This window comes from Hordeum vulgare, chromosome 2H (assembly GCF_904849725.1).
Source record: "Hordeum vulgare subsp. vulgare chromosome 2H, MorexV3_pseudomolecules_assembly, whole genome shotgun sequence".
NCBI classification, from domain to species: domain Eukaryota; kingdom Viridiplantae; phylum Streptophyta; class Magnoliopsida; order Poales; family Poaceae; genus Hordeum; species Hordeum vulgare.
The window spans coordinates 527,211,456-527,283,544 of record NC_058519.1 but is presented as its reverse complement, the minus strand read 5'-3'; positions in this window follow the sequence as shown (position 1 = coordinate 527,283,544).

The window sequence follows — 72,089 nt, the reverse complement described above, 5'->3', positions numbered from 1 at the left end:
AATTGTTGGGAATATATAGGCGAAAGACCTAGAGCATAGGTGACCCAGGGAGTCCACAAGCCTGGGAGGCGCGGGCCCCCCTGGCCGCGGCTAGGGGGCTTGTGGGGTCCCTGGTGCCCCCCTGCCTTGGTTCTCAAGTTTCCCGATCTTCTTCTATTTTAGAAAAAATCTTTTTGGAAGTTTCGTTCTGTTTGGACTCCGTTTAAAATCCTCCTCTGAAAGGGGTCAAAAACACGGAAAAAACAGGAACTGGCACTTGTCACTTAGTTAATAAGTTAGTCCCAAAAAGATATAAAAGGCATACAAAACATCCAAAGTTTGACAGGATAATAGCATGAAACCATCAAAAATTATAGATACGTTGGAGACGTATCACTTTGCAAAGACAGGAGCAATTGAAATTTCTTCCTCATCAGTCAGCTTCTCGGACAGTTTAAAGTCCATAGGCACACGCTCCTGCCTAAATCCTTGTAAGGGATTCTCAGTGGTTGTAGCAGTATTGCGGCAATAAAACCAAGTCTTCTCCCAACCTTTGGTGTGACTGGGCAGAGCAGCAGCTGGGAACCCGCATTCTCGTCGTCTCTGAATGTTGACCCCTCTGAGTTCTAGGTAGGGGCCGTCGGCGAACTCAGTTTGGCGGTTCAAATAGAAGAACTTCGTGAACAGGAGCACGGTAGGCTTCACAGAATACTTGGAATTGGCAGAGGTTGTTGATGGATTTTGAGCCGGGTGGTGAGAATCCCCGCCCGATGTGGTTAGTAAAGACCACCACTTCCCCACTAGCAGGTTGTGGACGTCGCTCTCCTAAGGTGGGTTGCCAGCCAAATGTTTCATGTGGTGCTAGAGTTCCCACCTTTACAAAGTCTTAAAGGACGGTGTCATTGATGTATGATGGCAACCAATTACTTTTGGAGATGGTACCCATGGCCGGAAACTCAAGAGACTGGGACAGAAATCTGCATAAAGGCGATTGGCGGGTCGTAAGGATCTACCAAATATTAACTCGCCGACAGGTGGCTGGCGAGACACCTAAATAGATGTTGTGACTCGCCACGACACTAAGGGCGAGTTACATTCTAAATTTCCCTTAGAAAGTTTTTCAATTGGATACAAACACATTTCCAACATGGTGCCAAAAATTACAGATCTACGCGTGGTTCTAAAAAGAGGAATAATTCGTGATTTCAATAACACTGAAGATACACGAACACTGTAAAATCCGCGAGGTGATCTTGTGAAGGAAGTAAAATGAGAAACAGATCTGTTATGAACTATTCATAAATCTACCGCGGTCCCTTACTGAAAGTGTGGGATTCAAGTAGTGCCTATGAGATTAATGGTGCCATGAACGGATGCCTGAACATCTCCAACGTCGTCCTAAGAACAGGGGAAATTTGCGAACCATATCTACGAAGGAGAAGAACTCACCAGAGAAGTGCAGACGGCGACGGAGGTAGCCCCCTGAGATCCCAGTCGACGATCGCACTTGGTCAGTCCAGGAGGCGGCGGATCTGAAGTGGGAGCTCTGCAATGGCGGAGCGTCCGTAGCACGAGCTTGAGGAGGAAGAAGAAGTGGAGCGACGATGTGGACGAAGGTGAGGGACCCCCCTGCGACTATTTAAAGACCCGAGGCTGAAACTGAAACGGCAAACGCGGGAGTCAAGGAGGCGCATTAAAAATCGAAAATGATGGTGATTGGATTTTCGGGGTGACAGGATAAGTCAAAAAGATCCGTTGAGATGACGTCACTAAGATCCCTGAAATGATGGGGTAGATGATATCATCCATAAGTGATCCGGTGATTTAGACGGAGCATAAAGATTGGCGGCTTATCACTTGTGAAGAAGCCAAGTAAGAGATTCCATGTGAGTCGCCATGGTCAAGAATAAAGGTTTATTGGCATGAATAAATTCAAGTTAATATGGGGCATGTTGGGGATATTACCCGTTGTATGACCCGCCCTATTGGGCCGGGTCAGGTTCATGGCGACTGAACATTCATGCTTCGGAGATGGGCTTAGACCCAGGATGTGGAAGGCGTGAGGTGATCTCCAGCAAAGAATCGGCCGAGCCCAAGAGCCCAGATGGCGACTCAAGGCCGAAGAAGAGGAAGACTCGTCGGGTAGTTTCCTTGCTTGAGAGACACGGCGGCTTAGACATATGTCAGGTCATGTCTTATGATGTGGCCTCGACTCTTGTAAACCTAGGGCCTCAACCTGTATATAAAGGCGAGTCTCTAGGGTAGATAGACTTAAGTTACAATCCATCGAGAGCTAGGTCAGGCGAGTTACGCATCCTTGTAATCGATTCCACCATCAATATACACAAAGCAGGACGTAGGCTTTTACCTCCATCAGAGGGGCCGAACCTGGGTAAACCCGAGTCTCGCTTCCGCTTAACCCCTTTGAGTCACCACCAAGGTGCGATGGCTCCATCTCTAAGTCCTTTCATGAGGACATCTGTTGTGACAAAACCATGACAGTGTATTATGACAAACTAACCATCAAAGAAAGCAAATACACAAATGATACAATACGCGACAAGCAAAACTCATGATATGTGATGAATAAAAATATAGCTCCAAATAGAATTACCGATGGTTGTTAGAAAAAGAGGGGATGTCTTCCGGGGCATCCCCAAGCTTAGTTGCTTGGTACTCCTTTGATATTACCTTGGGGTACCATGGGGCATCCCCAAGTTTAGGCTTTTATCACTCATTATTCCTTCATCCATCGTGTTCTCACTCAAAACTTGAAAACTTCAATCACACAAAACTCAACAAAATTTTCATGAGATTCGTTAGTATAAGAAAACCAAACTTTACTTTAGTTACTGTTTAAAATCTATTCCAATTTTAATTTTGCATTATACCTACTGTATTATAACTTTACCATGTCTTATACCCCTTGATAAAAAACCATAGAATCACCAAAACAAGCATGTAACGCAAAGAAAACCTAATCTATCAAAAACAAAACAGTCTGTAAAGACTTGATATTTACTCATAATTCTGTAACACCCAAAATTGTGAAAAATTAAGATAGCACAGGGAATTTGTATATTAATCTTGTGTAAACAATTGACACACTTTTGACGTTTCTGTGATTTTTAGGATTTTTTCTACTAGACGCAAAAGTTTATGTTTTTCAACAGGATTAAAGCAACTAACACCCCACATGATCCCAAAGGCTTTATCTGGCACAAACACTAAATAAAACACAAAAAACACAACTAAAATAATATCATAATTGTGCAAACACTCAATAACAGAAAGCAAAAGTGAGAAATAAATTGTATTCATTGGGTTGCCTCCCAACAAGCTCTTTTCTTTATAGCCATTAAGATAGGCTTGAGATTTTATTGATGCTCACATGAAAGATAGTAGTTCAAACTCAAAGAGAGCATCATGTAGCATAAGGAAGGAACATTTAAGTCTAACATACTTCATATGCATATGCATGTCATAAGCAAATAAATTATCAAGACAAGAAATATCTAACATATGCATGGAAGAAGAAAGAAACAATAGCAATCTCAACATGAACAGAGAAATATTAGTAACATGAATATTTATATAACCATATTTCCCTCTCTCATAATAATTACATATAGGATCATATTCAAATTCAACAATATAGCTATCACATAAAATATTCTCTTCATGATCCACATGCATATAAGTCTTATAATCTTCCACGGTAGTAGGATTAACATTAACTAAAGTCATGTCCTCTCCAAACCCACTTTTATCAAAAAAATCAGGAGATAAATAATTCTCCAAAATATTGGGATCATTATTACCTAAAGTTGACACTTTTCCAAACTCACTTTCAATACTATTGCAAACCTTATTATCAATATCATATTCATCATGAGGATTAAATAAATTTTAAAGATAATAAGAAGCATCACTCCAATCATGATCATTATAACGAGTAGTGTACATGACAAAATTGTCATCCACAATCTTGTAGTTCTGCATATTATTAGCACAATTGACATTAATAGAATTTATAACAACATCATTGCAATCATGCTTTTCATTCAAGGAGATATCAGGAATCACTTTATAAATTTCTTCTTTTAACACTTCATCACAATATTCAGATTCACGATTTTCAAGCAAAACTTCACAAAAATAAAACAAGAGCACTCAACTCACTAGCAATTCATTGAAGGTAATTAGATCTTTTGAAAAGATTAGCAAGTGGATGAGGATCCATATCTCTTTACTTTTCCTATTTATTTTTCTGCTTTTTTAGTGTTCACGTGAGGGCAATAGAAGCAAGCAAGCAAGAAAAAGGCAAATGGAAAAAAGTAAAATAAAAGGGAAAAAATTGTGAAGTGTGGGAGTGGAAAACAAGAGGCAAATGGCAAATAATCTAATTGCAAGGAGATGAGAGTTGTGTGTAGGAACCTGATAGATCTTCACTTGATCTTTCCCAGCAAAGGCGCCATAAATCTTGACTCCCCGCTGATTTCGTTGGTTTCCCTCCAAGATTAAAGTGATGTAGCATAGTGACGGGAAATATTTCCCTCAGTTATGAAACCAAGGTATCAATCCAGTAGGAAGATCCACAAGACTATGTAAGCAACACCTGCACACAAATAGAAAATCCTCACAACCCAATGCTTGGAGGGGTTGTCAATCCCTCGTGGGTAAACTAAGGATAGATTGGTAGATGCAAATAAGAGTGGTAGAAAATAAAGCACAACAAGGTACTTTTGGGTTTTTTGACAATATAGATCTGAAAACAAAAGAGCAAATAAAATAGAAATATGAATAGCAAAATAGAGATTGCAAATAGATGATGCGGAATAGATCCAGGGGTCGTAGGTTTCACTAGTGGCTTCTCTCCAGAAAATACCAAACGAAGGGTAGACATATTACTGTTGGGAAATTGATAGAAGAGCTAATAAATATGATGATATTTAAGACAATGATCATCTATATAGGCATCACGTCCAAGACAAGTAGACCGACTTATGCCTGCATCTACTTCTATTACTCCACACATAGACCGCTATCCAAGATGCATCTAGTGTATTAAGTTCATGGAGAAACGAAGCAATGCCTTAAGACGATGACATGATGTTGACAAGATCTATTCATATAGTAATAGAACCCATCATTTTATCCTTGTTAGCAATGATACATGTGTGTCATGTCTCTTTCTGTCACTAAGATTGAGCACCGCAAGATCGAACCCATCACAGAGCACCTCTTCCCATTGCAAGATAAAAGATCAAGTTGGCCACACAAAAACTAAATATCGAAGAAGTAATACGAGGCTATAATAATCAAGCATGTATATGTTTCATAGATCTGATCATAAACTCACAATTCATCGGATCCCAACAAACAGACCGCAAAAGAAAGAGTTACATCATATGGATCTGCAAGAGACCATTGTACTGAGAAACAAAATGAGAGAGAGAGAGCCATCTAGCTACTGCCTACGGACTCGTAGATCTGATATGAACTACTCACGCATCATCGAAGGAGCACGAATGAGGATAGTGAACCCCTCTGTGATCGTGTTCCTCTCCGGAACGGCCTCTAGATTGGATTTCGTGGCTCTGGAACTTCTGGCTACTAAAACGATTTTTCATCGACTCCTCTAGGGTTTTCTGAGTATTGGGGTATTTATAGAGCTGAGAGGTGGTGGACGGGGTGCCCGAGGCCCCCACTAGACACCAGATCGCGCCACGGGCCTCTGGCACGCCCTGATGTCTAGTGGGCCCCCTGGGCCTCGTCTGCTCCTCATTCTGCCGGTCCAACAAAATCTCCGTAAAGTTTTGTGGCATTTGGAATTCATCTAATATTGATTTGCTGTGAAGGAAAAAAATGGCAAAAAAAAGAGCAACTCGCACTATGCACTATGTCAATAGGTTAGTCCCAAAAAATGATATAAATTTGCTATAAAATGATCATAAAACATAAAATAATGATAATATAACAACATGTAACAATCAAAATTATAGATACGTTGGAGAAGTACGAGGGATGGATTGACCCAGACAGTATTTCACTAGTGAAAGGGTTGAATAGTGTATGGGGTACGACATGTCATAGGAACATTAGGTTAGTTAGGCCTACTTAATTAAAAGGGGGGTTAATTATTAACTAAAAGGGACGGCTCCACTTCGTACTGACCCAAGCCACCACTAGGTGGTTGTGCATGCGCTTGCACACACGATCAAGGCAAGGCCGTGGCCTGTGCGCGGTCGACGGCACCGGGCGCGGCTGCGCATGGCGCGGGGAGCAGGAGCCGGTACGGCTAGTAGGAGCAGCACATGTGGGAGACGGTGGGGCGACGAGCGCAACAACGCTCAGTGGGGCGAGGCGAGCAGCGGTCCCGGGAGGCGCGGCGCGGGGGTAGTAGCAGCGTAGCCGCAAGCGGCAGGAGTAGTGTAGCGGGGCGGGCGAAGAGCAACGGCAACACGGGGCAGCCAAGTACATTGTTGGGCGAGCAACGCGGGGCAGTCATGGCTGCGGGTGCACGGCAGTAGCAGCAGCCCGAGTGCAGTTGTGATGGGATTGATGACTTTCTCGAAGAACTTGTCCTTGGAAGGGCTTGGCAAAGTCATGGCGATCTAGATCTATCAAAAAAACAGCTCGAAACAAGAACAGGGAAAAATCTCGTGATGCGATAGTCAATACAAGCGGGAGTATATATAATGATTTTTTTTGGACGAGAATACGTGGTCGAGAAGAAGTCGGAGCACGGGAGGCACACAAGGGCATCACAAGCCATCAGAGCATGACCCGGGGGGCGCACTGTTGGCTTGTGACTCCCTCGTGGGTCCCCTGGACTTATTTTTATTTAGTATTTTTTTCTCAAATACCAAAACCTACAGATATTACTTTTGGAATTTTTGGAATCGGTTTACTTACCATACCATGTACCTATCCCGTTTTCAGGTTTCTGGAGTGTTCTGCAAGACTTCCTTTATGTCCTCTTCCGGTGTTATGACTTGGATGATATCGGTCTCCTCATTAAGGGTACACCTAAAATATAATGTTTGATTCTTTGACCATTCACCGCTCTTGGGTTTTACCTTCGAAGTTATTTATTTTTATGCCACCAAAGAGATAGACATCCTCGACAACATAGGGTCCTTCCCATTTGGAGAGGAGTTTAACTTTAAGAAAATCTGAAACGAGAATTGTACAAAAGCACTAGGTCTCCTGCATTAAATTCTCGTTTTTGAATTCTCTTGTCATGTCGCCTTTTAACTTTCCCTTTAAATAACTTAGCATTTTCATAAGGTCGCGTCCTCCATTCTTCCAATGAGCTAACATCAAACAACCTTTTTTCACCGACAAGTTTGAAATCACAATTAAGTTCTTTAATTTCCCAATAGGCTTTATGTTCTAGCTCCAGAGGTAAATGACAAGCTTTTCCATAAACCAGTTTATATGGGGGCATCCCCATGGGATTCTTATAAGCAGACCTATAAGCCCACAAAGCATCATCAAGTTTCTTAGACCAATTCTTTTTGGACCAATTGACAGTCTTTTGCAAGATTAACTATATTTCATGATTCCTCAATTCAACATGTCCACTAGAGTGAGGATGATAAGGTGATGCAATTATATGCTTAACATCATATTTAGCTAGCAGTTTACAGAAAGCACCAGGAATAAAATGTGAACCACCATCAGTCATTAATTATCTAGGGACGCCAAACCTCAGAAACATAATGTCTTTAAGCATTTAAATAGAAGTGTTATGACCAGCACTTCTAGTTGGAATAGCCTCTACCCATTTAGTAACATAATCAACAACAACTAGAATATGAGTATATCCATTCGAAAAAGGAAAAGGTCCCACAAAGTCAAAACCCCATACATCAAATGGTTCAATAGCTAGTGAATACTTCATAGACATTTCATGATGTTTACCAATATTACCAACTCTTCGGCATTCATCACAAGAAAGGACAAACTTACGAGCATCTTTAAAAAGAGTTGGCCAATAAAAACATAGTGTAATAACTTATGTGTCGTTGTGTCACCCGTGTGATGTCCTCCATAGGCTTCAGAATGGCATTTTCCTTAGGATTTGTTCCTGTTCGTGCTAAGGTGTACAACGTCTAAAAACACCATCTACTCCTTTATAAAGATGTGGTCATCCCAAAAGTAATGTCGTAAATCATAAAAGAATTGCTTCCAATTTGTTGATAGGTGAAACTAGGTGGAATATATTTAGCAACAATGTAATTAGCATAATCCGCATACCAAGGAGTAGTATGTGAAGTGTTTATAATGGCAAGTTGCCCATGAGGGAAATTATCATCAATCGGTAGTGGGTCATCAAGAACATTTTCCGTCCTAGACAAGTTATCTGTTATAGGGTAATTATCTCCCTTTCTATCAACTATATGCAAATTAAACTCTTGGAGTAGTAACACACATCTAATATGTCTAGGTTTAGCATTCTTATTTTCCATAAGGTACTTAATAGCGCCATGGTTAGTGTGAATACTTACTTTAGAATCAACAATGTAAGGTCTAAGCTTATCACATGCAAACACAACTGCTAAAAATTCCTTCTTAGTAGTAGCGTAATTCCTATAGAGGTGTCTAGGATCTTACTAGCATAATGAATAACATTAAATTTATCATCTACTCATTCCCTAGAATGGCACCAACAACATAATCACTAGCATCACACATAATTTCAATTAGGTTCCAGTCAGGTGGTTGAATAATAGGTGGAGAAATTAAGGATATCTTTAGTATTTCAAAGGCTTCTACACAATCATCATAAAAATAATAGGAACATCTTCTTGGAGAAGATTAGTTAATGGCCTAGAAATATTTGAGAAATATTTAATGAAGTGCATATACAAACCAGCATGACCAAGGAAACTTCTTATACCTTTGATATCTTTTGGGAAAGGCATTTTCTCTATTGCATCAACTTTGGCTTTATCCACCTCACTACCTCGTTCGGAGATTTTGTGCCCAAGCCCTATACCTTCTGTCACACCATATGTCTGACTCTCCTGACTAAACTAACTTATCTCAAAAATTAGGACGAATTAAAAAATTTGTGAATGCTTGTGATGCTTGATGTGATTGTTGCTTGCTTGCATGTTGCTTGTGTTTCAATCATAATGTTCCTACTACTCTCTAGACTCACCTCCTTGACCAAAACCCTTGCCTAATGATCATGCCATGTGTATAGGACCAGAAACTATTTTTACCAAACATTATTTTGACCAAAAAGCATTTCCTTGATTAAAACTTTCAAAAAACCCTGAGTTGGGATTTGTACTACAAGACCTCAAATTAGGGAGGTTATTTTGGACCAAGTATTTTATTTAAATCCCATTATCAAAAGGGATTCCCGAAACCACAATAAAATTATTTTAAAAGTTATTTTACTATTTTATTTAAATACCTTCCTCTAAGGCCAGAAATGGTCCCCTATGAAGGAAACTCATTTTTATTGCTTTCAAAATAATTGAGAAATTAGGGAAACTCAGTGGACATATATATTCCATATATAAGAGTTTAAACACATGGTAATGTTCAAAATATTAGGCAAAACCCTTCCTGCCTATTTCAAGCTTTTGGAATATCTCTATAAGAAATATTCTCAATAAATTCCAGTAAGATTCTAGCATGTCACAGATGATATATGTGATGATCTTGCCAAGTTTCATCTCAATCCAAGTTGATTCGATTCAACTAATTATTCCAAAACCATATCTGTCCAAACCCAAACTTGAGCAACTCTACATTGCCAAGTGTCTCCAATTGTTCTCTTATTTTGTGGACATGTTCTGATACTCTAATAATGCATCCACAACAAGTGGTGCATAAGAAGAACAAATGGACTTGTTCCAAACCCCTCAAAATATTATCTGTTGATTTCTAGCTTTGGGAAACTTTACATTATAAAGTTGCTCAAATAATATCAAAACACCAAGTTGTGGATTTGTGGGAACTGATTTGAACATTTTTGTAAGAAGAAGGCCATTACTGCCCATTTCTTGGGTTTTCCAAGTTTACATCGGAAACTTCCTCCAGCAAATCCCCAATTTGGTACAAAAGGTTATTTGGACCTATCATGATATCCTGTTAAGTTTCATAGCAATTGGAATCCATTTGCTAGCCCTAGCATCTATCAAACACCTTCTGTCCATTTACCAAAATTGCTTCTTTGACCCCTCCTACTAATCTCCTTGAGCTCAAATTTTTACCACGGTATTCTGTGACCCTATTTTACCTCCAGTAACCTTTCGAAGGCCTCTGGTCAATTATTAGAGGGTGACTCCCTCTCTTTACCTCTTCTTCTTACCATGGCAACCCTCTTTTACTCTCTCCCAATAATAATGTTCAATATGATGCCCCCACCTCCTTCCAAAGCAACTTTAGTATGCTAATGCATCATTTCAAACCAAAATATAGCATGCTCATGTGGGAAAAATGAGCAGCCCTTCTGCAACTAGTTTTTGGGCAGAAACATAGCTTTGAACAGCAAGTACTAGCTACACTCCTCCCCGTGAGCTAAAATTAGCAGCATTGTAAACCTTCCTTACCTAATCCTCCTAGACATAGTTTCATTCCCGCATCCCCCAGTAAGCACCCTCATTTCCAACTCTAAGTGTGTTGATGCAAACTTAATTGCAGTCAAAACCCAGTCTAACCTGATCCACTTGGGTCCAAACTTCACCACTGTTGTGTGGAACGCATGCCTTGCATGCTTGACACCTTGATCTGGCCAAGGGGTGGCCCTGGACATGTAGTGGGGTGGTGACCACCTCCCTGGCTTGCAGAAACGGCACCTTGTTACCTTGTTGTAGCTCGTGTCTGGCTGTTGCAGCATGTCTCAGTGCGCGAGAGCATCTCCCTCTCCACCTTTGACCCTCTCCACGACACCAGCTTGCCTCTAATCACCTCTGGCACTAATGCCCGTCACGCCCAGTGCATCCGAGGCCACCCGAGATCCTCTTCGTCGCCCCCTCCATGATACCTCGCCCCCGATCCCATTCTTGCTCTCCCTAGTTTCCCCCTCCCTCTGCGCACCTCCTGTACCGAGCCATTGGAGCTCCCACTCCTCCTCCACCTCCTATGGCCGCCATGGCCACCCGTCGGCCTCGCCCAAATTGGCACAATGTCGGACCCATCCCTCCTCTCTGTCTCCACCAGAAGATTCCCCATGGTCCAAAGGGCCTCCCAGTCCCATCACCGCTTCCCCGAGATGCCGATGGCCGCGTTCCCAAGCTCCTTCCGACACATTGTCCAACGGGATGCTCCTGTGTTGCTACTTCGGTCCCCCACGACAGTCTTCCTGCCCCCAGTGGGTGCGCTGCATCATGCAAAGCCCGCCGGTGCGCTCGCCTCGGCCGGAGGTGGCCACAGACACCGGGGCCAGTGCTGCTGCCTTGCCTGTGTCATGCATGCGTCATGAAGAAGGAGGAGTTGGGAGAGAGATGAGAGAGCCATCAGGACCCGCCCATCAGCGAGAGGAGCCTCGGGCACGTGCGGGTAAGTGGAGACGGTTTCGCCCTTGGCCGCCTCCCCGCGTTGAAGGCGTAATCTCGGGAAGATGCCTCCCGCGAAACCTACTGCTCACCAGGCCGAAGCCGGTGGGCCAGCCCAATTCCTCTCCAGCGCCCTGCGCACACTATAACCCCCATCTCTGGTATAACCCTTTTTTGTTTTATATTTGATTATAGACTTCTAAAATACCTAGAAAATCCATTTGAACTACAAATTAGGTGATTCAAATTTCTGTAGAATCCTAAAATCAAGATCTATCCAGATATGCGCTTCGCGTATTTTTCGAAAGGACTTTTGTGTGGGGTTAATATCCAAATACCAATTTGAATATTTCAAACACCACCTTGGAAAAATCCTAGTGGATTCAAATCATCTCCAAATGGAAAGATTCCAATTCCCACAAACTTCGAATATCATGCACTATTTTTGCAGCATTAGTCAACATTTTTATTTTGTCATGTTTATGTTGCATCAAATAAATAGCCCCTTTTTACTAGTTATTCAACGTTAGAAAATCCATAGGAATTTCATACCAACTCCAAATCGAGTGAAAGAACTTCCTAAATGTTTCCAAATTCTTGCCCTATTAAATGAGTGCCTCCACTCATTTTTAGCAGAATATTTCTTGTATACTTCTTGTGGGGCCAGTGATGCCTCCATTTCCACCATTTAAAAATCTCTCGTGATCCAAATCCCTTAGAACAACTTTAGGCATTATTATTATGACCAGAGATGTCCAACAAAAATAAAACTCCTATTTATAAAGCACTTTTATTTCTGCTTGTTGTGTGGCTTACTGTGATTGTTTCCGGCGGTAGTTGACGGAATAGACGGAGTACTCAGAGTTGAACCGGAAGACCTCGAAGGACCCGAAGACCTATTTGAGCAAGGCAAGAAGCCCTTTCACCATGTGTGATAAAATATTTTATGCATGCCATGTTGATTACTTTACTCCGATGCATATGATCATGATTTATCGGTAAACCTTCGATATGGTGTTACCGATGGCTCCTCTGGAGCACTTGCATTTGAGCATGACCTTACAATCTATGAGGGTCACGCTGATGAAAAGTTGACAAGTAGTTAGTAGTGCTACGCATAGGATGAGCATATGCATGGTGATGGTAACATAGAGGTGATATCAAAGGTTTTTCGAAAACCCCGCCGGGTGCCACTAATGCCCGAGGGTGATGGTGTTGAGCTGGATGACCACTTAAGGATGAAATGGTGTACCAGGAAAGGTTTTGTGTGAGTGGTTTCAGAAATGGGATTAGATTTAAGATTTGCTACTTTGTATCATAGATAATATAATCACAAATCCACAATTCATCGGATCTCGACAAACATACCGCCAAAGAGGATTACATCGGATAGATCTCCATGAATATCATGGAGAACTTTGTATTGAAGATCCAAGAGAGAGAAGAAGCCATCTAGCTACTAACTACAGACCCGTAGGTCTAAAGTAGACTACTCACGAGTCATTGGAGAGGCGACGATGTTGATGTAGAAGCCCTCCAACTCCAAAGTCCCCTCCGACAGGGCACCGGGAAGGGTCTCTAGATGAGATCTCATGGAAACAGAAGCTTGCGGCGGCGGAAAAGTGTTTTCGTGGATGCCCTGATTTTTTCTGGATTTTTAGGGAATTTATAGGCCAAAGAGCTAGGGCAGGGGAGCGCCAGGGAGGCCACAAGCTTGGTTGCCGCGGGCCCCCCTGGCCGGGGCAACAGGGCTTGTGGTCTCCCTGTGGGCCCCCTTCCTTGGCCCTCAAGTCTCCCGATCTTCTTCCGTTGTGGAAAAAATTATTTTGGGGATTTTATTCCGTTTGGACTCCGTTCCAAAATCAGATCTTAAAAGAATCAAAAACACAGAAAAAATAGGAACTGGCACTTGGCACTGTATTAATAAGTTAGTCCCAAAAAAGATATAAAAAGTAAACAAAACATCCAAAGTTGACAAGATAACAGCGTGAAACCATCAAAAATTATAGATACGTTTGAGACGTATCAAGCATCCCCAAGCTTAACTCATGCTCGTCCTCGAGTAGGGAAGTGATAAAGAATGAATTTTTCATGCTTTCATGCTACCTAGCATAGATGTCCTTTGTAACTCCTCTTATGTGACGTGAATGTTCAGATAACAAGGCCAAAAGAAAGTTCTCCCTACAAAATCATATAGTCTGGCTATGCTCTATCATCCTTGCACAACGAATTTAAATCATGCACAACTCCGGTATTGGCGAAGTAATTGTTTTCACACCTTTACTTTCTCAAACTTTTTCAACTCTCACGCAATACAAGAGCGTGAGCCATGGTTTTAGCACTATAAGTGGTGTGGAGTGTGGTGGAGGTTGCAAGACAAACAAGGAGAAGATGGTCACATTGACTAGGCATATCAATGAGCTACGGAGATGCTCATCAATAGATATCAACGTGAATGAGTAGGGATTGCCATAAAAATGATGCACTAGAGCTAAGAGTATGTGAAAGCTCTTAAAGAAAACTAGTGGGTGTGCATCCAACTTGCTTGCTCACGAAGACCTAAGGCAATTTTGAGGAAGCCTATCATTGGAATATACAAGCCAAGTTATATAATGAGAATTTCCCACTAGCTATATGATGGTGACAAAACGAGAGACTCTCAATCATGAAGATCATGGTGCTTAATATGCACAAGTGTGGAAAGGTGGTAGCATTGTCCCTTCTCTCTTTTTCTCTCATTTTTTGTGGGCTCTTTGGCCTCTTTATATATATATATATATATATTATTTTGGTGGGCATCTTTGGCCTCTTTTATTTCCTTACATGGGACAATGCTCCATCAATGATGATCATCACACTTACAACTCAAAACTTAGAGCAATGATGACTCTATATGGAATGCCTTCGGTAGTGTACCGTGACAATGATCTAGCATGGCATAGACATCAATGGAAACATCATGCTAGCTATATTATGATCATGCAATGGCAATGTAGAAGTGGTGGCACATGTCATGGTGGTAGTTGCATGGAAATATATATCGGAATAGCTTTGAAAAAGCCATAGTAGGTAGGTATGGTCACTGTTCTGAGGGAGGCTATATGGGTGGTTTTGTGCACCGGCGAAAATTGCACGGCACTAAGGAAGATAGTGATGGTGGAAGGTGAAAGTGCATGTAAACCATGGACTCAACATTAGTCATCAAGAACTCATATACTTGTTGCAAAAGTTTTAGTAGTAATCGAAACAAAGCATTCAACGCATACTCCTAGGGGAAAGGTTGGTAGGTATAAACCATCGCGCGATCCCGACCGCCACACAAAGGATGACAATCAATAGACTAATCATGCTCAGACTTCATCACATATCGGTTCACCATACGTGCATGCTACGGGAATCACTAACTTCAACACAAGTATTTCTAGATCCACAACAGCTTACTAATATAACTTCAATATTACCACAACCACAACTCAAAACTAATTGAGATGAATCAAACTTCTCTAACTATTCAATGCACATGAAGGTGGAAGTTTTCATATCCCTTTGGATAACTACCCATTTTGAGACTACTTTCATAGCATAGATCAACTACCAAGTCACGCACTGCCGTGCTCTAAAAGATATAAGTGAAGCACACAGAGCAAAAGCAACTAGCTCAAAAGATATAAGTGAAGCACATGTGAGCTGAATTGTCTAACCAAAGGATATAAGTGAAGCTCGACAAAATCACGGTGAGTGCATGTCTCTCTCTCTAGGTGTGCAGCAAGGATGATTGTGACACAACAAAAATAAAAGACTCCTACGGTAGAAGACGCTCCAAGCAAAACACATAACATGTGGTGAACAAAAATATAGCCCTAAGTAACGTTACCGATGGATTGAAGACGAAAGGGGGGATGCCTTCCCGAGGCATCCCCAAGCTTAGGCTTTTACGACATCCTTGAATCAACTTGGGGTGCCTTGGGCATCTCCAAGATTGAGCTCTTGCCACTCTTTATCTTTTTTCCATAAGAACTTCACCCAAAACTTGAAAACTTCACAACACGAAACTTAAACAGAAACTCGTGATAACATTAGTATAAGAAAGCAGACCACCACTTCCTTAGGTACTGTAGCACACTTAAGTTCTACTTATGTTGTTGTTGGGTTACTGTATTTTCAATCTTCCATGGCTAATACCCCCCGATACTATCCATAGTTTCATCAAAATAAGCAACCAACTCAACAAAAACAGAATCTGTTAACAGCACACCAGTCTGTAGCAATCTGTATACTTCGTATACTTCTGTTACTTCAAAACTTCTAAAAAATTACGACAGTCTAAAGAATTTGCGTAGCAATCAGCAGCAAAAAGAATAAACTCAAAATCTCTTACAGAAAAAAAATGAAAATTCTTTTCGTGAGCAGAAAGTTTCTGCCTTTTCCAGCATGACCAAACGATCATCCCCAAGACTAATCATAACGGTTTTACTTGGCACAAACGCAAAAGAAGCATAGAAAACACAATCATAACAGAATTATGAAAGTGTGGAAAACACAAAAGAGAAAGAAAAAGGATAGATTCGTTAGGTTGCCACCCAGCAAGCGCTATTGTTTAACGCCCTTAGCTAGGCATTGAGAATTCAATGATGCTCACACAAAAGACAAGAATTGAAGCACAACGAGAGCATCATAAAGCATGTGAAAATCACACCTAAGTCTAACATACTTCCTATGCATAGGCATTTTATAGGAAAACAGATTGTGAACTGTCACAACCCAAGTTTTACCTGGCTTGCCATTGCACATTAATGGATGAACTTTAAATTCTAATGAATTTGAATTGAGGTATGATCAAGCCTCACAAAGAATTTTGTCAAATGACCAAGATAAAAATTACTTCAAACAACTCCAAGAAAATGTTCCTATTGTTCTATGAAAATGTTGGCAACAGTAAAAACTGAAACCAATAATTTTGGAATCATAGAAATATATATTTTGGAATTTGAATTAATCCAATAAATTTTTGTATTGGATCTATAATTATTATAAATAGTTTTATAGATCCTAATTTTTTTTAAATGATTCAAGTGGCTCTGAATATATTCTACGAGCCACATAGATATTTTCAGAGGGTTTCAAATGATTTAGTTTTTGAATCAAATCAAAATAGAATAATAGAAATAGAAAAACAGAAAAGGAAAAGACAGGAAAGGAATTACCTGGCGCCTACCTAGTCCAGCCCAGCCCACTAGGGGCACCGCTGTCTTCTTCCTCCTGCGAGGAGGAGAAGCAGTTGCGTGTCGACGTGCCGGCGAGCGAGGCCACGTCCCGCGGCCACCTCCTTCTTGCCCCAAGCCACGTAGACGCCGGGGATGAGTACCCCGTGCACGCCTCTTCCTTCTCCCCCCGAGCTCATCCTCTCCCCTGCTCTCTTCTCGTCGTGCCCGAAACGGCCATGGCTAAGCCGTCGCCGTCGCTGTCCGTGCAGCCTTCGGCCTTCCCTCGCCTCTCCGAGAAGCCCAAAAGGACCGCCTCGATGCCCTGCTCCTCCTCGACATTGGAATCGAGCCCGGACGACCCCTGTCATCGCCATCGCCGTTCTCTTCCTCACCTCCGGCCACCGGCCCCCTTCCATCGATTCCACCCTCCGACGCGACCCCGACCTCCCCGTCACCGCAAATGGAACCGTCGTGAGCTCACCGTCATTTTCCCTCTCTTTCCACGTTCTCCCGTGCCCCGTAGCCCCGCTCCCCGCCACGGCCGAACCCCACCTCCGCTTAGGATCGTCGCCGGCGTACCTCCGGTGCTCCTCCAGCCACTTAGCTGCCACTAAAAGAAGCAACGCACCCCTAGTAACCCATTCCACCCATCCGCGCCCTGAATGGACGCCGATGTCGCGATTCCGGCGAGCCTCCGTCACCCTGTTGGTCGTCGCGTTGACCTCGCCGGCCTGAGCCAGTGCCATGTGGGCCCGGCAGGTCAGGATTAGATTATCCCTAATAAAGCTACTAATTAACCCAGAGCCAATGACAGACGGGCCCCACTTCTAATTAAGTCATTAGTTAGCTAAAAAACCATGTTATTAAACTGAGTCACTTACGTGTGGCCCCCCCCCCACACGTTAGGTTTGACTCTGACCAAGCCAGTTGACTGCTGACGCAATGCTGATGCAGTGCTGACGCAGTAATTGATTTTCAATTATAAAATTAATCCAGAAAATTGCTAAAACTTTTAAAAATCATAGAAATTAAAATATAACTCGGATGAAAATAATTTATATATGAAAAGGTATCAAAAAAATCCAAGGAATCTGATTATGGCATTTTTTCATGCATGTTTGAAAAAGTTAACATCACCAAATAGGCAAAAAGGTGAATAGGATAAATTTCATAATTAGTTTGGAGATGGAATTTGATACTTATTTGAATTCCACTTCAATTGTTATGACCAAACATTGGTCAATGCAAATCAGTACCCCAAAATACTAACTCCATACATGTTGGAATAATTTGTTATGAGCATCAGGTCAAATCAATTATAAGGGTACTTGGAAAGATACCCGGCTTGAAGTGATGTTTGAATCCTAGTTCAAACCAACTTCAACTTAAGAAATGATAGCCACATTAGCCCTGCCACCTTTCATTTCATGTCTTGAGCATGCATCATAGTGTTGCATTTCCGTGAAGTAATGTTGTTCCTTCTTGTTTGCCGGTGTTGTTCCCTCTTGGTAAACGATGTTTCCGACGATGTGATCGTTGACATTGATGAAGACTCATTGCTATCTTCAGACGTGTCAGGCAAGCAAACCCCCCTTGAGCATATTGATATAAACCCACTCTCTCGCTCCTGCTCTCTTTTACTGCATCAGGACAAACACGATTGAACTGCACATGTTATCGGTAGTTGAACCCATTCCTCTGCATGACCTGATTTTTTCACAATAAATAGTTGAAACCACTTAGCATGAGTAGCAACTGCTTGAGCCTAGTTGTGCTTACTCATCCATGCTTGTTACAATGCCTGCTATGCTTAGAGCCATGTCGGGTCTGATCCATCTGAATGATGTATCGGAATGGTTGTGTTCATGTCCTACAGTGTGAGAGTAAAGATGTGAATCTAATTTGGTAAAGGTAGCGATGAGAGGCCATGTAGGAGTACATGGCGGGTTGTCTCATTGGGACCGTCCTTCATAACTGAGTTCTGTGTATGTTATCCAAGACAAGATACTACCATGCATTGGGCCCTGAAATATGACCCCGCTCGGCTTATTAATTGCCTAGATCTCTGTCCAGGAGTTGCAATTAGTTTCTAGTGTTTGTAGGAAAAGTGTTGGCGGCCGTCTTTAGCTCTGCCCGACGGGGTAGGCTTCACTACGGTAGATACACAGTGGCACGATGTACCAAGTGGCACCCGTATGGTGGGTTTGGGAACCCTGCGCGCATCGTTTGGGGCCGTAGAGGAAACCTCGGCCGGACTTCCTTGCGGGTTCAGTCTCAAATAGGCGATAAACCTGGACTAGGGTCTTGTGTGGTTAACGGTCGTGGCCGACACCCACGCCAGTGCTTCCGCTTGAAGGTTGCCGAGATGCATGACGTGCATATGGTGCTAAGTGGTGGGAGCATGTGTGAAGAAGTATACCCCTGCAGGGTGATTTAATCTGTTCGAATAGCCGCGTCCTCGGTTATGGACTACTTGGAAACATTACGTGGTACATAGACAATTTAAATGGATACTCTAAAACATGTAAGATAAGTGTGAGTGCTATGGAAGGCCTTCTCGTAGGGAGACGAGAGTGGATCCATAGTGGTGTATTGAATTGGTGAATATGTGGACTCGTGTGCGTTATCCCACCTCAAAGAAAGAACTTGTAGTCGTAGTACAGGTTAGCCAAGAGTCAAAGCTGGCTTGCTGCAATCAAACCCCACAATCCTTTCATTGAAACATGATGCATATGTAGATAGTTCTGATGTAAGACTTGCTGAGTACCTTTGTACTCACGGTTGCTTTATTTATGTTTTTGCAGAGAAGACTTAGACTCATTAAAAGGTTCTACGCGATGTGTTCGATGTTGACCGGAATCGCTTGGGAATCCCAGACAGAGGTCTGGCTCCTTTGGTAGGGTCGTAGTAGCTTTTCAGGCTCTTCCAGCCACTTTTAGTAGATGTCTGTACCCAGACATGATTTGCTTCCGCTTGTTGTTTGTATGACTTGAGTGTCGGGTCACGAGACCCCTGTTTGTAATATCATACTATGATGACTCTTATGAGTCTTTAATAAATGCTTGAGTCATAGAGTTAGGTTGTGATGCCATGTTGTATCTACACATATCGTGCATAATGTGTGTATGTTTGAAATGCATTATATGTGTGGGATTTGACACCTAGTTGATTGCCTTTAGTAGTACTCTTTACAGGGAAATGCCTCTTTGTGATTCCATCGAGCCTTGGTAGCTTGCTACTGCTCGGAACACATTGATTGACCGGCGTGTATCCTTCTTTGCTGTTGTGTCTGTCCCCTTGGGGAAATGTCACGCGGTGTAATGGAGTCCTTGTAGCTTGCTACGACTCGTCTACACACGCTGATGACCGACACCTACCTTGCTGGGTTATGTATGCCTGTCCCTGTACGGATGTACCGCTTGGGTTTATAACTAGTCATGTCGACCCGGGTTCTTTGTCGTTTGAACGCTAGCAACATATTCACATACGTGAGCCAAAAGACGCAAACGGTCCCGGCCAAGGTAAGGTGGCAGCCGTCGAGTTTACCGTGCGTGAGGCCGCAAAGTGATGTGATGTGTTACAGGGTGGGTTCTTATGATTTAGGATCGGGGTCTCGACAGCTTTGGTATCAGAGCTTGACTGCCTGTAGGATAACCAAGCCAAACTGGTCGATGTTGTGTCTAGCAACTCTTTAGTTATATAAGGGAATTGTTTGTGGAAGGGAACGTAAGGCTCTTTTTACTCCTTTCCTTGTGTCATTCTTATTCTGAGTCACCCTCTTCTTTATTCTACGGGGTTTAAGAATTAGTCTTTCTCATCTATTCATTAGGATGATGAGTTACTATGTTGGAAACTTATAGAAAAGTTGTTGTCTTCCTAGATCAGTGTCTCCATAAGAATTCAATTGTTATGTTGTTAGTTTTCTTGCGGGTTGCTTCATATTTCATGCCCGTACAGCCGTTATGCTGTCCGAGTTTTCCAAAGTTCTTAAATAATCTGATGCAATTGCAAATTCCCTCCTCCTGAGCTAATGTCTTTTGGCCGGACAAAGCACACTAATAATTGTGTTGAGGAACTTTATTACCTCGACATTTTGTGGAGTATTAGGAAACCATGTTACTCCGATAACTACCCAATAGTCTAGATGTGTTTTGGTTTCCAGTGTGATAGTTCTGGCCATCATCTTCAAAAAAACATCTCGTGATGTTAAATAGCTTGTAGGTACTCTATTTCTAGGTTCCTGAATCCAATGATCATTCTTCTCATCTCTGTTGATAGTGTTGCTAGTTCCTCTAGGATGATTAGTAACCTTGTTGTAATCCTCAAGGTGTGTGGTATATCATTCTTCCAATACCATGGACCATCTCTGTCAAAAGTTCTTCGTGAAGTAAAGATCATAATAAGAGTGCTCGTGATGCGTTCCCCACTCCATATTGTGATACTGCCTACTCTGCCCTTCTGCATGGGTTATCTCGAAGAATTATGTTGAACTCGTTCGACATGTTATTCTATGCATCTGCAACTCCGAAAATCATGTGCCTTTGAGTTGCCCTCCTTAGTTGGATTTTGACCTTCATCTATGAGAGGATAGTTAAGAGTAGTTGTGCATCCATGTCATCGATGCCTATTATTCTTTTAGTCTATCAAGTTGTTCTATTCTCGAATGACTGGGAGAAGCAAACTCCACTACTTTATCCATTTCTTGGATAGGGTCAAAGTAGTTGTATTCCGCAGATCGAAATGCTAAACCAGCTTTTGTTCTGATCTATCTTGGAGTATTACCCTCTTTTATCAAGAGTGTTATGAGAATTGCACCATCTCTTATGAGCTCTTGATGTAGTGATACTTTTCTCTATCATTGTTCATTCCTCGGTTTTCGTGTTGGTTGTAACCGGAATATCGACAAGTGAACCATGATGTGTGAAATCAATACTCCTAGCAAATGCTATTGCTTGGTAGTTAATGGACAATAATTTCACTCTTATGGTGATGGTGATTGAATCGTCATTCTAAGATTGACCGTGCTACCTAGTCCATGTTTCATGGTGCACTTTTCGATCGATGGGTTAGTATTGTGTCAATCCCTCGCTCTATTGATCACATCATCTTGCCCTGAAAAGCAAGATTGTTCCCGAGCTTAATAATATATCGGTGGTTTGTGATTTTCCGAACATCTTCTCGGAAGTATTACCAGGCTGTTTCCTGACTGTTATGATAGAGCCCGTGATCAAGTTGGTTTTTCTATAAACCAACCCCTTCTCCAAGAATCTGTATTGTATACCCCGAGCTAGTTGGTTAAGCTAAACAACAACTTGGAGAGTTGGAAGATAAAAGCTTCGAATAAACTCAGCTCATTTAAAAGAGATATCTTTCTGTTGTGAGATTCTTGAAGAAAGATGATATTGCCATCAGTTGATTCGTGTGATCAATTGTTGCATATATTATGTTGTTCAATTTTGATTTGAGCATGGGATATCGTCAAATCAAACTCAGAACCAAAGATTTTCGTAGCGGTGTTTTACTCATGGATTTATCTGAGCATACACCATTATATTCTTTGATCTGACCAATGCTATTATCTTGCTCACATAGTTATGGAAATCCATTATATGGGTATCTTGATGAATTGTTGTTGAGCCCATCGGCAACATTCTAATTGTTCCATGATCTATGTTGGACATTAAGCTAGTGCTGGAAACTTTGTAGACATTGTCTTCGTGTCTCGTGCACGAGGTATATGTTAGGTGTAAGAAGTGAATTCCTCTAATTCATGTGCATCTGATGCAAGTTGCCCCCGTGAATTCGAGAAAAGTTAATTTGTTTCTTCGGAATCATCCCAAGTCAATCATGCACGTGCGAAGTATTCTATGGTTTGATAGAGTGATCATCTTCACTCCATATGTATCTCCTAGCACACCAAGCCACTGATTGATTTGTTCAAGGAAAAGAAGTTAGGTGTCATTCCCGAAGGGCCCAGACGGACTTGAACATGGCTTCGTTATCCGCAATGATGGTTCCCATCCAGAACTCGGTAGTGTTTTGTTGTAAGATTTTTCATGTGTTCACAGTTGTCTTGGGCAGTGTGTTCACGTGGGTCTTGCGATCCAACTCATGTTTTGGAGTTGTCTTCCGTAGTTCATTTCCTGAGAATCATGCAACGTTATCTCGTCGATTTGTGTTGCAAACTTTCTTTTCAAACATGCTGAGTATGAAGCATCATGTCACCAACCGGAGCTAAATCTCAGGCGGTTATAATGGTTGGAATTTTCCCCAAGAATTATAATATTGGTCTCTATGTAACCCGGTAAAGTGATGTAATGGCCAACACATCTAGCCGAAAGTCTTGATATAATAATATCTTATATCAGCAAACTTAGCCATCTCCCCGTGATGTTTTGTATGACTTATTTTGGAAGTTGTTCCTCATGGACTTCCTTTGATGCCCCGAATTCCGACCTATACTTGATGTGCTAGATATCAAGCATGATCTATAACTGGGTTGTGCTAGTACATCAAGGGGAACATTAGAAGCGGAGTGCTAAATGTCTCTCGGTCGATCAACCAGATTGTGTTCCCTTGGCACAGCTAAGGTGAAATCTGAGGAGGTGTTGTCTTCCTTTGCATCTGCATCCTCCATCACTGTTCATCATGGTAGTATGTTGTGTCACCAGGATCCTTGGCACAGATGTTGGTAAACCTTGATGAATATGGAAATGCTCAAGTTCTTGAGAGCACGCTCAGACATTAGGTTATATCCTCGGTAATACTTGGAATGTGCCTTCCGTTCGCCGAGTTGTTCTATAACTCTAGTTTCTGAGTATGCCATTCTTTCAAATTCCTCAAACAATCAATTGTGAATTGCCTTACTCTGGTATGAAGAGTTTCAATGATCTTAGGATCAAAAGTAATTCTTTTTGCCACTTGTGGGGAATAACTGTAAGAGTCACCTTCCTAAGGTGCCCCATTGTGGTATGAAGGGCAACTTAATCCTCGCTACTTTGAAACCCCGTCCCCATCTGTTTTAAGCATGGAATTGTTGCCTACCAAATAAACCTCTGTCATATGTCTCATTTCCTCGTCGGTGTTATGTGTGTTGTGTCTCAGCTCAAGGGACGTTCCTACGTCTCATTCTATGAGTTGATCTTGACTTGCTCGATCTTCGAGGAGATCGAATATTATGTCGTCTCTCTGTTCTTTTGTCGTCAAGCTAAATGAAGACCTCAAGGACAAAGATGTCAAGATCAACATGGTACGATGAATCAACATCCTCGAGAGAAGCAAACGGATCGTGGAGATTGTGATAGTTTAGTGTCCCCTCTTCCTCTTCCCGACTACGCCTGAATCTCGGGACGAGATTCTTGTTTAGTGGGGGTGAGTTGTCACAACCCAAGTTTTACCTTGCTTGCCATAGCATATTAATGCATGAACTTTAAATTCTAATGAATTTGAATTGAGGTATGACCAAGCCTCACAAAGAATTTTGTCAAATGACCAAGATAAAAATTACTTAAAACAACTCCAAGAAAATGTTCCTATTGTTCTATGAAAATGTTGGCAACAGTAAAAACTGAAACCAACAATTTTGGAATCATAGAAATATATATTTTTGGAATTTGAATTAATCCAATAAATTTTTGTATTGAATCTATAATTATTATAAATAGTTTTATAGATCCTAAATTTTTTTTAAAGGATTCAAGTGGCTCTGAATATATTCTACGAGCCACATAGATATTTTCATAGGGTTTCAAATGATTTAGTTTTTGAATCAAATCAAAATAGAATAATAGAAATAAAAAAAAGAAAAGGAAAAGACAGGAAAGGAATTACCTGGCGCCTACCTAGTCCAGCCCAGCCCACTAGGGGCACCGCTGTCTTCTTCCTCCTGCCAGGAGGAGAAGCAGTTGCGTGTCGACGTGCCGGCGAGCGAGGCCACGTCCCGCGGCCACCTCCTCCTTGCCCCAAGCCACGTAGACGCCGGGGATGAGTGCCCCGTGCACGCCTCTTCCTTCTCCCCCCGAGCTCATCCTCTCCCCCGCTCTCTTCTCGTCGTGCCCGAAACGGCCATGGCTAAGCCGTCGTCGTCGCTGTCCGTGCAGCCTCCGGCCTTCCCTCGCCTCTCCGAGAAGCCCAGAAGGACCGCCTCGATGCCCTGCTCCTCCTCGACATTGGAATCGAGCCCGGCCGACCCCTGTCGTCGCCATCGCCGTTCTCTTCCTCACCTCCGGCCGCCGGCCCCCTTCCATCGATTCCACCCTCCGACGCGACCCCGACCTCCCCGTCACCGCAAATGGAACCGTCGTGAGCTCGCCGTCATTTTCCCTCTCTTTCCACGTTCTCCCGTGCCCCGTAGCCCCGCTCCCCGCCACGGCCGAACCCCGCCGCCGCTTAGGCTCGTCGCCGGTGTACCTCTGGTGCTCCTCCAGCCACTTAGCTGCCACTAAAAGAAGCAACGCACCCCCAGTAACCCATTCCACCCATCCGCGCCCTGAATGGACGCCGATGTCGCGATTCCGGCGAGCCTCCGTCGCCCTGTTGGTCGCCGGCGTTGACCTCGCCGGCCTGAGCCACTGCCATGTGGGCCCGGCCGGTCAGGATTAGATTAGCCCTAATAAAGCTACTAATTAACCCAGAGCCAATGACAGATGGGCCCCACTTCTAATTAAGTCATTAGTTAGCTAAAAAACCATGTTATTAAACTGAGTCACTTACGTGTGGCCCCCCCACACGTTAGGTTTGACTCTGACCAAGCCAGTTGACTGCGGACGGAATGCTGATGCAGTGCTGACGCAGTAATTGATTTTCAATTGTAAAATTAATCCAGGAAATTGCTAAAACTTGTAAAAATCATAGAAATTAAAATATAACTCGGATGAAAATAATTTATATATGAAAAAGTATCAGAAAAATCCAAGGAATCTGATTATGGCATTTTCATGCATGTTTGAAAAAGTTAACATCACCAAATAGGCAAAATGGTGAATAGGATAAATTTCATAATTAGTTTGGAGATGGAATTTGATACTTATTTGAATTCCACTTCAATTGTTATGACCAAACATTGGTCAATGCAAATCAGTACCCCAAAATACTAACTCCATACATGTTGGAATAATTTGTTATGAGCATCAGGTCGAATCAATTATAAGGGTACTTGGAACGATACCCGGCTTGAAGTGATGTTTGAATCCTAGTTCAAACCAACTTCAACTTAAGAAATGATAGCCACATTAGCCCTGCCACCTTTCATTTCATGTCTTGAGCATGCATCATAGTGTTGCATTTCCATGAAGTAATGTTGTTCCTTCTTGTTTGCCGGTGTTGTTCCCTCTCGGTAAACGATGTTTCCGACGATGTGATCGTTGACATTGATGAAGACTCATTGTTATCTTCAGACGTGTCAGGCAAGCAAAACCCCCTTGAGCATATTGATATAAACCCACTCTCTCGCTCCTGCTCTCTTTTACTGCATCAGGACAAACACGATTCAACTGCACATGTTATCGGTAGTTGAACCCATTCCTCTGCATGACCTGATTTTGTCACAGTAAATAGTTGAAACCACTTAGCATGAGTAGCAACTGCTTGAGCCTTGTTGTGCTTACTCATCCATGCTTGTTACAATGTCTGCTATGCTTAGAGTCGTGTCTGGTCTGATCCATCTGAATGATGTATCGGAATGGTTGTGTTCATGTCCTACAGTGTGAGAGTAAAGATGTGAATCTGATTTGGTAATGGTAGCGATGAGAGGCCATGCACGAGTACATGGCGGGTTGTCTCATTGGGACCATCCTTTAGAACTGAGTTCTGTGTATGTTATCCAAGACAAGATACTACCATGCATTGGGCCCTGAAATATGACCCCGCTCGGCTTATTAATTGCCTAGATCTCTGTCCAGGAGTTGCAATTAGTTTCTGGTGTTTGTAGGAAAAGTGTTGGCGGCCGTGTTTAGCTCTGCCCGACGGGGTAGGCTTCACTACGGTAGATACACAGTGGCACGATGTACCAAGTGGCACCCGTATGGTGGGCTTGGGAACCCTGCGCGCATCGTTTGGGGCCGTAGAGGAAACCTCGGCCGGACTTCCTTGCGGGTTCAGTCTCAAATAGGCGATAAACCTGGACTAGGGTCTTGTGTGGTTAACGGTCGTGGCCGACACCCACGCCAGTGCTTCCGCTTGAAGGTTGCCGAGATGCATGACGTGCATATGGTGCTAAGTGGTGGGAGCATGTGTGAAGAAGTACCCCCCTGCAGGGTGATTTAATCTGTTCGAATAGCCGCGTCCTCGGTTATGGACTACTTGGAAACATTATGTGGTACATAGACAATTTAAATGGATACTCTAAAACATGTAAGATAAGTGTGAGTGCTATGGAAGGCCTTCTCGTAGGAAGACGAGAGTGGATCCATAGTGGTGTATTGAATTGGTGAATATGTGGACTCGTGTGCGTTATCCCACCTCAAAGAAAGAACTTCTAGTCGTAGTACAGGTTAGCCAAGAGTCAAAGCTAGCTTGCTGCAATCAAACCCCACAATCCTTTCACTGAAACATGATGCATATGTAGATAGTTCTGATGTAAGACTTGTTGAGTAGCTTTGTACTCACGGTTGCTTTATTTATGTTTTTGCAGAGAAGACTTAGACTCATTAAAAGGTTCTACGCGATGTGTTCGATGTTGACCGGAATAGCTTGGGAATCCCAGACAGAGGTCTGGCTCCTTTGGTAGGATCGTAGTAGCTTTTCAGGCTCTTCCACCCACTTTTAGTAGATGTATGTACCTAGACATGATTTGCTTCCGCTTGTTGTTTGTATGACTTGAGTGTCGGGTCACAGGACCCCTATTTGTAATAACACACTATGATGACTCTTATGAGTCTTTGATAAATGCTTGAGTCATAGAGTTAGGTTGTGATGCCATGTTGTATCTACACATATCGTGCATAATGTGTGTATGTTTGAAATGCATTATATGTGTGCGATTCGACACCTAGTTGTTTGCCTTTAGTAGTACTCTTTACAGGGAAATGCCTCTTTGTGATTCCATCGAGCCTTGGTAGCTTGCTACTGCTCGGAACACATTGATTGACCGGCGTGTATCCTTTTTGCTGCTGTGTCTATCCCCTCGGGGAAATGTCACGCGGTGTAATGGAGTCCTTGTAGCTTGCTACGACTCGTCTACACACGCTAATGACCGACACCTGCCTTGCTGGGTTATGTATGCATGTCCTTGTACGGATGTACCGCTTGGGTTTATAACTAGTCATGTCGACCCGGGTTCTTTGTCGTTTGAACGCTAGCAACATATTCACATACGTGAGCCAAAAGACGCAAACGGTCCCGGCCAAGGTAAGGTGACAGCCGTGGAGTTTACCGTGCGTGAGGCCGCAAAGTGATGTGATGTGTTACAGGGTGGGTTCTTATGATTTAGGATCGGGGTCCCGACATGAAGACAACCAATAGTTTCCATATGCAAGGAAGAAGAAAGAGACAATAGCAATCTCCACATAACGAGAGGTGATTTAGTGATATGAAAGTTTCTACCACCATATTTTCCTCTCTCATAATAATTACATGTGGGATCATATTCGAATTCAACAATGTAAGTATCACATAGGATATTCTTTTCATGATCCACATGCATGCAAAGTTGACGCTCTTCAAAAATAGTTGGATTATCATCAAATAAAGTCATGTCTTCTCCAATCCCACTTTCAATATTCTTGCAAATATCATACTCATCATGAGGCTTAAACAAATTTTCAAGATCATAAGAAAAATCATCGCCCCACTCATGATTATTGCAACAAGTAGGGGACATAGCAAAACTAGCATCCCCAAGCTTAGGGTTTTGCATATTTTTAGCATGATTGTCACTAATAGGATTTATAGTGAAACCATTGCAATCATGCTTTTCATTCAAGGAGCCCTCGTGAATCACTTCATAAGTTTCTTCATCACGATTTTCAGATTCACACATCTCAAGCAAAACTCCATAAAGATAGTCAAGTGCACTCAATTCACTAGCAATTGGTTCCACATAAGTGGATCTCTTAAAGAGATTAGCAAGTGGATGAGGATCCATATCACTAGATTTTCAGCAAGCGAAGATGCAAGCATATTGAAGGCACATAGCACACAAGCAACGAAAAGGCAAACGAAAGAAAAGGGCGACCGAAAACGAAAAAAGGCAAAAGGAAACGGCAAGGGAGAAAGGCAAATGAAAACGGCAAATGTGAAGTGGGGGAGAGGAAAACGAGAGGCAACTGGCAAAAAAGGTAAATGCAAGAGATGAGTTTGTGACACCTACTTGGATAGATCTCCTCCCCGGCAACGCCGCCAGAAATCCTTCTGCTACTGCGACAACAGACCTTCCCTGGCAACGGCGCCAGGAATCCTGCTGCTACGGCTACGCCTATAGGGACTTCCTTAGCAAATATGCAAAGGGTTTCCCCGTGGCCTTGGAGCCTTGCATTGGTGTTCCCTTGAAGAGGAAAGGGTGATGTAGCACAGCGGCGGTAAGTATTTCCCTCAGTTTGAGAACCAAGGTATCAATCCAGTAGGAGGAGAGTTCAAGTATCTGCACAAACACAAAGAGCTTAAACCCAACGGTATGAAGGGGTTGTCAATCCCTTATAGATTGTTTGCAAAGTAAGAACTGAAAGAAAAGAGTAAACAAAGCAAAGTAAAAGTGAAAGTGGAAATGATAGTTGTGAATAGACCCGGGCCGTAGTGTTCACTAGTGGCTTCTCTCATGAAAGCAAGTAGACGGTGGGTGAACGAATTACTGTCGAGCAATTGATAGAACCGCGCAAAGTCGTGACGTTATCTAAGGCAATGATTATATCTATAGGCATCACATCCAAAACAAGTAGACCGATACTTTCTGCATCTACTACTATTACTCCACACGTCGACCGCTATCCAGCATGCATCTAGTGTATTAAGTTCATGAGAACAGAGTAACGCCTTAAGCAAGATGACATGATGTAGATGGACAATCTCATATCTACGATAAAAACCCATCTTGTTACCCTTGATGGAAACAACACGATGCGTGCCTTGCTGCCCCTTCTGTCACTGGGAAAGGTCACCACACGGTATGAACCCAAAACCAAGCACTTCTCCCATTGCAAGAATCATAGATCTAGTTGGCCAAACAAAACCCAACACTCGGAGAGACTTACAAGGATATCAAATCATGCATATAAGAAATCAGCAAAGACTCAAATATAATTCATAGATAATCTAATCACAAATCCACAATTCATCGGATCTCGACAAACACACCGCCAAAGAGGATTACATCGGATAGATCTCCATGAATATCATGGAGAACTTTGTATTGAAGATCCAAGAGAGAGAAGAAGCCATCTAGCTACTAACTACGGACCCGTAGGTCTGAAGTAGACTACTCATGAGTCATTGGAGAGGCGATGATGTTGATGTAGAAGCCCTCCAACTCCAAAGTCCCCTCCGGCAGGGCACCGGGAAGGGTCTCCAGATGAGATCTCACGGAAATGGAAGCTTGCGGTGGCGAAAAAGTGTTTTCGTGGATGCCCTGATTTTTTCTGGATTTGTAGGGAATTTATAGGCCAAAGAGCTAGGGCACGGGAGCGCCAGGGAGGCCACAAGCTTGGTTGTCGCGGCCCCCCTGGCCGCGGCAACAGGGCTTGTGGGCTCCATGTGGGCCCCCTGCCTTGGCCCTCAAGTCTCTCGATCTTCTTCCGTTCTGGAAAAAAAATATTTGGGGGATTTTATTCCGTTTGGACTCCGTTCCAAAATCAGATCTGAAAAGAGTCAAAAACACAGAAAAAACAGGAACTGGCACTTGGCATTGGATTAATAAGTTAGTCCCAAAAAATATATAAAAGGTAAACAAAACATCCAAAGTTGACAAGATAACAGCGTGAAACCATCAAAAGTTATAGATACGTCTGAGACGTATCAGCTACCAATCGAGTGGACTCTTTGTCTAGTGTCGCTGGGGAAAAGGCAATGTTCGGGTACTAACCTTGGGTATGTTATATACCGCAAGTCGTGGATGACACGGAAGTTTCCCGAATCTCGTGGGTACAGCACGCAACCTCTACAGAGTGAAAAACTATTCGAATAGTCGTGTCCATGGTCAAGGACAGTTGGGTAATCCCACTTAAACTACGTCCAGTCGTTTCCGCATAAACCAAGTGTGAGTGTGTGTGTGGTTGAGAAAGATGATATTGTCAAGTCCGGTGACTTGGCATAGAGGGTGAACCTTAGGTGTTCAGCCCTCAGCAGATATGTTGATATATGTAACCTATTCTTATGATTATTATACCTACACTTGACCATGTTACTGCATTTAAAGAAAAACCTGCTTTCGGCAAAGGGTGCATGCTTGTGATATATCATGTTTTCCTATTGCCTTGTTACACATGAGGGGTTGCTTGCGAGTACATTCAAAGTACTCATTGGCTTGCCACTGGTTATTTCATTGACCAGGTAAGAGAGAACATGAGATGGTGAAGAGTACCTTGGTGACGTTCCTGCGAGCTAGACGCTTCCCAGTCAGAATGCATGTAGGTTAAGGCTGATGGAATGGGTTCACGCTTTCGACCAATATTTTCGCTATTGGTCAAGTCTGTTGTGTTGGCCTCCACGGCCCTATCTATGCAAGAATTGACCACAAGGTCATTACTTGTATCAAACGGTATGTATGGATATAAGACTCTTGTTATTCCGTATGTGTGTTCGGTGAGCATTGATCTCTAGGATCATTGAGCACGTTCATTCGGTGATCTCGACTCGTAAGTCGGGGTCCCCACACCTTCATTCACCATAAAGTGGCACCTCTCCCAATTCAAGACAAGATTGTTCAAGATATTATCAAAGGAAGTCCCATAAACGGAAAAATCATCCATGAAGACCTCAAAAATCTTTTCACATAGGTGAGAGAATATAGCACTCATACATCTTTGGAAAGTAGCAGGTGCATTACATAGACCAAAAGGCATACGCCTATAAGCATAAGTCCCAAAAGGGCATGTAAAGGTAGTTTTCTCTTGGTTCTCTTTTGACATAGGTATTTGAGAAAATCGAGATTAACCACCAAGAAAGCAAAAGTGTGTGTGCTTAGATAATCTTTCTAACATTCGATCAATAAAAGGCAAAGGGTAGTGATATTTCCTTGTAGCTTTATTCAGTTTCCTAAAATCAATCACCATCCTGTAACCAGTTACTATCCTTTGTGGAATGAGTTCATTTTTATCATTGGGAACAACAGTTATACCACCTTTCTTAGGAACACAATGAACAAGACTTGACCATCTACTATCGGCAATAGGATAAATTATACCTGCCTCTTTAAGTTTCAGTATTTCAGTTATTACCACCTCCTTCATTTTAGGATTGACGCGGCGTTGATGATCAACGACTGGTTAGGCATATGGTTCCATATTGATCTTGTCCTGACAGAGAATACAGCTTATGCCTTTAAGGTCATCAAGAGTATAGCCAATAGCAGCCATGTGCTTCTTTAAGGTTTTGAGTAATATCCTTTCTTCATGCTCTGAAAGGTTAGCACTAATAATAACAGGATATATCTTCTTGTCATCAAGATAAGCATATTTCACAGTATGAGGTAAAGCTTTGAGCTCAAACACTAGGTCTCCTTTAGGTGGAGGAGGACCACCTCAAATTTCAACTCGTAACTTGTGTTTAAGAATAGGTTGCTGATCAAGAAGTATCCTATCCAATTCATTTCTTTCATTCAAGTGCATATGATTCTCATGGTGTAGCAGGTACAGTTCGAATGGGTCTATAGGAGGTAAAATAATAGAAGCAAGACCAATTATTTCATCTTTATTAGGCAATTCCTTTTCATGCGATTGTTTACCAAACTTTGGAAAACTGAAGTCATGTGATATATCATCGAAGGTAACTTTAACCTTTTTGGTAGCATAATTAATTTTAGCATTAATAGTGTTCAAGAAAGATCTACCAAATATTATGGGTCAAAAGTTATCTTGTTTTGAACCAAGTACTAAGAAATCACTGGGATATTTGACTTTTCCACACAATACTTTAACATTTCTAACAATCCCAAGTGGCGATATAGTATCTCAGTTTACAAGTTTAATAGTAACATCTATGTATTCTACCCAAACAGGTGCTATATCATGCATAATTTCTTTATATAATGCAAAAGCTATAGCATTAATGCTAGCACCTATATCCCAAAGGCCATGATAACAATGTTCTCCAATCTTAACTAAGATAACACGTGTTCCTACCACTGGTTTGTTTTTGTCAAGTTCATCCTGTTTATTTCTAACAGGCTTCGCAATTCTAGCAGCTTCATCATAGAGGTAAATAACTTGCCCATCAATGTTATCATCTTAGAGATCTTTAACCATGGCAACCTTAGGCTCAACATTTAATTGCTCAGAAGGTTTAGGTGTCATAACATGACTTTTACTAACCACTGTCTCAGCCCTAGCATGCTCTCTAATCTTAACAGCAAAAGGGGGTTTCTCAGTGTAAGCAGTAGGAACAACCGGGTCTACATGGTTAACAATTATTTCTTCCTTCTTTATTTCAACAAGTTCATCTTGTAATCTTTCAATAGGAGTATGGCATTTAAACCACTTCTCCTTAGGGAGATCAACATAAGTGGTAAAAGTTTCACACAAGGTAGCTACTATCTCAGGATCAAGGCCATATTTGTTCCTGAACTCATGAAAAGGATAAGTCTCCTTGAAAGATTTAAGTCAATCACAATTAAATTTTATACCCGATGCCCTACCTCAAACGAGTTCCCAATCTTCAGAATTGTGTTTAATCTTTTATATAAGATTCCATCTGAATTCAATAGTCTCCCTCATATAGGAGCCAACCGCAAAAGCGTCAAGCAATGTTTGATCATCATGAGAAAGCCGAGCATAAAAAAATTGTATGGTTAATTCCCTTCAGAGCTCATGATTAGGGCAAGTGTTCATCATAGATTTAAGCCTCCCCCAAGCTTGAGCGATGCTTTCTCCTTCGTAAGGCTAGCAATTATAGATAAAATTCCGATCATGATGAATCAAATGCATAGGATAAAACTTCTGATGGAATTCGAATTTCAAGCGGCTCCAATCCCATGATCCAATATCGTCCAATGGCATGTACCATAATGATGCTTTTAACTCCAGAGATAAAAGGAAAACTTTCTTCTTGACTTTGTCTCTAGGTAAACCTAAAAGCATAAACAATCCACAAATCTCATCGACATATATCAAATGATAATCAAGATGAGTTGAACCGTTATATGGACTAGCCAACAATTTCTCTACCATACCCGAAGGAATCTCATAATAAATATTTTCAGTAGGTTTAGAAGATTTAGGGATAATTTCTTCAACTTTCGTTCGAGGCGAAGATGCCCCAAACAGGCCACAAAAAGGGTGACCGTTCATAGTGACAAGCAACAGTAGATTTCAGCACGTACTGAAAATGTTTCCTTACAAATTATTACTTACCAAAGGCACTTCACTCCCCGGCGATGGCGCGAGAAACTAGTCTTGATGACCCACAAGTATAGGGGATCAATCGTAGTCCTTGCAATAAGTAAGAGTGTCGAACCCAACGAGGAGCGAAAGAAAATGATAAGCAAATTTCAGCAAGGTATTCTCTGGAAGTGCTGTAACTAACAGTCATAGATAGTTTTGTAGCATGGTAATTTGTAACAAGTGACAAGTAACAATAGTAGCAAAGGTGCAGCAATTTAGCTCAATCTTTTTATAGCAAAGGACATGTGTGGAAGTTCTCTAATGTAAAGCAAGCGCTCCCAAGGACACATGGGAATTTATGTCTAGTCATGTTCATCATATTAAGTTGATTTGTGTTCGGTACTTTGATGATTTGATATGTGTGTGGACCGGTGCTAAGGTGTTTTTTTTACTTGAAATAACAACATACTTATGATTAACTCCTCTCGCAAGAATCCTCAAGTACGAAAATAATTAAGATAAAGCTAACCATAGCATGAAACATGTGGATCCAAATGAGCCCCTTATGAAGCAACACATAAACTGGGGTTTAAGCTTATGTCCCTCTCGCAACCCATCATCTACTTGTTACTCCACAATAACTTCCTTTAGGCCCATAACATGGTCAAGTGTCATGTAGTCGAAGTTCACATGACACCACTAAAGGAAGTAACAACATACATATCATCAAAATATCGAACAAATGCCAAAATTATATGATTACTTATAACTAGACTTCTCTCATGTCCTCAGGAACAATAGTAACTACTCACAACTCATCAACATGTTGAACACCAGAGGTGTAACAAATATGGTTAATGATCTGAACATTATATCTTCCACCAAGTAATCCAACTAGCATCAACTACAAGATGTAATCAACACAACTAGCAACCCATAGGTACCAATCTGAGGTTTTGAGACAAAGACTGAATACACGAGATGAACTAGGGTTGGAGATGAGATGGTTCCGGTGATGTCGATGGATATTGGTCCTCCCACGAAGGAGGAAGCATTGGCGATGATGACGGCTTCAATTTCCCCCTCCCGAAGAGAAATTCCTCCATTAGAATCGCTCTACCAGAGAGCAAAAGGTCCTCTGCCTAGGTCTCCGCCTCGAGACGGTGGCGCTTCATCTTGGAAGCTATGTCTTAATTTTGTCTAGGGTAAAACACACCATATAGGAGAAGATGGGCGTCGGAGGACCAACAGGGGCCCCACAAGACATCAAGGCGCGACGTGGGGGCGCCTTGTTGGCTTGTGCCCAGGTGGCTGCCCCTGTGCAGTATATTTTTGGCCCAATGATTCTTATATATTGCAGAAATATTCTCGTGAAGTCTCAGGTCATTTGGAGAAGCTTGATTTTTCTACCTTTTTCTCGGTTTCTCGGTCCAGAATTCCACTTTTCACATACTTCCCTCTTCCTAATGTACCTTGCGTATTCACAGAGAAAAGACATAAGAATTACATAATAAGAGGAAATAATGGACAATAATGGGACAAATATCAATAAAGATTCATGATGCAAAATGGACGTATCACACACATACCAAAAAAGCAGAGGAGACGAGCACTTCGGGACGTACATGCCATAGAGCTAGTAGCTCCGAAGAATAACCCATGTTCGAGCACTTTTTACTGCAAGGATCACCCGACCAGTATTCGGCACGGGGGTTTGGCGGCCCTGGTACTCGACCCCATTATCAATGTGTACCATCTCACTAGAGTCCTCAAGGATGGAGGCACCAGCCTCAATTTGTTTTACGCAGACACAGTGAGAAAAATGAGTACCGATCCATCAAGGATCAAACCCACTAATACCACCTTCGAGGGAATAATTCCTAGCATCTATGCCCGCTGCTTGGCACCATGACATTGGAAGTACTGTTAGGTTCGCCGACAACTTCCACAACGAAGACTTGACCTCTGACATTGTCCCTTTCCGCAGTGGCTATCATGCACTCATCGGGCATACAACGTTCGCTCGCTTTAATGTTGTTCCCCATTCTACATACTTTAAGGTGAATATGTCGGGACCCAAGGGTGTTATTACCATCAATGGTAACACTAAGTGATCCCTCCGAACTGAGGAACATACTGCAGCCCTGGCAGCCGAAGTAAAAGTCGGCAATATGACTCCAAAGTCCCATCTCATCGTTAAGAAACGAGGGGAAAACAAATAGCCCGGGTCCCACCATAGTTCCCGGATCCTTCTCACACTCAAAATAAATAGGTATACGGTCCCCACAGCAGGACCTTCCTAGCAGAAAAATGCGTGTCTCGGAGGCATAATTTTGCGCTTAAAATACCATGGGCAGCTGTGGGGACCGAATTCATGCGACCAAGTATCCGGCTAGATCGAACAATGATCATTACACGTCTCCGAACAAATTCAGGTACCATAAAGGACCTACTCCGCGTCAAGCTATACACACCTCGACGACTTCTCAAGGCCGTCTCTTTCAAAGGTCCGCTCTCCAACTATCCTCTTGTGTAAAGGAGCACTTCCCGAAGAGCAAAGTCGCAAACGTGCAGCAGGGCGCCATAAAGGACATCAAGCCATCCACAAGATACCATGTGTAAACCTTTCCTCTGTAAATTTATTTTTAATATTTATAACATTTGCTTAGGTAGTTCGGATCGTACGGATAGAACCCACGAGTTAATCAAAAATAAAGACCAATCTTTACGGTTCAATGGCAATCATTCATATTATATAGCGTTTTCTACTTCTTTTTCCTCTTTTCGGTCTTTAACACAAGCATAAGCCTCTTTGATACACATGTTAGATGTGATTGGCTAATCGCCTGGGGTCTTGGCTATTATGCTCGCCCTAAGCGTCATTCTAACACCATCTTTTATCATGTGTGTTCTACGTCTTGGATATTGTGTTATATGCATTGATTCTGAATTATGACTTGGGTCAATAGTTGGGTTACCCGGTCCTGTGCTTACCCCTTTATGTTTTGTTTGTTCGGCTAAATGGGTAAAGGGAGAACCACTGAGATTGTACTTCTAGCTCGTCTGGTTAAGTACCTCAGTGGAGAAAGCCGAAAACTGACTATCATAATAAGCGAGAACTAGTCTGCCGTCCGATGACAAGTATCAAAACCCGATGGAGGTTTACCGCGTTATGCGGAAGGTTTAAGGTTATACTAACCAAGTGATAATGGATTTTTAACCTTGGTGTGTACGAACATCACAAATTACAAGGGGGGTTGTAACTAGTCCCCGTAGTTAAGCTCTTATGCTCAAGTGAAAGCAATAAAGCCGCATAGTTTGAATGCCTTGTTTCCTTCCACACTGCAGCCTCCGGTAACCAAGACGTTGGCAAAGGGTAATAGTGTGGAAGCCGAAAACACCCCTGATAACATCTACCAGGGGGATGAAGCTAACGACTGGAGACTTTCAAGTTAAAATGACTGCACATGAGCCAAAATTAAACAAAGTAAGACATGGTATACCATGCAAAGCAAAAAAGCATTGTACAGAAGTTTAAACCGTTTATACAGGATAGTATTTTCATTCATTGATTACATCCTTGCATCACCGGGCTTCTATCGCCCGAGCACCATCCATGACATTGAAAAAATATAGCTCGGGGCGCCTATCCTCCTTTCAAGGCGGCGGAGGTGCGGTGGCCATCTCGATGGGCTTCACCTTCGCCCAGTGCATTATGGTCCTTGTGAATGCCATCCGAGCTCCCTCCGCGTAGATGGAGCACTTCACGATATCAATCTGGGGCACGACGGCAATTAGTTTCTGCACCAAACCAAAGTAGATACTCGGTAGTGGCTTTGTAGGTCATAGCGTGACACAGAGACCCTTCATGGCTGGCTCTACCATCCGATGCAGCTCCATCAGTTGTTTCAGCTGATCGAAGACAAGGAGAGGTTGCTCCGGGGCTTGGAATTGTGCACAGAACAGCCTTTGCTCGGTATCCCCCTCCAGGGACGCTTAATGCTTTGAGGCATCTGTCGCACTCTTTGAGAGGTCCGCAAACACGCTTCGAGAATGACATACTCGGGTAAGCAATGCAAACTTTTTTCCGCCAAAGACACACTGCAGTAATTATCTCTTACCATCCGCAATTTGCTTGATTTGGTAGATCTCCTTGTGATGGCTATGTGCCTCCTTCTGCGCCTCCTGAAGCATTGCGGTTACAACGGATAGCTCGGAAGATTTTTCCTTATTTTTCTTCTCAAGGACCTCACATTTAGTGATGGCATCCTTGAGCTCTTGTTGCACCTCAGCGACCCTGGCCTCGTGCTTATCGCTAACAGACCTCACGGTCAACAGTTTGGCATGGACCTATTCGGCTGCCGCCTTTTGTTCTGTAGCCTCTTGGCTTTCTTTGTTCATCTCGCCCTTGAGCTTCTCGACCTCCGCGGAAACAGCTACAGTTGTCATGCAAATAATTCGCATTTAAGGATACAAACAAAAATACTTCACTTTGATGAGAAAATTAATGCTAATAGTCCAGTTCGGTCTTACCTTGTGCATCAGCAAACCACTTGTTCAGAAGGTCAAGCTCTTCCTCGAAGTTCTTAAACTTCCGATTCACTTCCGCCAACTCCACAGAGTTGTATTGCTGAAGACGAGGCCAGCAGAGATCTGTGTCACACTCTCAAGTTATCATATTTTTTTGAATTTTGTGCTAGGTTATTTTTATCATCCTACGATAGAATAGGGGTTGCGATTCATTGAAAAATATATTATATGGGTGTTGATGGGGTTATAGTCCTAGGGTAGGGTCATAGGCCTACCCTATGGGTCCTACCCAAGGACTACCCTTCATAAAGGATAAGGCCCTTAGTCAGTTCCGACTGAATTAAGGACTTCCCATCATCCAGTCGGTGACGATTCCTCCATCATCCAGTCGGAGATGAGCGTTCGGAGCGTATCAAACTTACCGACTGGATTCCACTCTGTACATCGTAACCCCCCTGGAGGGCAACGGTCATACGTTTCCATCTACCTTTATTAGCATTTAAGACATACGTTACCTATAACGTATGCAGTTATTCACCACTACTCCACCCCTGTGCACCGAACCGTTGTGAAGGGTAGCGCACTCTATATAAGCCGCCCTTCCCTACTGGTGGAGGGGTTAGCAATTCACTGTAATCCACATTCCACTCGACAACAAGCTCCCAAGAGCACTGAGACGTAGGGCTTTTACCTCCACCGTAGAGGGGCCTGAACTCATACAACCTCGCCGTAGCTAAGGCTCTACCCATCCTTTTGTACCTACACATCTACTGTCAGACTTATACCCACGACAGTTGGCGCCCACCGTGGGGCAGGCGTCTAAGCGACTTCCGGCGAGTTTGCGACTACATCTTTTCATCTTGTCATCCGGTGGAGATCTGAGCATGGGTCACGAGATCCTCTTCGGCACTCTCTCCTTCATTGTCGACGATTCGGCATGGCTTCAGGATGCCCCTCTCGACGTCGAGGCGCTCCCCAGTCGCAGGGCTACGCACTTCCGTGCCGGCGCCCGCGGTATTCTTATTCTCCAGCAGTCAGCTCCAGTGTCGACCCACGCCGCCGTCGCGCGCCGCAACAAGCGGTCCTGCCGTCCGCGGCTCCAGCGTTGGGTGCAACACGCCCAGGCGCGTCAGAACGCGTCCTCACAAGTGGTGGTCCTAGAGTCGGTTGTGGTTGCACCGCCGTCCCAGCGCTCGGACTCAGTTCCGACTGAGTTTCCTTCCGAGTACTTGGGTCACGGGCCTGCAGCTGAAGTGCACATGGCCAACTCCCATGAAAGTCCCCGCCAAACTGTCGGAACGAGCACGAGGTCGGCGAAACATCCGGCGCTCGCCGTCAGCCCCGTCGTTCTGTCAGTCGGCACACTCGGCGGAGCAACGTGGAGGTGTTCCGCACACCCGTCCTCAACCTGGCTGTCGCTGCCAAGATAGCCGATTCTCTCCGGCCGACTGATTCAGTGGCTGGCGGAGGGATCGAGCAAATCTGTGCCCTGCTGCACACGGCGCAGCAGCAAAATTCAGCGGTCTCCCAGTCGCACAACAGGATTCACAATAGTTCTGTTCACGCGAACACGCATCGGTCCGTTCACAGTCCCGCTTCCCATCAGCGACACAGGGGAGGCAGCCGTTCCATGAATCCCGAAGATCGTCGCCGTTCACGCACCCCTCCGCGGGGTGGGCCCTACGGGCCCCGACATCATGATGATCGGCGTTCAGTCGATGACACTTATGATCCAAGGCCCAACGCGAGAGGGCATATCGCCCATAGGAGGGTCGACAGGGGCCGAGCCCACCGCGATGGTCACGATATGGACCATCCGAGCGGAAGCAGGACCATCGTCTCTAGTCCCGAGTGTTTCAGTCGAGCCATCCGTTCGGCTGACATCCCTCGCAACTTCCGATTGGCGACGGGGATCAGCAAGTTTATAGGAGAATCCAAACCAGAAACGTGGCTGGACGACTACCGAGTGGCAGTCCAGATCGGAGGATGGGACGACCACGTCGCCATGAAACACCTCCCTCTGATGCTCGATGGCTCGGCACGAGCGTGGTTGAACCAGTTGGCTCCCTCAAGCATCTACAGCTGGGCAGATCTGGCCCGAGTCTTCATCAGGACCTTCGAAGGGACGTGCAAACGCCCTGCTGGCCTCGTGGAGCTCCAGCACTGTGTCCAGAAGCAGAATGAGCCCCTGCGTGAGTTCATTCAGTGTTGGACGACCCTCTACCACACGGTGGAGAACGTCACAGAGCACCAAGCAGTCTGCGCCTTCAAGGCAGGCGTGCGGTACAAAGATTTGTACCTGAAGTTCGGTCGGATAGGCGACATCTCCATGAGTAAGATGATGGAGATAGCGGCACGCTATGCAAATGGCGAAGAAGAGGACCGCATTCATAGCGGCAAGCACAAAGCAGTCGCCGATGGAGATGGGAACAACACTCGGAAGCAGAAGCAGAAAGCTCCGTCCACTCCGCAGGCAGAGGCCGCAGCCGTTACCAATGCCCAGTTCAAGGGCAAGGGGAAGGCTCAGTTCACCCCCAAGAAGAAGCAGATCGGAAACCCCATCCTGGACTGGCCATGTACAATTCACACGAAGATGGATGAAGAGGGCAACGCCATATATCCGAAGCATACCACTCGGCAATGTCGCCTCCTGATCCAGGGGTTCGGTGAAGGACAGCCGAGGGAAAAGGACAATGAACAGGATGAGGAGGACAAGGAGGATCCGTTCCCCCAAGTCCATGCAACAGTGATGATTTTTGTTGACGTTGAGAGTAAGAGTCGACTGAAGCTGGTGAACAGGGAGGTGAACATGGCCACGCCGACCAACCCCATGTTCCTCAAATGGTCTCAGACTGCGATCACCTTTGACCAGTCGGATCATCCAGCACACGTACCCACCCCAGGGAGGCAGGCTCTGGTCGTCGACCCGGTGGTGGAAGGAGTCCGACTGTGCAAAGTCCTCATGGACGGCGGCAGTGGCTTGAACATCATGTACGCTGACACCCTCAAGGGCATGGGCATTCCGATATCCAAACTTAGCGAGAGCAGCATGCAGTTCCATGGAGTCGTCCCTGGACGAAAGGCCAAGTCACTCGGCCAGATCGCGTTGGACGTCGTCTTCGGCTCCGACAAGAACTTCCGCAAGGAAAAGCTGACGTTCGAGGTGGTGGACTTCCAAAGTGCGTACCACGCAATTCTGGGCCACCCGGCGTATGCGCGTTTCATGGCCTGTCCATGTTACGTGTACCTGAAGCTGAAGATGCCAGGCCCAAAAGGTGTGATCGCTATCACAGGCAATCGGCAGCGGGCCGAGGAGTGTCTGCAGCAGGGATCGAGGATCGCCGATCAGCAGATAGCTGTCCTCGAGCTTGACAAGTACAAGAAAACAGTCGACCCCGCTGACTTGATGCGTTCGAAGAAGCCAGCTTCAGAGTCTGCATTCCAGTCGGCGGGAGAGACGAAGAAGGTCAGCATCCACCCGACGGACGACAGCGCTGCCCCGACGAACATCTCCACCACCCTCGATCCTAAATAGGAAGCCGAGCTCACCCAATTCCTCCGTCAGAACTGGGACATCTTCGCATGGAAGCCTGCTGACATGCCAGGTGTACCCAGGGAGTTGGCTGAGCACCGACTGCATGTGGATCCCGCCGCTCGGCCTGTCCGAGAACGCCTGCGTCGGTCCGCCGCGCACAGGAGGAAGGCAATAAGAGAAGAGGTGGCTAAACTTTTGGCAGTAAACTTCATTCGCGAGGTACACCACTCCGAGTGGCTCGCCAATGTTGTCATGGTGCCCAAGAAAGACAAGTCACTCCGAATGTGCATCGACTTCAAGCATCTCAATAAGGTCTGCCCGAAAGACCATTTTCCGCTCCCCCGCATCGATCAAATTATCGATTCGACTGCGGGTTGCGAACGGTTGTCATTCCTTGATGCCTACTCGGGCTATCATCAGATCCGTCTGTATGGCCCTGATGAATTAAAAACAGCCTTCATCACCCCATTCGCGTGCTTCTGCTACATCACTATGCCATTTGGTTTGAAGAATGCAGGAGCAACCTTTATGCGCATGATCCAAAAATGCCTCCTCGACCAGATCGGTCGGAATGTGGAGGCGTATATGGATGATATCGTAGTCAAGTCACGCAAAGGTTCCGACCTGCTGACTGACTTGGCAGAAACATTCGCCAACCTTCGTAGGTACGATATCAAGCTCAACCCAGCCAAGTGTTCATTCGGCGTTCCCAGCGGAAAGTTACTCGGTTTCTCCGTTTCCGAACGAGGGATCGATGTCAACCCTGAAAAGATCAGGACCATCGTCTGAATGGAGCGGCCGGTCAGAATACACGATGTTCAAAGACTCACAGGTTGCCTAGCAACTTTGAGCAGGTTTATCAGTCGACTCGGCGAGAAGGCACTTCCTCTGTACCGACTCATGAAGAAATCAGATACTTTCGAGTGGACAGACGAAGCCCAAATCGCATTCGACGACCTCAAAGTCCTACTTTCCACCCAGCCGGTTCTTACTGCTCCGCTCAGTAAAGAACCCCTTCTTCTGTACATCGCGGCTACAAATCAAGTCGTCAGCACTGTTCTCACAGTCGAACGGGAAGAAGAAGGCAAAGCATACAAGGATCAGCGACCAGTGTATTATGTCTCCGAAGTCCTGACTCCTTCCAAGCAGAGGTATCCCCATTATCAAAAACTTATCTACGGGATTTACATGACTGCGAAGAAGGTGGCTCATTATTTTCAAGACCACTCCGTGTTCGTCGTTTCTGATGCTCCGTTGTCGGAAATCCTACACAATCGGGACGCATCGGGGCGAGTGGCGAAGTGGGCAATGGAGATGTTATACTGCGACATCAAGTTCGAGGCCAAGAAACCTATAAAGTCTCAAGCTTTGGCTGACTTCATAGCAGAATGGGTAGAACAACAGCAACCGACCCACATCTACTCGGCTCATTGGACAATGTTCTTCGATGGGTCCAAGATGTTGAATGGCTCCGGCGCTGGCGTTGTGATCATATCGCCAAAGGGTGACAAACTCAAGTATGTGTTGCAGATACACTTTGATTCCTCCAACAACGAGGCAGAGTATGAAAATCTCCTTTATGGACTGCGCATGGCCATCGCACTCGGCGTTCGTCGCCTGATGGTCTATGGCGATTCGGATTTGGTGATTAATCAAGTGATGAAGGAGTGGGTCGTCAGGAATCCCACCATGACCACATACTGCAATGCAGTGAGGAAGCTCGAGAAAAAGTTTGAAGGTCTGGAACTCCACCATGTTCCGCGACTGAAAAACCAAGCAGCTGATGAGTTGGCAAAACTCGGATCCACTCGGAGACCAGTCCCGAGTGACGTCTGCCTCGAGAACCTCCACCTTCCCTCAGTTAAAGAAGATCCTTTCACAGAGGAACCAGTACAACCAAAGAGCTCGACGGATCCGACTGAAGTCGAAGTCCCTGCTGTGGTTGATTTGATCATGGAGGTTCTTGCTATCATCCCCGATTGGACTGTGACGTTTATTGCATACATCCTGAGGCAAGAATTACCAGAAGAGGAAGTCCAAGCAAGACAGATCGTCCACAGGTCAAAGTCGTTCACTGTCATTGATGGACAGTTGTACAAAGAAAGCGTTTCAGGCGTCCTTCAACGATGCATCTCCTCTGAGGAGGGACAATTAATCCTGGAAGAAATTCACTCGGGAACCTGCGGTCATCACGCCTCCTCAAGGGCAATCGTCGCCAAAGCATTCAGAGTTGGCTTCTTTTGGCTGCAAGCGAATGAAATGGCGAAAGATATGGTCGACCGATGTGAAGGTTGTCGGTTCTACTCTAACAAGTCCCACAAACCAACATCTACGTTGAAGACAATCCCTCTTGTTTGGCCGTTTGCAGTATGGGGATTAGATACAGTCGGTCCATTCAGGACAGGCCAAGGGGGATTCACACATCTGTTGGTGGCAGTCGACAAGTTCACAAAGTGGATTGAAGCCAAGCCCATCAAAAAGCTCGATGCCCTTACGGCCATCAAGTTTGTCAGGGACATCATCTCCAGATTCGGGGTGCCTCACAGCATAATCACTGACAATGGAACAAACTTTGACTCAGACAAATTCAAAGTTTTCTGTACAGGCCAAGGTATTCGAGTGGATTTTGCATCTGTGGCGCATCCCCAAACAAACGGGCAAGCAGAGCGGGCGAATGGACTTATTTTCCAAGGTTTGAAGCCTCGACTCCTGCGAGAAGTGGGGCATGCCGCCGGCGCATGGGTCACCGAGCTGCCTTCGGTGCTTTGGGGTCTCCGCACAACCCCAAATAGATCTACAGGGCGATCCCCGTTCTTCCTCGTTTACGGAGTAGAGGCAGTCCTTCTGAGTGACTTGCTTCACAACGCTCCACGTGTTGAACTCTTCTCCGAAGCTGAAGCAAAGAAAGCAAGGCAAGACGGAGTGGATCTTCTAGAGGAGGAGCGCGAGATGGCACTGACTCGCTCAACCATTTATCAACAAGACCTGCGGCGTTTCCACGCTCGACACGTCAGGAGTCGTACATTCCAAGCAGGCGACCTGGTGCTCCGAGTGGATCAGCAGAGACCTCACAAGTTGGCTCCCGCCTAGGAAGGACCCTTCATCATCTCCAAGGTGCTGAACAACGGAGCATATCGACTCTACAACCTTGATAGGGAAACGGACGAGCCGCGAGCATGGAACGGAGATCTCCTGAAGCGCTTCTACACGTGACCGTCAACTAAACATCACACTCGGGGACTTAGCTGCGATCAAGCATCGCCTAAGTACAAACTTTCTCCGAGTGTGCACTAAACGCCGCACTCGGGGACTTAGCTGCGATCAAGCATCGCCTAAGTACAAACTTTCTCCGAGTGTGCACTAACCGTCGCACTCAGAGACTTAGCTGCGATCAAGAATCGCCTAAGTACAAACTTTCTCCGAGTGTGCACTAAACGTCGCACTCGGAGACTTAGACGCGATTCAGAATCGCCTAAGTACTAACTTTCTCCGAATGTGCACTAAACGTCGCACTCGGGGACTTGTCTGCGATCAAGAATCGCCTAAATAGAAAGCTTCCTTCGAATGTATCTTACAGATCCACTCGGAGGCTTAGCAGACCCTCATTGAATCTCATGTAGATGTCAAGACAACTGACAATTACATGAGTAGCAGAACCTCATTGAGGCTCATGTAGATGTCAAGACAACTGACAATTACATGAGTAACAACTCGCTCCGAGTACGACCTTACAGTCGCACTCGAAGACTTAGCCGCGATCACGAATCGCCTAAGTACACAATTGCCTTCGAGTGTATCCTACAGATCCACTCGGAGACCCAACAGACCCTCAGTGAGGCTCATGCAGATGTCAAGACAACTGATAATTACATGCTCCGCATGTTTGCCATTGGCTTCACCAAGAAACGCCAAACAAAAACCACGAGCCAAAATCGTGTCAACAACTCTTTGGCAAAGGAAGAGAAAAAGATACGATTCAAATTCAAAGTTCGTCTAAAGATAGTTGGTTCGGTGTAGATCAAGCTTATCCACACCGAACCACGAATGTGACGGCCAACAGCAGTGGCCAAAGTTTCATACAACTAACACTCGGCATACAGAGGTAAAAGTTTTCTCAAGAGTCATCAGGACTGGCACTAGGACTGGCAGGCTCCACGAAAGTGTCGAGGTCGATCCCGTCTACGATGCGAGTGGCGCTCTCAAGGAAGGTTTCCATGAAATCTTCGAATCGAAGCTTCTTGGTGTTTGCGACCTACAACGCCTTCAGCTTCTCTTCGCGAGCCTCCTTGCAGTGCACTCGCACCAGCGATAGCGCCAGGTCCGCACCACAGCGAGTCGCAGACTTCTTCCACGCCTGCACTCGGTTCGGGACCTCCTCCAGCCGAGTCATCAACCCTTCCATCCCTTGCCGAGACTCGTCTTCGGGCCACAGCTCCTTGTCGATTCGGCCGACGACCTCTCTCAGCCGACCGATGAAAGGTCCCACTTTACCCAGGCGAATGTGCGCTCGGAGCATGTCTCGATTGGCGTCGTCGCCGAGTGCAACGTTCGGAATAACCGACCGCTCAACGTCAGCTGCTTCAGCCTCAGCGTCCATACAAAAATCTGCAAAGACAAGACGAGCAGCAAGTAAGCGCAGAATGAACTACACAGTCAACAAACACTCGGAAAAACAGAACTTACCACCGAGAAGCGCAATCATCTGCCTTGCCCAGTCACTGGCGTACTTCTCCTGTGCTATACACCGCCTGTTCATCACCTGCATCTGTCCCATCAACTCAGTTCTTTGTTTCCCCATTTTCTCCACTTCGGCCACCAATGCCTTGTTTGCCTCACGGGACTCCTCCAAGGACTTCTCTCGTTCAGTCAGAACACCCTTCAGACCAGCCAAGGCAAGTATTGCTCCATCCAGTTCCGCAGCAAACTGAATCTTTTCAGCTTTCAGAGTGTCGTACGCTGATCCCATCTCGCAAGTCTTCTGCAAGTCAGCGCGAAGAGACGATCAGACAAATTCAACAAGGACAACAATACAAACTCGAAGTTCTTCAGACCCCTGCTGACGCAAGCAGTCGACAGTGGTCTCGGGGACTACACCGAGTGGGTTCACTAAGAGTGACCCCACTGGCATGACGCTCAAACAGGTCCGCCCTATTGAGATACATAACAAAAAACAAGCCTATGAGGCTACTACTACCCGACCTGTGTAAAATTACTCTCGGGGACTAATCCAGTAGGTGCACTCGGAATGCCCCCACCGGTAACATTCGAACAGATTAGTTTTGATCTGATCAAGTTAAAAGAAAATTTATATAAAGAGAATTGCCGGTGCAAGCACTCGACAGAAGTCTCAGGGACTACACCTACTGGGTTCACTAAGAGTGAACCCACCGCAAACTAATCATTCTGTATCCGAGTAATTGGCTTAAACACCCAGTGGGTTACAAGGGGAAAGCAAATACTTACTAGCCCACTTACTCGAATATCGTCCCGGAGTTCCAAGCTTCGCTTGTACACAGACGCGATGGAGTTGTACGCTCTCTTGGCATCACCCGCCATCAACTCCGCCTGCACCATGGCCCCCTTGGCAGCTCCCACCTGATCTTCCGGAAGGCGCCGGGCATCGAACTGGACGGTCGACGGACCTGGCACCAAAGAGACTCCTTGGGCATCCTAAGTCCTGCTCCAGTCGGTTCAGCAACGATGAGCGCCGTGTCAGTCGACGGCATCGTCTCGGTTGGCGGCGCTTCCATGGCAGGAGTAGTAACAGACGGAACGGCCTCAATGACGGGTGCCGCAGCTTGCTCGGACCTCTTCTGATCGTCCTCCTCCACATGGATCACCTCTGAAGGAAGCCCAACCAAACGACGTGAGACCACAGGAAAAAGGACAAGACCAAAGACAGAATTCGTGAAACAATAATGTAAGCTCTCGGAGTCGCCACGACGTACCTTGCTGGGATGTGACAACGTTGTTCGTATCCATGGGATCGTCCCCCTGGCGTGGCAGAGAAGTGGCGGAGGTGGCAGCTCTGTCGAGTAAAATTCACTCGACCAATAAGCATGAGTTCAATCAAATACTGGAAGAAGATAGAAGAACAATACACTTACGCTGAGGCGGCGGGAACAGCGATCCTCATCCGCGGTAAAGCCTTCCGAGGTTTGGATCCACTTGGTTTGGCCACCTTAGAGGGCTGGCCCGCGGGCTCAGTAGCAGAATCCCTGGTCCTCTTGGTGCTCCGAGCACTCGGAACCATGGGAGAAGCTGGCAAGGCACTCGGAACCACAGGAGGAGCTGGCGGGGCACTCGAGGCCGCTGGAGGAGCCGACGGAGCCACGGGTTCGTGGCGGCGTTTATTTCAAGGCTCTGGTGGTGGGGGTGGCGAGTTCTGCTCCTCATCTTCCCCCTCTTCTTCTTCGGACTCCTCCTCCGTCTCCCCACTGTCGGAGACGTACTTGACGCTCTCCACGCTGCCCTCCTGGCAGCCTTCCTCCTCCTCGGCTGGATTCCCGTTCAAGACAGGAGAAAACCAGTTGGTCCGCGCCTGCACGAGATACAGTCGACAACATCAGACGTCAGACAGTGATACAAGAAAAAGCGATAAATCTAAGACAATTGTGTGCACTCGACAATTTATACTCACCTCATTCGGAGGAGGGTTGTCCGCGCGGAAGGGCTTCACTCGCCGGGCTCCTCTGTGGTTATCGCAGGCGCCTGTGATGTTGCGAACCCACGATGTCACAAGCTCCCCGGTCACGCACTCGGAGTTAGTCTGAGTGGAGTCCTCAGGCCCCGAGTAGTGCCACATGGCGTGGTGTCGAGCTTGCAAAGGCTGGATACGCCTACCCAGAAAAATCTCCAGCAAGTCTATGCCAGTGACCCCCTTTCGGACGACCTCGACCAACGCATCGACCAGAGGCTGGATCTGGATCTTCTCCATCTTCGTGAGCGCAAGCTGCCTAGGCGGAGCCGGTCGGTCTAGGCTAAAAGGTGGCAGTCCAGTTGCGGCATTCGAGCAAGCAACGTCATGGCAGTAGAACCAAGTCGACTGCCAGTTCCTAACAGATTCGGACAACTGAAGAACGGGATAGCTACTTTTACTTTTCTTTTGGAAGCCTAAGCCTCCGCAGAGCTGGAGGAGGTGAGTTTTGTCGTCCGACTGGCTAAGTCTTTTGATGGTTTGAGATCTAGCCGAGAAGATGTGCTTAAAGATCCCCCAATGGGGAGGACCGCCGATAAAACACCCGCACAGCACGACGAAGGCAGAGAGATGAGCTATTGCGTTGGGAGGAAAATGGTGGAGCTATGCCCCGAAGTGGTTCATTATACCTGTGAAGAAGGGATGAGGAGGCAGAGAGAAGCCTCGGTACACGTGACTGAGCAGCAAGACGCGCTCCCCCTCCTGGGGTGCCGGCTCCGTCTCGCCCTCCGCCGGAAGCCTCCACGTCTTGTGCTCGATCATGCCTTGCTCCACTAGCTCCAGCATGTCCTCCTTCATCACCGTGGAGGGGAGGAAATCCCCCTGGATCCAACCCGCCGGCAGTGCTCGCTGCCGCCGCTGAGCAGGAGCCGCCGCCTTCTTCTTCTTCCGCGCCTCGAGCTTGCTCGTCTGCCCCTTCGTCATGGTGGAGGTTGCAGATCCGCGGGGGAGAAGGGGAAGGAAGGAGCTTGGGATGCGCAGGAGGTGACGAGACAAGCGGGGCAAGTGCGAGCTATCGGGCGAGTGCAACGAAAAACCCTCGCTGTAGAGGTTTAAATAAGGTTCCGACTGGGTCACTAGCAGGTGGCCCCGAAATCTTATCCCCCGACCGGTTGCTGCGATATTAGTGGAGGAGATGACACCGCGGAAATCGAGGCGGCAGATACTACTCGATGACGATGTCATCATCCCCGCCGTGCGTGCGGCAACCGAAATTTGAGGATCCCAAAAAATCCGCCGCTGTCAGTTGACCGGTCACGTCAAAAGATTCCACGGAAGCACTCGGTCCCTGACGGTTCGTTTCACAGATACATCCACTCGGATCACTGGTCAAGAAGATAAAATGGATCGAGGCAGACAACACCGAAGTCGCATCCATACCAGTCGGATCCGTACTCCAAGCATCACTTCGTCGTTCCAACCCTAATCCATTCGGGGACTAATGATGGGGTTATTGTCCTAGGGTAGGGTCATAGGCCTGCCCTATAGGTCCTACCCAAGGACTACCCTTCATAAAGGATAAGGCCCTTAGTCAGTTCCAACTGAACTAAGGACTTCCCATCATCCAGTCGGTGACGATTCCTCCATCATCGAGTCGGAGATAAGCATTCGGAGCGTATCAAACTTACCGACTGGATTCCACTCTGTACATCGTAACCCCCCTGGAGGGCAACGGTCATACGTTTCCATGTACCTTTATTAGCATTTAAGACATGCGTTACGTGTAATGTATGCAGTTATTCACCACTACTCCACCCCTATGCACCGAACCGTTGTGAAGGGTAGCGCACTCTATATAAGCCGCCCTTCCCCACTGGTGCAGGGGTTAGCAATTCACTGTAATCCACATTCCACTCGATAACAAGCTCCCAAGAGCACTGAGACGTAGGGCTTTTACCTCCACTGTAGAGGGGCCTGGACTCATACAACCTCGCCGTAGCTAAGGCTCTGCCCATCCTTTCGTACCCTACACATCTACTGTCAGACTTATACCCACGACAGGTGTGTTTTCCGCACTACTTCGACCCCCACATGAGTTTTGTAAACTCACCCATGGCTCGGGGGCAACTTAATGTAGGGATTGCTTATAAACCCACAAAATACAACTACTTTGTAAAAAAGAGATAGTGAATTACCTTGAAGCCTATCAGCAAGCCATCGAAAGCCTCCTTCAATCCATTATCAATGGATCGAATACTTTTTAGAACCGCACTCATTAGAGTGTGTTGTTCTTTGGGGATGGAAGAGTCATTTAGACCCTCCTCCATCATGGCCGGCCACCCGGTTTGGGGCCGCTCTGTTCGGGCCAAAGCTGGATCTCCCTCGACATCTTTGGACGTCGCTCTTTTCTTTGTGTGGGAGGAAGCGCTTTTCTCCCCGCCTTCTTCCTCTTCTCCCTTCAGATGACAGGGAGCAAGCGTGTCTTCGGACCTGGTGTCCGGAGGTCCTTTCGACCGAGGACCGTCTCGGACCTTCTTCTTCTCCTTCTTTTCTTCCTTCTCCTTTGGCATCGTGCACGGCTTCTCGACTAGCATGCATGTCAATAAAGCCGTCCCGGGGTCCTTGGGCAAGGGCACTCGACAGTTGATGTGTTGGGACTTTTTCAGCCAGATCGATGAATGTGGAGGAAAAGAGAGATAAGAGCCTTGTTAAAAGGGGAAAAACCAAACACATGATAAAATATTACCGGTATAGGAGGATTAGTAACATTGATGCCGATGTCCTCCTCTTTGGTCGTCCAAGTCTTCTGCGGCTTGAACAACACCTTCCACAACTTCTCATGGGTAATGTGAAAGAAGTTCCGCACGGTGGCCGGGTCGCCCAGATTGTAAGACCACATCGGAGTAGCCCCATGTTGATAGGGGAGGAGGCGGCGATGTAGCATCACTTGAACTACATTCGTCAACTCGATTTTCTTTTCTAGCCAGATGGAGATGCATGTTTTCAGCGCCTTCACCTCTACAACCTCCCCCAATATAGGGACTTCTCTCTCCATGTCACTAGTCGGGTGGGAGGACCGAATCTGAATTAGTGAGGTGCTACCCCCTTGGCATCGCGTGGCTCCGTGATATAGAATCACTCATTTTTCCATGTCTTGACGGTGTCTATGAAGGTACCATTCGGCCATTAAACCAGGGGGGATCTTGCTAATCATTGCTCCCTCGCCTGTCTACCTGCTCGTTATTAACTACTTTGAGCTTAACATTAAGGATTTTCAACCATAAGCCAAAGTGGGGTTGGACCCGCAAAAAGGCCTCACAAACTATAATGAAGGCCGAAATATGCAAAAAGGAATTTGGGGAAGATCATGGAAATCTTACCCATAATAAAACATTATGCCCCGGACAAAAGGAGGTGAGGAAAGCCAAGGGCCCGAAGAAAGTGAGGGATAAAAACTACCCTCTCGCCTTCTCTAGGCATGGGAATGACGTGGCCTTCTCCGGAGCGCGGTGGACGATGTCTCCCAACAAATAGTCGGCGCTATTCAACTCCAAGATGTCCTTTTTGGTGACACATGAGACCTTCCACTTGCCTTTCGAGCCCGAGCTCGCCATGGCCGAACTAAGGAAGGGGTTCGAGAGGATTGGTAAAAGGAGGGAGCTTGGAAGCTAGAGTTCTGAGAATTGGGAAAAGTAGTGGTGATGTGAGATCTTGAAAGCGTAAGGAGTGTGTGGTGGCGTTCTCCCGTTATAAGTTGTTGAAATACCAAAAGCCCCCCTATTTCTCCATGAACTTCGCCATTTCCCAATAAATCTTGCGCTTATGTGCACATGGGGTAAACCATATCCCTTAAAAAGAGGGACACGATCTTCGTGTTGATAGAACGTGTCAATGAAAAGTGCCTCGAACCAAGCTTCCATAATGGGTCATTGGTCTTGACTAGCCGCGACTTATATACATATAGTTTGGAAACAGGAAGGTCATCAGTGGCCGAGCTACTACTAGCTGAATGTAAGAAGGGGAGAACTCGCCTCGCAAGCGAGAGACTTTGGACGCACGAAGCAGCTGGAAGTCAAGACTACGGCATTGGAGGCAAGTTCGGGGGCTACTGGGGGAGTCCAGGACTAAGGGGTATTCGGGCCGCTTGCCTATTTCTATGGGTCGGACTCTTGGGACGTCATGTTGTTATTATTGGAATCGTGACATATATACAAGGTGATGTTGTATCCAAGACAGTCTCTTCTGAAGACTTGGTGTGCACCCCATGGCCACGTGGTAATCGACAAGTTTTCTCCTTGGTGTAACCGACGTTATGTAAGCCCGGTGCCCCTAATATCTATATAAACCAGAGGGCTTTAGTTCATAGGACATGTTAAGATCAATATTCCTAGGGTTTAGACCACAACATACGATCTCGAGGTAGATTAACTTTGTATTTTTTTACTCAATCATCAATATAAACAAGAGCGGGGCGTAGGGTTTTACCTCCATCAAGTGGGCCCGAACATGGGTAAACATCGTCTCCTTGGTCTCCTGCTACCCATCGATCCAAGATCCATAGTTCGGGACCCCCTACCCGAGATCTGTCGGTTTTGACACCAAAAGTCCCTATAGAAATGGTACTTTGAAAAGTCTCTCGACGCCGCATTCAACACATCAATGGCTTCGACCCACGGGGCCATCTTTTCCTCGATAAGTGTGTTCACAATTCACCGCCGCCTCAGCAGAAACCTCAAGGTAAATGAACGGTGTCATCCTACATTTCTAGGAGTTATTATTAAGGTCATCATAGCCTTGATTATTTTCTTAAGACTAACACTAACCCCCTGACATGACCACTAACCCTAGCACTAGATCTAGGTACCCCTAACAATGCTAGGCACATAATACATAGGGAAATCACAAACATAACTCTTAATGCATCTTATTTATTGATTTGACCAAAACAAAATAATGAACTATGGTTTGCAATCAAATGAGAAAATGCACTTAAAATAGATGATTTCAACCAATCAAAATGAGGGGAAGTGAGACAGGTGTCTTGGGTGATGAAAGTGCTCCGAATCCATTGGACAAATCTCAAGCAAATGAAAGAGATTTGAGAGACCCTTGTGTGAGGAAGAGAGAAGGGGGGAGTTCAGCTCATGGGAGAGGTGAGGGGCTGAATGTGTGGGTGTGAGGGATAAAATACCCCACTACACAACCATATCAACCTCGAGGACCCTATTTCCAGTGTCCGTGACGGTAGGCATAGGTAACCTACTTCGAGAAGGTTAGGCGGTAAGCCATTTTCCACGTCAGCTGGCTGATGGCCGGCAGCTGCCATTGTTGGAAATATGACCTAGAGGAAATTATAATTAGTTATTATTATATTTCTTTGTTCATGATAATCGTTTATTATCCATGCTATAATTGTATTGATTGGAAACACAATACTTGTGTGGATACATAGACAAAACACTGTCCCTAGTAAGCCTCTAGTTGACTAGCTCGTTGATCAAAGATGGTCAAGGTTTCCTGGCCATAGGCAAGTGTTGTTAGTTGATAAGGGGATCACATCATTAGGAGAATCATGTGATGGACTAGACCCAAACTAATAGACGTGGCATGTTGATCGTGTCATTTTGTTGCTACTGTTTTCTGCGTGTCAAGTATTTGTTCCTATGACCATGAGATCATATAACTCACTGACACCGGAGGAATGCTTTGTGTGTATCAAACGTCGCAACGTAACTGGGTGACTATAAAGATGCTCTACAGGTATCTCCGAAGGTGTTCGTTGAGTTAGTATGGATCAAGACTGGGATTTGTCACTCCGTATGACGGAGAGGTATCTCGGGGCCCACTCGGTAATACAACATCACACACAAGCCTTGCAAGCAATGTGACTTAGTGTAAGTTGCGGGATCTTGTATTACGGAATGAGTAAAGAGACTTGCCGGTAAACGAGATTGAAATAGGCATGCGGATACTGACGATCGAATCTCAGGCAAGTAACATACTGAAGGACAAAGGGAATGACATACGGGATTATATGAATCCTTGGCACTGAGGTTCAAACGATAAGATCTTCATAGAATATGTAGGATCCAATATGGGCATCCAGGTCCCGCTATTGGATATTGACCGAGGAGTCTCTCGGGTCATGTCTACATAGTTCTCGAACCCGCACGGTCTGCACACTTAAGGTTCGACGTTGTTTTATGCGTATTTGAGTTATATGTTTGGTTACCGAATGTTGTTCGGAGTCCCGGATGAGATCACGGGCGTCACGAGGGTTTCCAGAATGGTCCGGAAACGAACGTTGATATATAGGATGACCTCATTTGGTTACCGGAAGGTTTTCGTGCATTACAGGAAAAGTTTCGGGCTCATCGGTAGTGTACTGGCAGTGCCGGGAGGGGTGCCGGGGACCATCAGGAGGGGTGTCACACCCCAAGGGGTCTCATGGGCTATGGGAAGAGATAAACCAGCCCCTAGTGGGCTGGAATAAGTTCCCACTAAGGCCCATAAGGTTTGAGAAGGAAAAAACACAAGGTGGAAAGAGTTTCCAAGTGGGAAGGTGGAATCCTACTCCAAGTAGGATTGGAGTAGGACTCCTCCACCTCCAATTTCGGCCAAACCTTGAGGTTTTGAGGCTGCCTCCTCCCCTCCCTCCCTCCTATATATAGTGGAGTTTTAGGGCTGGTTTGAGACAACTTTTGCCAGGGCAGCCCGACCACATACCTCCACGGTTTTACCTCTAGATCGCGTTTCTGCGGAGCTCGGTCGGAGCCCTGCTGAGATTAGATCACCACCAACCTCCGGAGCGCCGTCACGCTGCCGGAGAACTCATGTATCTCTCCGTCTCTCTTGCTTGATCAAGAAGGTCGAGATCATCGTCGAGCTGTACGTGTGCTGAACGCGGAGGTGCCGTCCGTTCGGCACTAGATCGGAGCGGATCGTGGGACGGATCGCGGGACGGTTCGTGGGACGGTTCAAGGGGCGGATCGAGGGACGTGAGGACGTTCCACTACATCAACCGCGTTCACTAATGCTTCTGCTGTGCGATCTACAAGGGTACGTAGATCGGAAATCCCCTCTCGTAGATGGACATCACCATGATAGGTCTTCGTGCGCGTAGGAAATTTTTTGTTTCCCATGCGACGTTTCCCACAGCCATTCCGTCCACCTCCGTCATCCTACAGCCGGGAACCCTGACGGTGGTTGTGTAGGGCTACCGCAAGACCTTTGACGGTAGGTGAAAGGACAGATCTCAAAAAAATTGCACCAAGGGTCAGATCATGCTAAAGTAGACTAAAAGGTCAAAACACGAAAATTTTGCCCCAAGGCCACGCGCTAACCACCGAACGAAAAGAGAAGGTGAGACAGTGTCCCACCTTGCACGGGTCGTTCGGTGGTGGGACAAGGTAAGGATGTGTATGCACTTTTTTAATGTTAGTAGGATCACTGTTAAATTCATTGTATAAATAGAAGATTGGTCTAGTTTATAAGAAAAACTGGACCCAAAAACAATACAAGTGATGTCAATCAGCTTACAACGCATAACCACACGCACAACAACAAAGGCACGCCTTGCCTAAACCATGCCAAGATGGCGAGAGGTTAGGACACACAGCCACAGGACCGCTTCACAACTGAAGCAAACAACTCGAAGCACAACCCAAACCCGAGACAAGCACGTGCCAATGTACACTCCATCCAGAACGCTAAGGCCAACTCCAGCGCACGACCCCATCGGTCCGGCCCTTTCCGTTTGGGGCAAAACGTACAAACCCCACGGCCCAGCGCGCGTCGCCCTGGACGCATCTCGTCTGTTTTGTGTTCAGGCCGACCCATTTCCAGCGCAAATATGCGCCCGGTTTGGGTCATGGCGGACAGTGAGCGGACGCGCTCGAGCCCTCCTCTCATTCGCGTCGGGCACGCGTGGCAGGCGGCCACCAACCTCCCACAGCATGTATTTACTACGCACGCTCGGTAGGCCCCACCTATCATCCACTCACGCGGGTGGTCGCCGTCCTTCTTAAATGGGGAAGCCGTGGACCGGCACAGCGCACCCACCCACTCCACTGCCTCCTCGGGACCGACACAGCGCCCGTGCCCACTCCAAACCCTAGCTTTCTCCCCCTCCCCAGAGATCTCCCGCCGCGGGCAGCAATGGGGTGGTGGAGCACCAGCGGCAAGGGGAAGGGGCGCACGACCACGAGGTTGGGTCCTCGTCCGGACGCCACTACGCTGCAAGCGAGCCATGTCGTTCTTCTCCTCCGTGACGGCCTGCTCCAGCACCCTTCTCCATTGCCCGTTCGGGCGCCCCGGCGCGCTCCCAGTAGTACGTCCATGCAGATGTTTGTCGCCGGTATTGGAAGACAAGGACGCCGCTCCCCTAGAGCGACGTCCACTTGCCGAACAACTAGCACCTCTCTGCCGATCAGGTGCCGGTTCTGCTGGTGCCAACAAGCGGTCGTGCCCGCCGCGATGAGATCGAACGACGCTGACGCCTCCTCCCCGATGACCTCTACTATGACCCGAGGTACGCCGTGGATTCCCTCCTGTGCGACATGTGGTTCCGCGATGAGCACGACGTGCGGCGCGCGTCCTATTTTCCCGGCGAACACAACAGCCCGCGGCGGGCACGTGCAGAGCATCGGGCACCCTCCGAGCCTTCCCTAGGTGCGTGGGCGTACGCGGGTGGACGGCCTGACGTCCTCTCCGTCGCCACCACCACCTCCTCGCATGACCGAAGAGGAGGAGGCCCGGCTCGTCCAACGTGTCACGGAAGATTCCATGAACGTGTACGGTGAGTGCTAGTGGGTGGGGCTGGAGGAGATATGGCCCTCTCCGCGACCGGCGACGTGGCCATCCCGGAGAAGCAGGCCGTGGCGGTGAAGGACGGGGTGCACGAGGAGCAGCCAGTGGCCGCGTTCCCCCCGAATCTGATGGGCCCGCGTTGGACGTGGTCGTGCACAGCCACGGAGATGGCCCGATGAGTGGGGGCCGAGCATTGGTTCCCCACGCCGCCGCGGTCACCGGAGCGCGACTCATTGCCGCGTGGGGAGGTGGTGCATGCGTCGCCATCGCCGTCAACCTTCCATGGGCCGCCGGCCCACCTCTGGACGATGCCGCCGTACATCGACCTCACTAGCGACGATGACGACAATGGCGGCGCCTGAAGACGGCGACGGGCATGGCAGTAGCGCGGGGCGGCGCATTTTTATCTGTTTTTCTTAAATTATGTTAATTAATGACTGTGGGCCACTCGGTCGTTGAATCATTAATGTATAATTATTAATGTTTAAATTTTATTTACATTTTCTGGCTTTTTTTGTTTTTTCCATTTTTTTAATCCCGGACGATTTGGGGTGCGACCGCGCGTTGGACGCTCCGACCCGGTCATGAACCGATCCGGACATGGACAGCACATTATCGTCCGAAATAGACAAAATACGGGCCAAACAGACGTCCAGATGGGGTTGCGTGTTGGAGTTGGCCTAAAGAGAAAGAGAGTGGTGAATGCACTTGTACTTCCTTCACCTGTAGGTACGCCATCCATCATGATTTGGGTTGTAACTGGATAACACTCCTCTCTATAGTTAGGCAACATCATGGATGAATCGATTTCGTGCATCTGCATCGTGTAAGTAGCACATGATTTCGTGCATCTTTCAGTGCAGCTCTTTATGCACACTTCTTTTTTCCTTTTCAAAACGAAGATATAAGACTTGCCTTATCCATAATTACGAAGAGAATATAGTTTATGCGTATTACACATGCCCTCATTATAAAATTAGCAGTATCTTCGTATTATTGTTCTTAGTTTCTTTTGGCTTTCCGTGGTAACCTAAATCTTTGGCTCGTCTATGATGTTGAGAAGCATTGACGGTAGGACACTCTTTTGACAAGGTCCAACTAATAAGCGGAGATCAAGGCTTTTTCCGAATTGGGGATGCTTTAGGCAGATAAATCGACCTATCACTCGTTGATGGAACGCTAGCTTCAAGTAGCAAGATAACGTGTCTACGTTCCCAAGATGAAGCACTCGTCTACGCACGTCTCTAGGCACGATGCCATGGACCGGCTCGTAGAGGCTTATCTACATGCGTATGCGCACATGCAGATGATAAAACTCGTGGTTCGCGTAGAATTCGCCATTGCCGTCTATGTCTAATCAACACCAGCCACTCTTGCTCACTCGATTTCTCTGTGATGGTGCTCGCGCCACTACTACTGGTCTACCACAACCACTAGGTGTCCGTCGATTTCTCGGGTCGGTCAATGGATGGTAGTAGTCCACTAGCAAAGCCGCTCTAATTTCACGAAGATGACAAATAGCGACGGACGTGATATGTACTCGCCATGGAAAGGCAGACTTTTCCGATGATAACACCATCGTGGTCTACAGTGCCGTGTCACTTGCCTGGTGAAGGAGTTCCGTGGTGTACCGGTATCAATCAAACTATATCATAGCACGAAACTACATGGACCTGGCGAATATTGCTTTTGGCTCCCGAGCTTACTGGAGGCCTTTAAATTCAAACTTCAAATTCAGTGAAAATTTGTATTTTATGTTTCAAAATATTCTGAAAAAAAATATATAGATAAATGAAGGTATAATACACAAGTATGTAAATTTTCAGAACAAAATACGTTGAAATGAGGGCTGTGCAAAAAAGACAAATCTGAGACTGTTTAACACATGTTACTATTCATCATTTCAGACCATGAATTTGTCTTTTTTGTACAGATCACGTTTTAAAGTATTTTGACCTGAAATTTTACACACATGTCGGTTACATCCTTACATACATGCATATTTTGTTCAGAATTTTTTGAACCATAAAAATTTGAATTTGAATTTTTCAAAAATAAAGGCCTCCATGTCTTCCGGAAGCCAAAACGCCGTTCTCATGGACCTGGTCATTTCTCACGCGTTATTGCGCCTGTAATGAGGTCCATGTATATTAGAGGGTGTTTGGATACTCTCTAGTCATGTGACTAGTAGTAGTCAGACTAGAAGTTTTTAGTCAGGCCCTGTTTGGAAGGTGACTACTACTAGTCAGCATTAAATGTCTCTGTATTAAATTATTCTCATTTACCTCCCTTCCATTGGCGTGCCAGCATGGGAGGATGAGCCATTAATTGGAGAAGAGACTTTAGTCACTTTTAGTTGGGGGTGGGGTGACTATGGACTAAACTAGTTTTAGTCACCCATTAGTCAGGGGTGTTTGGAGGTTTACTGATTAAAGGTGACTACTATTAGTCTCTAGTCTCTAGTCTCTAGTGATCCAAACACCCTCTTAGTACCGGGAGAGAGAGGAGAATTAAATTAAACAAGGATAAAGGCGCGGAAATTCAGCGCTACTACCAGTTAACGTCGTTTCATCTTGCGGCGGCGTCTGCTTTGTCAACAGGCCACTCTCATTTGCAATTTGCATGTAACTTTGGAGATGTCCATGGCAAATTAAACAATAGGATTTGCTTGTTCGGGAACCCCTCGAGGGTAGCTGCTGCTTCAGCGCCAAGGCGAGAAAAGGGAGAGACAGATGCCAAATGGACCAAACAAAGACGTGCTTCTATTTTCCTGCAGTCCAAAATTGTATACCTTAAAACCAACTCCAACGGGTGATTCCATTTTGTCTGCGTCTATCCGTTTGAAAATAAACGGACGGATGAGACGGTGCAACGCGCAATTCGATCCTCATTTTTTGTCTAGTTTGTGTCCGTTTTGCTTCATCTTGAGACCTGTCGATGAATACTCACAACATATGTCATAAGTAGGCTAAAGTCGGTGAGAACCGAAATAGCAATGTAGGACGCTGGGGGCGAGGTTGGTACAAGCATGAAACGCACGATGTATCCAGGTTCAGGGCTCTCCGTAGAGATAATAGCCCTAGTCCTGCCGGAGTGTATGATGTATATGGATGGGATTACAAGGTTGCTCCTGAAGCTGAATTGCGGAGGAGGAAGAAGGGAGCAGCCGGCTCGTTTCTGCCTCTCCTATGTGGTTGGTGAGTGTGTAATCTGTTGACCGACCCTCTGCATGGAGGGGGGGCGGGGGGTTTTATAGACGAACCCACCGGCCTACAATATGGATAAAGGGTACAAGAGAGGGACCCGGCTGGTAGCCTCGCCGGCTGGCCATGGGGCCCATGACGGTATAAGAGTGGGACCCGGCTGGCAGCCTCGCCGTCTGGCAGTGGGACCCGCCGGCTAGCCAATGGAGCTCTTGCGTAAGGTTGACGCAGGGCACGCGCGGTACGTCCGGCGTCGCCCAGCGAGATTCGTCATGGGCAGACGGTACGGCCGTCTCCATTGTTCCCACGCCGAGTGCAGTAATGGAGTGGGAGTTTGATGGTCCGACACTATGCTGGGTGATGGATCAGAGCCGGGGTAGGTCAGCGGCGTGGCCGCCGACGCTGGTACCAGACGTGCACTCCAATCCAGTACCTTTGCTGACGTGTAGCCACCTTTAATCGTAGGGTCTCGTCATGACCTACGATCTGATGTGACTTGAGATCCTCGGCCGGCTAGCCCTCTTGGCTAGCCGGCTCGGGCACGGCCACCTCGTTCCTAGCCGGACGGCTTGGCCTAGGCGACCAGGAAGAGGTAGCCGTCTTGCCTCTAGCCGGCAGGTGTTGCCTGGCCGGCTAGAGAGTTAGCTATCTCGCCCCCTAGCCGGTAGGTGTGGCCTAGCCGGCCAGAGGACTTGGGCCTTGCAGAATGGTTCTTCGTCATTCCTTTGGGACCCGAGATAAAGGAGCAGGCTCGTTGAGCCTACCCCGGGGTTATCCCCCCGACAGTGGTCCCCGAAGCTCGAGAGGCCCGCCGCATGCTGGCGGGTGGCCTCACGAGCTTGATTTTTTGTCATTGTATTCCTGCCGCCACCTGCGGCGGGGTTCACCGGCTCGGGAGATGGCTGGCTTCGAGGCGACGCCTCGGCTTCGTCGTAGGCCGTGCAGATTGCGCCACGTGCCAGGCCCGGCCTGACGTAATGATGGTTTTTACTCATGACGGGACCGGGCCTGGGCCCTGGGTCCCGCCACGACGCCCCCTCGGCCGCCGCGCTGAGGATCCTCTGCGGATTTACTCCGCGATGGTTGGGTTTCGGGAAGCGCTACCGTCTATAATACACGGGATTAGTGGGGCTCCACGCGCACCGGATCCCCTCCCCACGACGCTTCATGGGGTTTAAATGGGATGCAGGGGTTCCGAGGAGACCACTCGCCCCCTTCTCTCCCCGCATCGACGCCCTCTTCTTCCGTGAGCCCAGAGAGAAAGAGCCCGTCCACCTTCGTCTTCTTCTTCTCCATCGCCGTCGCGCCACCAGCCTTCCCGAGCATCCGCGGCCCGCAGTCATGGCCGGCGGCTCTTCCTCAAAGAAAACCTCGTCTCACGGAGCCTGGCTCGACAGCGAGACCTGCGAAGGCCGCATCGAGGCGCTCCGCCACCGCCGGATGTTGCCCCCGGCCTCCCAGGTGTTGGTGTGGATCCCTGGCGCCGAGACAGCTCCAACACCGAAAGAGGGAGAGATCGTCGTATTCGACAAGCACTTCTACAGGGGCTTTGGGCTCCCGGCAAGCCCCTTCTTCTCCGACTGGCTCAACTTCTTCGGCCTGCAGCCGCACCACCTGGCGCCGAATGCCATCCTGCAGTTGTCGGCCTTCGTTATCTTGTGCGAGGGCTTCCTAGGGATCGAGCCCCGCCTCGACCTCTGGCAAAGCTTGTTTTTCTTCAAGCAGCAGACCATTGTGATGGACAAGGCCGAGCTGGAGAAGCTCGTCGGGCCATGCCCGATGACGTCGTGCGGAGCCGCATTGGTGCATCATCGCTTGAAGTCCGGCTTCCCCCAAATGCCGCTGCAGGAGTCCATCAAGCAGTGGCAGAGGGGCTTCTTCTACGTGAAGAATGTCAACCCTGCACACGACGCCCTTAACATGCCCCCGTTCAACATCAATCCTCCGACGAAGTTGAACTGGGGGGCGAAGTTCCCGAAGCCGATCCCCGAGGTGGCGCAGATCGGCGCCCACCTCGACATCTTGCGGGATCGCGGCCTCCTTGGCCCCGACTTACTTACCACCATGGTTACCCGCAGGGTTCTGCCCCTGCAGAGGCGGCCCCATCTTGTCTGCCAGATGAGTGGCCGGCATGACCCCTGTCGGACCTCCACCAAGAGATTCACCGCTAGCGCGGTGGCGCGGGGGGTGAACCAGATCTCCGTCGCCCGCGTGGACGACAGTGGGAACTGGGCCTGGGGGATGGCCCCTTATTGCAGGTCCCGTCCGCCTCCGGTGGTAAGCATTTTTCGTTGCTCTGTTCTTGCCATTTGTCTCGTGGTCGGCCGTATTTTTGAGCCGATCGTCAACTCCTTCGCGCAGGTGTTCGAGAAGCTGCAGGCACTCAACCCGCCTGCCCCCGACGTGGCGATGTCTGACGCCTCGGAGATCGAGGACGAGGGCATGATCGAGTCCCGTTCCGCCTCCTCCGAAGGCTTGGAGAATGCGCTGGCGTCGGAAGGGACAGAGCCCTCTCGTGAGCATCTGCGGCCCTCCACTGTAGATTGGACGGACGATGATGAGACTCCCTCCTCCCTATCTGATGCACCCTTCAAAGAAGATTCTGACGGGGTGGAGGAGGTCACCAGCACGCCTCTGACGCGCGGACGGCGTCATAGGGCCGAGGCGGGCGGACTTGACGAGGCGGCCTGGAAGAAGGGCAAGGGTGCCACAGCTTCCAGGCCGTCTCCTAAGCGCCCGGCAATGGGTCCTCCAGCCGGAACACGAGCAGGCGGCGCTAAGAAGCGCCGTGCTAGTGGCGGCAGGAGGCAAGTGCCCATCGTCGCAGGGTAAGGGTTCCCCTCCCTTCTTTTCTACTTTGTCTTGTGTGAAGCTTCGTTCCTCAAAACGTCGCCTGGCAGGGAGGCAGAAGACGTGGAGGAGGACACCGCCTCCGCAGCCGAGCGAGCTGGCTGGGCGGCGGCAGACGCTGCCCGAAAGGAGCTCGAGGAGCAGTCCACCCGCCGGTGGGATGCGGCCGCGGGGAAGACGGCCGAGGGCCAGTCTTGCCCTAGCCGGGCCGAGAAATCAGTGGAGAAGCGTACGAAGGCTAGACATGACCCCTCCACGCGTGCTTGCGTGGAGGAGCCAGCTAGCGAGGCGGCCCCGAGGCACGCCTCGAGGACCGAGGAGACCCATCCTTCCGAGCCGGACGCCTCTGTGCCGGTGGATCTTGAGGTGATTCCTGATTCGCCTGGGGCCGAGGCGGGGCCCGACGCGCCGGAACTGATCCTAGACGCGCCAGACGTGGCCCCGGATGCGCCAGGGGTTAACATGGATGCGCTGGACGTGGCCCATCCACCTCCTGCTGAGGAAGCGGCGCCGGCTGGGACGTCGGCGGAGCCGGCCGCCATGCCAGCACCTGGAGACGGCACCATCGTCGTCTCCAACCGCGGTCCGGCTGCTCCAGGAGCCGGTCCCAGAGTCGAGAGCCGACCCATGAAGGCTTGGCGAGCGGCTAACCTGGAGCGCAAGAAGCTGCCCGCATACACCGTGCTCCACGGTGTTCTGGAGCTGGTATCAATGTTTGCCAGCAGCCGGTACAAGGTGGACCAGGTGGCCCGCGTGGTGAGCAGCGATCTGGAGCGTTTGGAGGAGCACACCAGGGTAAGTGTCTCGTCTCTGTCTTCGATTTTTTCTTTTCTTCTTCTTGAATCAGTGAGGGCGCACCAGCGCACCCACTAGGTGTAGCCCCCGAGAGTCGGGTCGGTCGAACGTCGGTCGGGCCGAATCTCTTTGAGCTTCTTCTCTTGCTTTGCTTCTTTAGTGGGGGCGCCCTAGCGCACCCACTGGGTGTAGCCCCAGAGAATCGGGCTGGTTATGATTTAACCAGGCTGAATCTTACTTCTGCTTCTTCCTTGCTTTCTAGGATCTTTATGATGCCCAGGTGCAAGCCTACAACACGCGGTGGGCTCAAAACCAGGCGGCTAATGGCCAGGTTGCCGAGCTTCAAGCTCGGCTGGGCGAGGTTGTCGTGGAGCGGGACGCCCTGCGCGAGGCGGACGGCCGGCTCCTGCTACGGCGACAGAAAACCTTCTGCTGCCTCTTGAGCTTGCGTTGGTTTTTCCCTTGAAGAGGAAAGGCGATGCAGCACAGGAGCAGTAAGTATTTCCCTCAGTTTTAGAACCAAGGTATCAATCCAGTAGGAGAATCGCGTCAAGTCCAGAGTACCTACGCAAGCACAAAAGAGCTTGCACCCAACGCTATAAAGGGGTTATCAATCCATTCAAGATTGATTGCAAAGTGAGATCTGAAGGCGGAAAGTGCAACAAAGTAAAATTGTAAGGTTGAAAATATGGTGTGAAGTAGACCCGGGGGCCATAGTGTTCACTAGAGGCTTCTATCAAAATAGCAAATATACGATGGGTGAACAAATTACTGTCAAGCAATTGATAGAACCGCGCAAAGTCATGATGATATCTAAGGCAATGATCATACATATAGGCATGACATCCGAGACAAGTAGACCGATACTTTCTGCATCTACTACTATTACTCCACACATCGACCGCTATCCAGCATGCATCTAGTGTATTGAGTTCATGACGAACAGAGTAACGCCTTAAAAAAGATGACATGATGTAGAGGGATAAACTCACACCAATGATGAAAACCCCATCTTTTTACCCTTGATGGCAACAACACGATGCCTGCCTCGCTATCCCTTCTGTCACTCGGTGAGGTCACCGCACGGTATGAACCCAAAACCAAGCACTTCTCCCATTGCAAGAACCATAGATCAAGTTGGTCAAACAAAACCCACAACTCGAAGAGAATTACAAGGATATGAAATCATGCATATAAGAGATCAGAAGAAACTCAAATAAGATTCATAAATAACCTGATCATAAATCCATAATTCATCGGATCTCAACAAACACATCGCAAAAGAAGATTACAACGGATAGATCTCCATGAAGATCATGGAGAACTTTGTATTTAAGATCCAAGAGAGAGAAGAAGCCATCTAGCTACTAGCTATGGACCCGAAGGTCTATGGTGAACTACTCACGCATCATCGGAGAGGTCATGGTATTGATGAAGAAGCCCTCTGTATCCGAATCCCCCCTCTGGCAGGGCACCAGAACGTGCCCGAGATGGGATCGTGCGGAGACAGAAGCTTGCGGCGGCGGAAAAGTATTTTCGTGGATCTCTCTCGCAGTTTTGGAATTTTTCTGGATTTATAGGCGGAAGAGGTAGGGCAGACGAGCCATAGGGGCCCCACAAGCCTGCTAGGCGCGGCCCCCTGGCCGCGCCTAGGGGGCTTGTGGGGTCCCCTGCTGGCCCCTTCCTTGGTTCTCAAGTCTGGTGTGTATCTTCTGTTCCGGAAAAAATATTTTCGGAAGATTTATTCCGTTTGGACACCGTTTAAAATCCTCCTCTGAAAAGGGTCAAAAACACGGAAAAAACTGGAACTGGCACTTGGCACTGAGTTAATAAGTTAGTCCCAAAAAAGGTATAAAAGGCATACAAAAGATCCAAAGTTTGACAAGATAATAGCATGGAACCATCAAAAAATTATAGATACGTTGGAGACATATCAAGCACCCCCAAGCTTAACTCCTCCTCGTCCTCGAGTAGGGAAGTGATAAAGACTGAATTTTTGATGTGGAATGCTACCTAGCATAGTTGTCCTTTGTAATTTCTTTCATGTGACATGAATGTTCAGATCCGTAAGATTCAAAATAATAGTTTGCTATTGACATGAAAACAATAATACTTCAATAAAACTAGCAAGGTAATCATGAACTTTCGAAATAACAAGGCCAAAGAAAATTATCCCTACAAAATCATATAGTCTGGCTATGCTCCATCATCCTCACACAACTAATTTAAATCATGCACAACCCCGGTATTGGCCAAGTAATTGTTTCCACACTCTTACTTTCTCAAACCTTTTTCAACTATCATGCAATACATGACCGTGAGCCATGGATATAGCACTATAGGTGGAATAGAGTGTGGTGGTGGTTGTGAGACAAAAAGGAGGAGATGGTCACATTGACTCGGCGTATCAAAGGGCTATGGAGATGCCCATTAATAGATATCAATGTGAATGAGTAGGGATTGCCATACAAAGGATGCACTAGAGCTATAAGTATGTGAAAGCTCAAAAGGAGAACTAGTGGATGTGCATCCAACTTGCTTGCTCACGAAGACCTAGGGCAATTTGAGGAATCCCATCATTGGAATATACAAGCCAAGTTATATAGTAAAGATTCCCACTAGTATATGGTGGTGACAAAATGAGAGGCTCTCAATCATGAAGAACATGGTGCTGTTATGAAGCACAAGTGTGGAAAAAGATAGTAGCATTGTCCCTTCTCTCTTTTCTCTTTTTTTTATTTGGGCTCTTGGGCCTCTTTTCTCTCTCTTTTTTTTTATTGTGGGCAACTTTGGCCTCTTTTTATTAGTTACTCACATGGGACAATGCTCTAATAATGATGATCATCGCACTTTTATTTACTCACAGCTCAAAGCTTAAAACAATGATGACTCTATAGGAAATGCCTCCGGCAGTGTACCGGGATGTGCAACGATCTAGCTTGGCGTTTGATGTTGAAACATCTCGCTAGCTATCTTACGATCATGCAATGGCAATATGAGAGTGACGGCACAAGTCATGAGACGGAACGGTGGGAGTTGTATGGCAATATATCTCGGAATGGCTATGAAAAAGCCATAGTAGGTAGGTATGGTGGCTGTTTCGAGGAAGGCATATGGTGGGTTTGTGCACCGGCGAAAATTGCGCGGTACTAGAGAGGCTAGCAATGGTGGAAGGTGAAAGTGCATCTATACCATGGACTCACATTAGACATGAAGAACTCACATACTTGTTGCAAAAAAAATTATTAGTAATCGAAACAAAGTGCTAAACGCATACTCCTAGGGGAAGGGTTGGTAGGTGTTAACCATCGCGCGATCCCGACCGCAACACAAAGGATGACAATCAATAGATCAATTATGCTCCGACTTCCTAACATAGCGGTTCACCATACGTTCATGTTACGGGGATCACTAACTTCAACACAAGTATTTCTAGGTTCACAATTAGCTACTAACATAACTCTTAATATTACCAAATCCACGTCTCAAAACTGATTGAGAGGAATCAAACTTCTCTTTCTACTGAATGCACATGAAGATGGAAGTTTTTGTATCCCCTTTGGGTACCTATCATCTTTGGGACTACTTTCATAGCACAAGCCAACTACCAAGTCACGCACCACCATGCTCTAAAAGATCTAAGTGAAGCACATAGAGCAAAATTATCTAGCTCAAAAGATATAAGTGAAGCACAATGAGCATTCTAGCAAAATCATGATGAGTGCATGTCTCTCTCAAAAGGTGTGAAGCAAGGATGATTGTGACACAATAAAAATAAAAGACTCCTAAGATACAAGACGCTCCAAGCAAAACACATATCATGTGGTGAATAAAAATATAGCTCCAAGTAATATTACCGATCGATTGAAGACGAAAGAGGGGATGCCCTCCCGGGGCATCCCCAAGCTTAGGATTTTTGGTGTCCTTGAATTCGGCTTGGGATGCCTTGGTCATACCCAAGCTTGAGCTCTTTCCACTCTTTATCCATTTGTCCATGAGAGCAACATCCAAAACTTGAAAACTTCACAACACAAAACTTAAACAGAAACTCGTGATATCATTAGCACAAGAAAACAAACTACCACCTCTTTAGGTACTGTAGCAATCTTGATTTCTATTTATATTGGTGTTAGATTACGGTATTTTCACTTTTCCATGGCTAGTACCCCCCGATACTATCCATAGTTTCATCAAAACAAGCAACCAACTCAACAAAAACAGAATCTGGCAAAAACACACTAGTCTGTAGCAATCTGTATACTTCGTATACTGCTGGTACCTCACAAATTCTGAAAAATTACGACTCCCTAGGCAAAAGGCATATAAACCAGCAGCAAAAAGAATAAACTCAAAAGATCTTTCTGAATAAAATTAAAAATAATCTCGTGAGCAAAAAGTTTCTGTCTTTTTCCAACAGGATCAAACAACCATCGCCAAGACTAGTCATAAAGGTTTTGCTTGGCTCAAACACAAAAAGAAACACAAAAGACACAATCATAAGAGAATTATGATGGTGTGTACGCAACAGAACATAAAGAAAAAGATAAATTCATTGGGTTGCCTCCCAACAAGCGATATTGTTTAACGCCCTTAGCTAGGCATAAGGCGATAGAATCACGTATCGTCGTCTTTGGTGCTCAAACCATAAGTAGCCCTCATCATGGATTCATAAGGCAATATTATTTTCTTTCTAGGAAAATGCTCCATGATCTTCTTTAAAGGAAATTGAAATCTAATATTCCCTTCCTTCATATCGATGATAGCACCGACAGTCCTTAGGAAAGGTCTACCAAGAATGATATGGCATGTAGGATTGCAATCAATGTCAAGCACAATGAAATCCACGGGTACATAGTTCCTATTTGCAATAATAAGAACATCATTTATCCTTCCCATGGGTTTCTTGATAGTAGAATCCGCAAGATGCAAATTAAGAGAACACTCCTCAATCTCATTAAAACCCAGAACATCACATAAAGACTTTGGAATCGCGGAAACACTAGCACCCAAATCACACGAAGCATTGCATTCATAGTTTTTGATTTTTATTTTGATAGTAGGTTACCACTCATCATGAAGCTTTCTAGGGATAGAAACTTCCAATTCAAGTTTCTCTTCAAGAGATTTTATCATAGCATCGACGATATGATCAGTAAAGGCCTTGTTTTGGCTATAAGCGTGTGGTGAGTTTAGCATGGATTGCATCAAGGAAATGCATTCAATCAAGGAGCAACTATCATAATTGAATTCCTTGAAATCCAAAGTAGTAGTTTCATTACTACTCAAGGTTTTAATATCTTCTACTCCACTTTCAATGCTTTTAGCATCAAGATAGATGGACTCCGAATCATTGGGGCGTTTTTCAACCAAAGTGGATTCATATCCAGCCTCATCATCATTAGGTTTGACACAAGAAAACAAAGATTCAATGGGAGTCACACCAAGCACTTTAAGATCTTCATGATTCTTATCACGAGAACACGCCCTTTTAAGCCATTCATGTCTAGCACGAATTTGGGCGGTTCTTTCTTTGCTCTCACTCATGGAAACACACATAGCTTTCAAAGTTTTATCCATATTGATCTTGGGAGGAGCACATCTAACTTTCAAAGCATCAATATCACTAGACATTCTATCAACGCTCCTAGCCAAATCGTCAATTTTGAGTAGTTTTTCCTCTATGGACGCATTGAAAATCTTTTGCGAGTTGATAAACTCTTTGATATTACTCTCTAGATCAGAGGGTAATATATTGTAATTTCCATGAGTATTGTTGTAGGAGTTGCCAAAGTTATTAGAGGGGTTACTACGAAAAGGCCTAGGAACATAGTTTCCTCTAAAAGCGTTGTTGTTGCCAAAATTATTCCTACCAACAAAATAAATGTCCAAGCTAGTGTTGCTACTCTCAATCAAGGAAGACAATGGCATATCATTAGGATCTAAAGGAGCACTTCTACTAGCAACCAAATTCATTAACTCATCCATCTTAGCACTCAACAAGTTAATTTCTTCTATAGCGTGTACCTTCTTACTAGTAGGTCACCTTTCAGTGTGCCACTGAGAGTAGTTCGTCATGATATTGTCTAGGAGTTTTGTGGCTTCTCCTAACGTGATTTCCATGAACGTTCCACCTCACGCGGAGTCCAAGATATTTCTAGAAGCGAAATTCAAGCCAGCGTAGAAGATTTGTATAATCATCCAAAGACTCAAGCCATGAGGGGGACAATTTCTAATCATCAATTTCATTCTCTCCCAAGATTGTGCAACATGTTCATGATCAAGTTGCTTAAAATTCATGATATCATTACGGAGAGAGATAATCTTAGCCAGCGGAGAATACTTGGATATATAAGCATCTTTGCACTTATTCCAAGAATCAATACTATTTTTGGGCACACACAAAAACCAAGTTTTTGCTCGATCTCGCAACAAGAAAGGAAAATGCTTCAATTTAATCATATCATTATCCACATATTTCTTATTTTGCATATCGCAAAGCTCAATGAAGCTATTAAGATGGGATGCGGCATCTTCACTAGGAAGGCCGGAGAATTGCTCTTTCATAACAAGATTCAGCAAAACAACATTGATTTCGTATGATTCCGCACTAGTGGTGGGGGCAGTCGGAGTACTAATAAAATCATTATTATTAGTATTCGAGAAGTCACAAAGTTTGGTGTTTTCAGTCATGGTGACTTCAGCAAGCAAGCAAACACACAAGCGAACAAAAATCAAGCGAAAGAAAAGGGCGAACGAAAAAGGCAAATCTTTTTGTAAATTTCTGTTTTTCAGAAGTGGGGGAGAGGAAAACGAGATGCAAAAAAGTAAATGCAAGAGATGAGTTTGTGACACTTACTTGGATCAGTTCTTGACTTGATCCTCCCCGGCAACGGCGCCAGAAATTCTTCTGCTACTGCTACTGCAACAAAAGACCTTCCAACGGCGCCAGAAATCCTTCTGCTACGGCGACAGAAAACCTTCTGCTGCCTCTAGAGCTCGCGTTGGTTTTTCCCTTGAAGAGGAAAGGGCGATGCAGCACAAGAGCAGTAAGTATTTCCCTTAGTTTGAGAACCAAGGTATCAATCCAGTAGGAGAATCGCGTCAAGTCCAGAGTACCTGCATAAACACAAAAGAGCTTGCACCCAATGCTATAAAGGGGTTGTCAATCCCTTCAAGATTGATTGCAAAGTGAGATCTGAAGCCGGAAAGTGCAACGAAGTAAAATTGTAAGGCTGAAAATATGGTGTGAAGTAGACCCGGGGGCCATAGTGTTCACTAAAGGCTTCTCTCAAAATAGCAAATAATACGGTGGGTGAACAAATTACTACCGAGCAATTGATAGAACCGCGCCAAGTCATGATGATATCTAAGGCAATCATCATACATATAGGCATCACGTCCGAGACAAGTAGACCGATACTTTCTGCATCTACTACTATTACTCCACACATCGACCGCTATCCAGCATGCATCTAGTGTATTGAGTTCATGACGAACAGAGTAACGCCTTAAGCAAGATGACATGATGTAGAGGGATAAACTCAAACCAATGATGAAAACC